Raw genomic sequence first — 72,089 nt, forward strand, 5'->3', positions numbered from 1 at the left:
GACAGAATAAGAAATTAATTTTTGGATGTGATTGCTATGAGAATGTTTAGGTTGACTATGCTTATGTGATATGGGGGGATTTCATGTTTTTTCTAAATTTCTTTTTCAATGAGTGGGGAAAGCTAGAGGGAGAAAAAAAATGAATGCTTAGTAAATGAAAAAATAAAATAATAAAACATAGTAAAACAAATTCTATAGGAGTAAAAAGAACGTGTCTAGTCGACTTTTTATCACAGTGACACCTACGGGTAACAAGTGGCACATGCATTTCAGATTTTTTTAAGCTTTTCTCATTATCTTCCATTTTTCCATTCTTTTGGTTTTGTATTGTGATATCATGCTTTCTCACAAAGTCCTTAGCCTCCATCTGTGCCATTCTAGTTTTGAAAGAACTATTTTCTTCAGTGAGCTTTTGAATCTCCTTTTCCATTTGGGTAATTCCACTTTGGAAAGCATTCTTTTCCTCATTGGCTTTTTGAACTTCTTTTGCCAATTTAGTTAGGCTAGTTTGCAAGGTGTTAATTTCTTCAACATTTTTTTGGGTCTCCTTTAGCAGGGAGCTGATCTGCTTTTCATGCTTTTCTTTCATCTCTCTCATTTCTCTTCCCAGTTTTTCCTCCACCTCTCTAACTTGATTTTCAAAATTCTTTTTGAGCTCTTCCATGGCCTGAGCCCATTGGGTGAGCTGGGACACAGAAGCCTTGATTTCTGTGTCTTTGCCTGGTGGTAAGCATTGTTCTTCCTCATCAGAAAGGAAGGGAGGAAATGCCTGTTCGCCAAGAAAGTAACCTTCTATGGTCTTATTTCTTTTCCCTTTTCTGGGCATTTTCCCAGCCAGTGACTTGACCTCTGAATATTCTCCTCACACCCACCTCGCCTCCTGATCTTCCCAGCCTGCATTTGGGGTCTGAGATTCAAATGCTGCTTCCAGCCTTAGGGCTTTTGGCGGGGGCAGGGCTGCTATTCAGTGTGAGATTATGTTCAGGTGCTGAGGTCAGGGCAGGGCCGCCTCTCAGGCTCAGTTCCCTCAGGGGGTTTATGCACAGACCTTCCACAATGGATTCAGGCTCCTGCCCGCTTGGGGAGCCCCTGTCTGCAGCCGCCTCTCAGCTTCTACCTCCCGGGGGGGCCTGAATTATGGGGGCACCCCACTCCCCTCTTGACCCACCAAAGAGACTCTCTCACCGACCCCCATCACCTGTGGGGAGATCCTGTCCCTGAAGCCCGCTCGGATCTTTTCCTCTCGGTGCCGCAGCCGCGACAGGTCTGCACTCAGCTCCCAGTCCCGGCGCCCAGTCCGCAGCGTGAAAGACCCCACGCGAGATGTTTGCAGGTCTCTCCGGAACAGAAATCTCCCTCACTCCAATGTTCCGTGGCCTCTGGGTGCAGAATTCGCGGTGAGTTACTTCCCTGTAGCCGTTCTATGGGTTGTAAGTTCGGAGCTATGTGTATGTGCGTCTTTCTACTCCGCCATCTTGGCTCCGCCCCCCTAAGCTTTTCTCTACTTCAGAGTTTACTTTTTATTCTTTCTTTGCATTCTTTTTAAATTACTATAACTTTTATTACCAAAAAAACCTCTCAACTCTTTGACATGTTATTGTGCTAAATTATTTGACCAAAGTTCAAGGCAGAAAATGATAGTAGTGTGTCTGTGTCTGTGTGTGCGTGAGTGTGTGCATATCTATTACATACAACTCCAGATAACAACTACAGGCAGCTAGGTTAGAGAACCAGGTCTAGATTCAGAAAGACCTGGGTTCAAATACAAAATATATCTACTACAGGACATTATTTACAACCATCTGGAAGAGGGCACAGAAAAATACTGAGCTTCTCCAAAGTTGTATTCAGATTGGGGAAGTGCTATGGCTTCCCAACTTTCCATGTTTGTAAAGAAAAAGTCCCAGCTTTCCAATGTGCTAGTGATGCTCACAACTTTCCTGGGGTTATAGGAAGGAAATTGATGGAAACTGAGGTGTTATCTGTTACACAAACTCTTAGATGTAAGCTTTGAGCACAGTTAATTGCTCATTCTTATAAGAAATGAATATATGGAATTTTAATGTTTCTCAGTTTACTGAAAGTTAACTAACAAGAGGAATATAATTGATCTTATTGATGATTTTAGTTGCTATGGGGTCTTTAGGACCCACATGGGCACAACTAGGAATTTATAACTAGAAATCCATGGGTAGAGGAAAAGCAAAAGAATGAAAAAAGCAAGTAAAGCCTCACAGGCATATATGACATAGCCAGTTAATACATATGAACATGAGTCTTGTGAGGGAATTCTCCCTCCCAATTACCTGGCCAATACCAGAAGGATGGTCTTCAGTTGTTCTTTCAAGGGAGCATCAAAGGTGCATATAACTATTCCCCCTGCATTTCTATAGATGAATGCTCACTTTGATTCTGTAAGGGAACAAGGGATAAACCTTCCATATACAAAGATCTTAAAAAAGAGAGAAAGCCATTAATTATTTGGTTGTATATACGCTTCCTAGTAAGCAACATTAATTCCTTTGTATTCCCCAGAAATGGTCCTTGAAGTCAGGAAATTTTAAGTAAAAATATCCTTATGTATATCACAAGGAAGGGCATAAAAAGCACAAGCCTAAAAACCACTATGAAAGAAATCACTGCAGGCATAGTTTAAGGGTCCCTACAATGAATCTGTCATAGAATAAATTGTAAGCTCTTGAGTAAAGCCTGCAGTCATCTACCACATTCCCAATTCATGTACTCACACTGAAGGTTTCCTAATATCTACATATTCATAGATTTCTATTTAGTATGTATTCTCTGATGCACAACAAGATTGGGACTCTCAAGGAAAGAATGTGAGATAATAGTGAAGCTTAAGAGATGTCTGATCCCATTCTTCTTTCCATCTTTATACTTCTACTTGTACACCCCAACAAAGGGAGACCCCGTGCCTCTGTACCCATTTATTGTTAATGTTTCCTTGCCCTTCCATTTTCTGTTTTCTTTCAGAACCAACAGAACATAAACCATAATTCTTCTATCTCACTGGAGCAGCTTTATGACCCTTTATGACATTAGGATTCTTAAACCCCCCTTTTATCACCCCGACTGTTAGAATGTAAATATTTCTTTGATAGAAAATCCCTTCTGATTGTTAACTTGGCTTTACCTTTTTTCTTTATGTCTGTTTATTTATTTCAGATGTCTCTTCCCTTCAGTTTTCTTATCACAAATATTTGAAAATCCTAAATGTCATAACATGCACATATTTTTTCTTCATAGGATATATTGAGTATTTGTTGATAGGTAATTTATGGTTATAGATCTTAATCTCTTGCTTTTGGGATGTCTAGGTTCCTTGAAAGTGATAGCTGGTAAATTTTGGGCAGCCCTGACTGTGGCTCCTCCATGCTTGACTTCCTTCTTTCTGATTTCTTTTCGGGCAGCAATATTTTTCAATGATTTCTTGGACAAAAAGATACCAAGGTTATTCTTTTGGTCAAAGATTTCAGGTTTACAATGATTCTTAAGGCATCTGTCATTGGTCTTTTTCCCCCCAGGTTAGTGGTTCTTGATTAGACATACATTTTGGTTTCTTCCAATTTCCTCAGTCTTCTCACTTTCTTTTAATAATAATGGGAATAGCTATCCATTATACACCACTTACTATAAGCCAGGCACTATGCCTTAGCACTTTACAAATAAAATGTCATTTGATTCTCACAAAAACCCTTGGAGGTTGATATTATTATGATCCTCATTTTACAGTTGAGGAACCTGAGGAAAATTGAGGTTAAGTGCCTTGCCCAAGGTCACATAGCTGATAAGTGTCTGAGGCTGGATTTGAACTCAAATTTCCCTGGTTCTGGGCCCCGTCGTCTAAATGCTCCACAAATTAACTGCCAAATTAATTTTGTCTTTTGAAGTCATAAACTTCAGTTTTCTCAAATTTTTAATATTCAGATAACTTTCAGATTAAGCACTGCTATACATGGGCATATACATGAACATTTATATATATGTATCCACATAATAATTACATACACACTTATACAAGGGTTTGAGCATTCACACACACACATATACATCTAAATTTATACCTTCAATCTCTTCCTCACAGGCTGACATGTAAACACTGGAAAAAGAGTCTTTGGTCTTTGCCTTAGTATTTCTTGCTTTGTTTTAGGTGGATGGATTACAAGTTCACATAATGTGAGCTTGAAATGTATGCAGAGCAAGTCTCTGAGGGTCTGGGCCTTGATCCACAACAGATTTTTCCAGATAGCCCAGAATTCATCACCCACAGTACCCATACCAGCATTAGCTGACAGGAAGATTTATGTAACTACACTGCTACATTTGCATGTGAATTTGATGGCATCAGTGTTCTCTAGAAAATGTGTCTCCAGGAACCAAAGTGATTTTGAGAACAATATGTCTCCAAATATTGAGGGTGGTAATATTTGTAGTTTTATTCTTCTATCTCTGTCAAGTGAATATCTCTTTGTAAAAGCTGATTGAGAAGCTAGAGGGCTCTGTAGATAAAGTGTAGGGCCTGGACTCAGGACTCATCTCCATGAGTTCCAATCTGTCTTCTAATACCTACTAGATTCATGACCCTGGGCAAGTCACTTACATTGTTGGTCTCAGTAACCTCACCTGTGAAATAACCTGGAAAAGGAAAGAGCAAACTCTTCTAGTATCTTTGCTAAGAAAATACCAAATAAGATCATGAAGAATTGAACAAGACTGAGAAATGACTGAGTAACAATAACATTAAAGGAGCTGAGTGCTTGGAATATGATCTTCTGGAAGACAAAAGAACGAGGATACAACCAAGAATAACCTGCAAAGCAAAACTATGTATAATCCTTCAAGGGAGGAAATGGACATTTAATGAAGTAGAAGACTTTTCTGATGAAAAGACCAGAGACGAATAGAAAGTCTTATTTCCAGTGTAAGACTCAAAATAAGCATAAAGAGGAGAACATGAAAGAGAAATCATAAAGGGCTCAACAAAGTTAAATTCTTTACATTTCTATATGGGAATATAATATACATAACTCCTTAGAATATTATCATTACTAATAGCAACTAAAATCACTCTACATAGACAGAGGGCATGGGAATGAATTGATTATATTTGGGGTGACCTAAAAAAATGGATGGACAAGAAGAGGGATGCACTAGTAGAAAGGGAAACGGAGGGCCATAATTGAGAAAATTATCTCACATAAGAGAGGTATGTAAGAAAGAGCTTTTATAGTGGAAGGAAAATGGAAGGTGGAGGTGAGCAACACTTAAACCTCACTCTCATCTAAATTGTTCAAAAAGTGGAAAATGTATTTTTATAGACATTCAGTTAGTGTAGAAAGCAATCTTACTCAACAGGAAAGTAAGAAGGGAAGGGGATAAATGAAAAGGAGAGGGTGATAAAAAAAGGAGAGTGGATTAAGAGAGGCAATGAACAGAGGGAAAAGCAAACTTTAGAGAAGAAAGAGGATAAAAAGACAGAGAGAAGGTCAAACAGAACAAAATCATATGGAGAGAAATGCCCTATTAGTAAGCAAAACTGTGAATGTGAATGGGATGAATTCACCCATGAAATAAGCAAGGGTGGTTGTTGTTGTTCTTGATGTTGTTGTTCTTGTCCATCATTCTGGAAGAGGACCGTGACATCATGGAGATGAAGACGTGACTTGCACTTGACTTTGTTCTGAGGGAGGCAGGGCTGTGCAAAGTCACCTCTCCTCCAGAGCCATCTGGATCCAGTGGCCAGATTCATCAGAATGACTGAAAATGGCCCAGGATGTACTGGGAGATCCTGGTCCTTTTGGGCTAAGACCTTTTCAGGTTCTCACTTTGAGTCAGGTAATGCCCATTCAGTGAACAGGACTCCTTGGGAAGTGAGTCAAGAGATGGAAACTTTAATGAAAACAAATTAAACTGGGAGGGGAAAATTCTCAGGGGTACTGACCAAAAGAGAAACAGTTACTATTTACATTCATGCTGAGCTCAGAGGGCCCAAAAATAGCCATTAAGTGGTGGTTGGGCAGGGATCTATTGCTGTACAATCTATGAGCTTCAGAGTGAAATGGGTTTAAAGTTTGGTCTTTGAGAAAAGAAAGGAAGAAAGAAAGAGAGAAAGATAGAAAGAAAGAAAGAGAGAGAGAAAGAGAGAAAGAAAGAGAGAAAGAAAGGGAGAAAAGAAGGAAGGAAGAAAGGGAAAGAAAGAAAAAGAAAGAAAAGAAAGGAAGGAAGAAAGAAAGAAAGGAACGAAGAAGGAAGGAAGGAAAGAAAGAAAGAGAGAGAGAAGGAAAGAAAGAAAGAGAAAGAAAGAAGAAAGAAAGAAAGAGAATGAAAGAAAGAAAAAGAAAGAAAGAGAAAGAAAAAAACAAGAAAGAAAGAAAGAAACAAAGGAAGGAAAGAAGGAAGGAATGAAGAAAAGAAGGAAAGAAGGAAGAAAGAAAATGAAAGGAAGGAATGAAGTAAAGAAAGAGGAAGAAAAGAAGGAAGGAAGTTAGGAAGGAAGGAATATAGCCAGTATACCCCAGGTTAACTATGAAAATTCACCTGCCCTTAGAGAGGAAGAGGGAGAGGAGGAAGTAGAAGGTGCATGATGGACTAGTTTTGAGAAGAGAGCAACCAAGTAACCAAAAAAACTTAAATATCTTGAAACAAAAGATCGAAGGAGCACAACTGTTATCACAACAATAGTAACTGACATCAAGCCACTTTGGATCCTAATGACCCCTTCTCAATATCCATTTTATCAGCAGAGTTCGAGTCCCAGACGTTTCCTGTAAGTATCTGGTCCCTCGGTATCTTGCCTGGGACAATAGGCTTTCTTCTTGGGACAGCTCTAAAAAGGGCTCTGGTTCAAAATCTAAAGTGTCCTAGATAATTCTCATTTAATATATTTTAGTAAAATCATTTAAATTTGGTTCTTAAATCTAAATATCAGAGAATTTCACTTTATGTACAGTTTGCTGTTCTATCCTTATCTAAATCCTGTACATAACATAAGAATCTTTGAAAATTTATGAGGGTTCAACCATAAAATGGGCTCTTCTTTCTTTTAAAATTATCAGACAGATAGTTTTGAGATCAAAATATTCCCTTCCTTTACCATTATCAACAAAATTTATGTGTAAAATACTTGACCCAATTTTGAGAAAAAATTTCTAAAACATACTCAAAGCCAGAATTTCCAAGACATATGAACTGGGGAGCCAGTCACATAAATATGTACATAGTTTTTAGAGAAAAGACTCTAAACCTGTTGCCTTCTCAAACTTTACTATTCCATTTAATTAGAAAACTTTTGCATTACATCTATGTCTTATTATTTGTGTAATCATTTACCCCTTAGGAGGATATCATCACTATATTATAATTGGACCACAAATACAGCTTAAAATTGTAAGATGTTCATACTTTCATTCTATTATAATAACTCAGAGATGTTCCAGTATTAATTTTTATTTAACAAATTTAGTATTGTACTTACAAAACTTCTTGATTAAAGAAATTTGCTACAAAAGATAAAAGAAGGACATAATTATAACAATGACATATGTCATAATGGAAGGGTAACTCCCTTAGCTATGTTTGATTCTAGGCATGAGTCACATCTGACAGCCAATCATGTAGTCACAAGGTGTTAAAAGCAAGGCTCAGGATTAACCAGGTGGGAATTTTCCTTTTCAGAAAGGAAAAAGCACAAGGGGGAAAGAGAGTCATGAGGACCCTTCCTTACACAATATCAAAGTCAGTCATCACCAAAACTTTTCCTAGGCATGGAGAGCTGAAGAGATTAGAAACCAGAATCCAATAACATGTTGCTTACAAGCCACACACTTGAAACAGAAAGATACAGAGTTAAAATAAGGGGCTGGAACAGAATCTATTAGGCTTCAGCTAAAGTTTTTTGTTTTTTTTAAAGGAAATTGAAGCAATCATAAGCTCAAAGAAAGCCAAATTAAAAATAAGTGTAATTAAAAGAGATAAGTAGGGAAATTGCATCTTAATTAAAAGAAAACAACACACAATGAAATAATATCAACATCTACCATACATGAACCAAACGGCCTAGTATTCAAATTCTTGAAAGTCAGATAAACTGAAAGAAAAAATAGATGATAAAAATACCCTAGTGAATGTCTTCTACTTTCCCCTCTCAGAATTAGAAAAATTATAAAATATATAAGAACAAAGTTTTTAAATGAATGTAATTTTTGAGGGGAAGGGGGAGGTGAGGCAATTAGGGTTAAGTGACTTGCCCAATGTCACACACCTAGTAAGTGTCATGCACCTGGGGGCATATTAGAACTCAGGTCCTCCTGACTCCAGGGCTACTGCTCTATTCACTTCCTTACCTTCTTGCCCCTGAATGGAAGTGTTCAAAGTGAGACATGATAGACTTCTGGGAAAAGCTGGGAAGAGAAATGCACATACCATTATCTTAGCTGCACATTAGCATCTATACAAAAACTGACCATGTGTAAGGGCAGGAAAATGTCACAAACAAACTCAGAGAAGCAGAAATACTAGTGATGCTCTTTTCAGACCGTAATGAAATAACTATGACATTTAATAAAGAATAAATTAAAAATTAATTGGAAACTAATCTGTTCAATAAGAATGAGTAGGTAAAAGAACAATTCGTAGAAACAACTGATAATTTCATTAAGGAGCATGAGACAAAATTCCAAACTTTGTGACATGCAGGCAAAGCAATACTTAGGGGAAACTTTAAATCTCTAAACACATGTATCAGTGAAAGGGAGAAAGAGCAGATCAATTGTGGGAAGTAAAGTTCTGTTGTCCATATTCCTAAGGGATAGGGGTTGTGACCTAGCATGGACAGGTTAGAGGTCAGAGACTAAGGCACAGGCCCAAGGAACTGTGTGAGGAAGGGCCTATTAGAGAGGAGCACATGGAGTCACATGGTCAGGGCATGGTGTCACAAGAGATGCAAAGTTCAGAAAACAGTATAAGAAGGCCCATCTTCCTCCATGGGTTTTAATCTTCCTGTAATCTTCCTGCTATCTTAATGGGGGAGGCTACCCATCCATTCAGGGGAAATAGACAGAAAGATTAATAAAGGCCTTCCTGATTTCACAACAGGTATTATTCATTACTTAAGGTGAGTATGTTTCTCACTGTTGGGATCTTGCTAAATGGGCTCACTTCTAACATCAACGAAATGGGCATGGAACTAAAAAAATACAAAAGGAACAAATTTAAAATCCCTAATTAAACAACAAAATGGAAATTTTGAAAATCATATATAAAATTAACAAAATCAAAAATAAAAAGATATTGTACTTATAGAAGTAGGAACTGGTTTCATGAAGAAACCAGTAAAAATAGGTAAACCACTGAGTAATTTGATTAAGAAAAAAGACAGAAGAAAACCAAATTACCAGTATCAAAAATGAAAAGGGGAATGAGCCACCACTGAAAATGCAATTAAAGCAATTATTGGGAGCAATTTTGTTCAATTATATGCAGGTAAAACTAACAATCTACATGAAATGAATATATACTTACAAAATGGCCCAGATTAACACAAGTGGAAATAAAATACTTATATAACCCTGTCTTGGAAAAAGAGGGAAGTAATATTCAATGGGACAGGAAGTGGAGGCTACATCCCAGTGGGGAAGGGTTCTTAAACCCAACTAGAGTTGTTTCTGTTTTACCCTAAGGGCAATAAGGTTAGCCACTAGACTGATATCTGGGGTTGTTGCTTAGTTACTTTCTGTTTCTTTCTCAATGAACTAGATTATAATATGGACACTTTGCCTAGCTTTGCTAATCTTTATGTAAGATTTAAATGCCAAGGTAGGATGGGCTTTGTAGGAAGAAGTGAGATTAGTCTTTACCAGAGAACAGTCTGTTTAGACCCAGAGACTAAAGGAAGTAACTGCTCCCCTGGGCAGAGACAGCTGAACTGCCTGGGGAGTTTTTGTGCAGGGCTGGAGCACTGTGGGAGGCCAATTCTTATACTGCATACAGTAATAAACTCCAGCATCATCAACCTCCACAGGGCTGATGGTGAGAGTATAATCTGTTCCAGATCCACTGCCCTTGAACCGGGATGGGATCCCAGAGTTCAGGGTGGATGTGTAATAGATGAGTGCCTTTGGAGACTGACCATGTTTTTGCTGGTGCCATGCTAAATACTTGCTAATGTCCTGACTAGCCTTACAGGAGATGGTGACTGTGTCTCCTGGAGTCACAGACAGGGAAGTTGGAGACTGGGTCATCACAATCTGTCCACTGGCATCTATGATGAAAAAGAAAACACAAATGTCACCAACTGTTGACTAGATTTTTCACCAATAGACTTTTGAATAGAACCAGCTAGAACAGTTTTACTGGGAGAGGCATATTATACATTAAAAAAGAGAACATTTTAAAACTCCAGGAACAGTTTCTGAATGATCTAAAAGGTGAACCACGGGAATAATAAGTATGTGAATAATTTCATGGCACACTCATGTGTATCCATCCTTACCTGGAAGTATGAGCAGGAGGAGGCAGAAGAACTGAGCTGGGGACATCATCTCCATATTGTGCTCTGTCCAGTGCTGATCCCTGGGCAAGTGAATGACAACACCCTCTGATAAAGGTTCTGTGCAATAGGAATAGCTTGGGGGTGGAGACAGAAGAGAGTATGCAAAGCAGTCTGGTCTTTTATAGGGGAAGGGAGGATGGTCTGGTAAGTATCATCAGTATTATGATACTGATTTATGAAATTGGCACCCATTGAATTTCTTTGTGTTGTCCTTCCACTGGCTCATAGTGAAGATATTTCAACATGGTTGAGAAACCTTCATTGTGATGATGAATGTGAACAAGATCAAGTTACTCTTTAGTGGAAAGTGATGAAACAGATAAAAAGGAATAAAAGAATCATACAAGTGGAAATGAACCAGCCCATTGTTTCACAGTCATGTTCTAGGGATGCTATCTGGCTCTGAATCAAATCACCGTTATCTTCAATTAAGTGAGGAGAGAATATCTAGAGCAGGGATGGGGGAACCTGCAGCCTCAAGGCCACATATGACTTTCTAGGTCCTTGGGTACAGCCTTTTGACTGAGTCCAAGTTTTACAGAACAAATATTTTCATTAAGGGGATTTGGTCTGAGAAGTTTGGATTCGATCAAAGGGTCACACTTGAGGATCTAGAGGTCACATATTACCTTGAGGCTGCAGGTTCCCCACCCCTGATCCAGGGGTTAAAGGCTCACTGGTTGATTGTCAGGAATGGAACATGTCATAGAGAATTTAAAGATAATAAGCAAATTTAAAAGGCCTTTGAATTTTGCATCAATGCAGGTTGTGAAATAACAGGGTGCAAATTATGCAATATAATCTGTGCATCTTGAAAATTGTAGTATCTACCAGGCACCCCCAAAAATCAGATATCAAGAATTCCCTATCCTTAGGAGTTCCCTATCCTTTGTAAAGCAACAAGAATTCCCCATACAACATATGCAAATACCTCAATATCCCTGAGGATTCAATGAGTAATTTGTACTCAAACAAGACCATTGTCACAGACAAAAACTTTGCCCACAGTTCCCTAGACATAGCCTTGATCCATAAGGAAGGACTCAGGGACAAAGGCACCCTTTCCCAATAAGCAGCCTTAGCTTTGCACTCCTATGAAATAAGTTCATTTCTAGGGGAATATTAAGTTAAGGTCTCCTCAGGGTCTCTGGATCATTGTTCTACCATCTCAGAGTCCCAGGAGAAAGCTAGTGAAGCCTAGGTTGTTCCCCATCCCCAGTTCCACTGATGCAGTCATGGAATTCTAATTGCAGATAACATGTTTATTGTTAACAAGATGTTAACCCTGCTTTGCTTTTATGAAAGGTCAACATCTTTCTCAGATTTCATCACAAGTACAGGAAAATCACTAGTTGATATGAATATGTGTCTAGTCTCTTACACATGCAGTATGAGAAGAGGAGAAATTGGAAATCTTCTCTCCTTGCTTCAAAAAAAATCCAAGTCAAAGCACACCTTGAATACATAAGAAGAGAAACAACAGAGGTTACTTTTCCTTCCAAGCTTACGTGATTGGGTGGATCTTTCTTCTTAGTGATCAATACTCTTTGGCATGTGCCCTCACCTTGCTGCCAACACAAGAGACAAGGAATGAAACAGGAGCTTCTGGTCTCACACAGAATAGACATGTGGCACAATACAGCATTGAGATGGGAACTGGGAAGGCTCATCTTTCTGAATTCAAACCTAGCTTCAAACCTAATGTGATCCCAGGCAGGTCACTTAACCCAATATGTCTTGTTTCCTCATTGGTATAATAAGATGGAAAAGGAAATGGCAAGAAAACCACAGATAGGGTGACAGAATCAGACACAGCTGAAAAAAGACTAGATCTGATCTTCCATGTGCTTTAGCAAAAGATCATGTCATAAGTCATCAGAAGTGGCCTAACTACATGCTCAGCTTTAACATGAAGCTTTAACATAAGTCAGTCTGCATGGTCACACCACGGGAAGTTCTTCAGTCAAGTAGACCTGAGAAGCTCCCTCAAATACTTCCCTTACACATTGAAATTTAAATAAAAATTTAAAAATTTATTTTTAGATAAGATTCTATGTATTAAGTTAAAATTTTGTTTAATAATATGTTTAATTTATAAATATATATTTAATAAATGATTTAAATACATAATTTAAAATTAAAATGTAATTTAATAAGATGTATTTAATAAAGATAAAAATAAAATTTAAAAATTAAAATATTTGAAATAAAATTTTATTTAAAAATTAATAATTTAAATGACAATAAATTTAAATAAAAATTTAAGAAAAAAATTTACTAGATGTGACTGTACCCAACACATAAACTCCAATCTCTATACAATAAAAAACTTTCATATTATGAAGACCTACAGGAATAAATGAAAACCATGTAGGAAGAGGACAAGTTATATGTCATCCTTGTCATGATTTCAGAGCCTCCCTGGAAGATGAACTTATATCCTAATACTCTTCTTAATTGAGAAAAACCAGCTATTTTATCCATCTGAACAATAGTTCACAAAACAGTAAAAATTAAGAAGACTAGCAGGGCAACTCCCTTTGGTCTGTTCCTATTTGAACTCCACCAATAAGGGAGAATGAGGTAATAAGAAATGCAATCATCACTCATATGTCTATAGTACCTTAAGGTATAAAAAGCACTTTCCACACAACAACCCTGTGTGGGAACTCACAAGATTATTATCACCATTTTACAGTTGAAATTAAGTTAAGAAATTAATCTGAAGAAATTTAAAAAATTAGTTGAAACAGACTTAGAGAGAGGAACATAGAGAGGGTAAATAAGTATCCAAATCCAGATTCCAACCTGGGTCCCACCTTGACTCCAACTTCAGCATGTTTACTAACCATACACCTTGCTACCTCCCTTGAAGATGCCATCAGATACCTGAAGTGTTGTTATCAGAAGAGGCATTTAATTGGCCCTTCTCAGCCCCAGAGGAAAAGCCCAGAAGCACTGGGGGTAGAGAGAGTGGAGAAAAGGAGACAGGTTGATGAGAAGGAGTAAGAAGTAATGTACAGAGTGAAGCCAGAAATTCTCAAAACTAAGAAAGAGAGAGAAATATTGAGAGAATTGCAATGAAAGATGTTATGAAATAATCCAAGGGTGTCTAGAAGCACCAAAAGAATGTTGACAAGCCAGTGTCTGGAGGATCTATGAGAGAACACACTGCCAAGACAGAATTTAGCAATGTTTTGGAAAACAGGATAGAAACGTAGTCATAAGAAAAATCCCACTTCCTTCAAGAAGGCTTTCCTAGTCTTCCTTCATGCTACTGCCTTTCAATGGCTGATTACCTTCCATTTTTCCTGTATGTATCTTGTCCATACATAGTGGTATGCATGTTGTATCCTCCACTTGACTGTAAGCTCCTTCTGAATAGGGATTGATGTTAGTAGTAGTAGTGGTGATGATGGTAGTGATGGTGGTAGTAGTAGTAGTAGTAGTAGCAGCAATGGTGGTGGTGGTGCTGATGGTTGTGATGGTAGTAGCAGTGGTAGTAGTAGTAGTAGCAGTAGTGGTGGTGGTGGTGGTGGTGGTGGTGGTAGTGACAGTAGTGGTGGTAGTAGCAGTGGTAATAGTAGTAGTAGCAGTAGTGGTGGTGGTGGTAGTGGTGGTAGTAGCAGTGGTAGTAGTAGTAGTAGCAGTAGTGGTGGTGGTGGTGGTGGTGGTGGTGGTAGTGATGGTAGTGGTGGTAGTAGCAGTGGTAATAGTAGTAGTAGCAGTAGTGGTGGTGGTGGTAGTGGTTGCTATTGCTAATGTTCTAGTAGTTGTAGTAGCAGCGGAGAAGTAATAGTAGTAGTAGCAGCAGCAGCAGCAGCTAACATTTCTATAACACTTTCAGGTTTCCTAAGTGCTTTATATAGTGAGGCAAGTGCTATTTTATCCACTTTAAAAAGAGGGAAACTGAAGCTCATAAAGGACATGATTTACCCAGAGTCAAATAGTCAAAGCCTGAATCAAATTTCAAACTCGGGTCCTCTAAGTTCAGTCCTCCAGCCATTACTCTACTTAAATGCCTTTTTTCTGTCTTTTCTTTGTATCCCCAGCACTTATCTCAGTTTCTGGCACATAGTACAGGTTTAATAAATGCCCATTGACTGCCATATTTCAATTTGCAGGATCTAAAAGGCAAATAAGCTATAGGGAGATCAGAGCAGGGCTCCATAATAGCTTTTAGGTGGCATTTTGCAAAGCACTTTACATATCTTATTTCATGTGATCCCCATAACAACCCTGGAAAGTAAAGTGTTATTATGAATCACCGTTTTACAGATGAGGAAACTGAGCCAGAGAGAGGTTAAACATCGTGTATAGGGCCACACAGCTAGGAAGTGTCCAAGACCAGATATGAACTCAGGTCTTTCTGATTTCAGGTCCAGTCACTTAGGCACCTGCAAAAACTGACTGTTTCAGCTGGAACTCACTACCTGATGAACTGACAAAGGGAGCCAGAGACCCAGCAAACCCAGAACAAGCCTCTGGCAATGACTGACAAAGGACACTATGGAAAAAAGAAGTTCCCAGAGCAAAGTGTTTCTCATCTAAATGAGTTTTGTCATATGGGAGCAGTAAGAGTTCTCTTTCTAGTAATGACGACAGTGATTTAATTTTTGCCAAATTCAAACTTGTCCTTTTATTTTACCTGTCTTTATAAAACTAAATCAAAATCCAATAATATTTTTTAAAACTGTCTTCATCTGCAGCATTTTCCCCAAAATATTTTACATAATCGCTACATCACTGCTTGCTGCATTTTTCCAAGATCATGAAAAGTTTACATGTTAGTCTAATCTGTTGGTCCTGATCCGTTATTTTTGCATTTCCAGGTGAGTAATTAGGTCAGGGATTCCTCCTTGTATTATTTCGTAGCTTGTCATAAATTTGAAATCAGTTTGGAAATAATCCCTTTGCTCCAGTTTGCAAAAAGTCACATAATGTAGGCCTGGGATCAGGAAGACCAGTTCCAACCCAGCTTCAGACACTGGCTGTGTGAACTTAGGCAAGTCACTTATGTGCTTACCTCAGTTTCCTCAACTGTAAAATTAGGATAATAATACCACCTATCCCCAAAGGTTGTCTTGAGAATCAAATGACATATTTGTAAAAGTGCTTACCACAGTGACACATAGTAGACACTATATAAATGCTTGTTATAATTGAAATAAGTATTATTATTAGAGAAAAGGTTGATTTTGAGGTGAAAGGAAGAGGAAATAATCTTTTTTTTCTTAATCTTTTGAAATTAAATTCTGGTTTGGGAGAAGGAAAGATGGACCTGACATATAAGGTATGCTGTGAAATGAGTCACTGATATTCCTTGTTTTGTCATCAACTATCCCTAACTGCAACAGGTATCTTCTTTATTGAGTTCTTATTTATTTATGATATGACCTTCTCTAATTAGGTCATACATTAATTTGGAGTTTATCTCGGTATTGCATGTAAGACACAAATTTATTTTTCCCATCTCTGGTTTGGTACACTCCAACTCATAGTCCAGAAATCTAAGTAACATTCTTAGACACTTCTTCACCCCTATTTACTTTCTCAAATTAACCTTTCTTTTCAGAATACATACTATGGCTTTGACAAGAAAGAGTGATAAAAGATCACCTGAGACCCCAAGTGCTTCACTTTCTGTTTCAAGACTCTGATCCTTAGCCATACTTCCTAGGTTCTCAGAATCATTACTAACCATGAGATTCAATGGGAGTGGATTGTTGACAACAGGCTAAGGTCTACACCTTAAATTTGGGTCCATCCAAATGCTTCTGAGGAATGTTTATGTCCGAATTTATGAAAGCCATTAAAACCAAGTGTTGAATTAAGTTGATGTTAGAACCAAAGTTTCCAATTGCTCTATGACAAAGAGTCGAAGCCAAGATCTTTAAAAAATAATGAAATATTCCTTCACATTCATCTCCCAAAAATAGTTTAAAATACCACTTAGAATCATAGAAATATAGGATTTCAGAATTTCCACTCTTTTTCCATCTTCCATGGAACTTTTTTAATTCAAATTTAAATAAAACTCTATACGATGAATTTCGGTGTTAGTTGTCTGTTCCTCCCAGTTTTCTGTCATTTATAAATTTGGAAAGCATGCCATCCATGACACCAAGCCATTGATTTTTTTTAAAATGCTGTTTATTATAGGAGAAATGATAACGATCCCTGAGGCATCACACTAGAGACCATCTTTCCCTCCTATTAACAGTGATTTTCATGGTGTCTGATGATTCAGGTGTTTGCAAATCCATCCACCTGTGCTGCTATCCAGCCCATATCTCTTCATCTTTCCATAGGATTCTTATCATAGATTTTGTTAAATATCTCTGAAATCTAGGTACACTAGAAGACCAAGAGGATTCTCCTGTTGCTCAGGGTTAATAATCGTGCTGAAGAAAGGTAATTAGGTTTGTCTGCTAGGACTTTTTCTTCAATCTGTGATAACTTGAAGTGATCATAGGCACCTATTTAAAATGCTCACAAACGAAATTACTGCTTCAATAAATTCTAGAATTTTGATAGCAAGTGAATTAAGCTCAGTCTGTTTCAAATCTCAATATTCTATTTCTCTTTCTCTGAAAATCCAAACATTTGTCCATTTTCAATTGTGACTATTCATTCTTTCTTTGATTATTTATAGATCACTAAAACTAGATTAGTAGCCATTCCTGCAAGTTTCTTCAGGATTCTGGAAAAATGGCCTCCAATCTATTTTCATTATGTACTGGAAACATTTTAACCCTAAGTTTTTTAGGAACATATACTTCAAATCCGTACCAGGCACAAGCAATTTAAAAAAAGACAGTCTTTACTTGGGGGCCCTTTGGCTGCCTTCTGTTTGCTGCGTTTGATGCCAATTCAAAGTCCATGATCGCAGACAACTTTAGAGTTAAATAATTCCTCATAACTTCCATTTAAACTCTGATGGGGAGCCTCTTCCTATGGGCTAAGTATGCTATATATGTTATAATGTCAATATTCTAAAAAACAGTTTTTAAACGCTGAAGAAGTCTGACCAACTGCATAACTGACCATGACTCCAAGGAGCTGATAAAGTCCTGATCATTTAATGAAGGAGCCATAAAAGACTAATGCACAGAATAAGAAATTAATTTTTGGACGTGATTCCTATGGGAATGTTTTGGTTGACTGTGTTTATGTGATATGGGGGGATTTCATGTTTTTTTAATTTCTTTTTTAATGAGTGGGGAAAGCTAGAGGGAGAAAAAATGAATGCTTGGTAAATGAACAAATAAAACAATAAAATATAATAAAACAAATTTTATGGGAGTAAAAAAAACAAGTGTCCAGTCGATCTTTTATCACAGTGACACCTACTGGTAACAAGTGGCACATACGTTTCAAATTTTTTTAAGCTTTTCTCTACTTAGGAGTTTACTTTTTAATTCTTCCTTTAATTCTTTTTAAATTACTATAACTTTTTTTTACTAAAAAACTTCCCAACTCCTTCCTATGTTATTCTGCTAAATTATTTGACCAAAGTTCAGGGCACCAAATCATAGCTGTGTGACTGTGTCTGTGTCTGTGTCTGTGTGCGTGCATGTGTGTGTGTGTGTGTGTGTGCATGTCTATTACATACAACTGCAGATAACAAATACAGGCAGCTAGGTTAGAGATCCAGGTCTAGATTCAGGAAGACTTGGGTTCAAATACAAAATATATCTACTACAGGACATTATTTACAAGCACCTGGAAGAGGGAATGGAAGAATACTGAGCTTCTCCAAATTTGTATTCAGATTGCGGACGTGCTATGGCTTCCCAACTTTCCATGATTGTAAAGAAAAAGTCCCAGCTCTCCCATGCTCTAGTGATGCTCACAATTTTCATAGGGTTATAGGAAGGAAATTGATGGAGATTGAGGTGTTATCTGTTACACAAACTCTTAGATGTAAGCTTTGAGCACAGTAATGGCGCATTCTTATAAGAAATGAATATATGGAATTTTATTGTTTCTCAGTTTATTAAAACTTAACTAACAAGAGGAATATAATTGATCTTTTTTATGATTTCAATTGCTATGGGGTCTGTTGGACCCACATGGGCACATCTAGGAATTTATAACTGGGGATCCATGGGTAGAGGAAAAGCAAAAGAATGAAAAAAGCAAGTAAAGCCCCATTGAAATATAGGACATAGCCAGTTAATACATATGAACCTGAGTCTTGTGAGGGAATTCTCCCTCCCAATTGCCTGGCCAATGCCAGCAGGATGGTCTTGAGTTGTTCTTTCCAGTGAGGATCAAATGTGCATATAACTATTCCCCTTGCATTTCTACAGATGAATGCTCACTTCGACTCTGTAAGGGAACAAGGGATAAACCTTCAATATACAAAGATCCTAAAAAAGAGAGAAAGCCATTAATTATTTGGTTGTATATATGCTTCCCAGCAAGCAACATCGATTCACTTGTATTCCCCAGAAATGGTCCTTGAAGTCATGAAATTTCAAGTACAAATATCCTTATGTATATCACAAGAAACGGCATAAAAGCCACAAACCTAAAAACTACCATGAAACCAGTCACTGAGGGCACAGTTCAACGGTCCCTACAACAATTCTATCATAGAATGAACTATAGGTTCTGGAGATAAGCCATCAGACATCTCCCACATGCCCATGTCCTCGCACTGAGGGTTTACTAATATCCACATATTCATAGATTTCTATCCCGTATATATTCTCTGATGTATAGCAAGATTGGAACTCTGAAGGAAAGAATGTGAGATAAAAGTGAAGTTTAAGTGATGTCTAATCCCCTTCTTCTTTCCATCTTTGTTTATACTTCCACTTGTGCACCCCAACAAAGGGAGACTCCATGCCTCTGTCCCCTATTTATTGCTAATGTTTCCTTGCCCTTCCAGTTTCTATCTTCTTTCAGCACCAAAAGAACATAAACTATAATTCTTCTATCTCACTGGAGCACCTCTATGACCCCTTATGACATTAGGATTCTTAAACCACCCTTTTATCACCCCGACTGTTAGAACGTAAATATTTCTTTGATAGAAAATCCCTTCTGATTGTTGACTTGGGTTTATCTTTTTTTCTTTATGTCTGTTTATTTATTTCAGATGTCTCTTCGTTTCAGTTTTCTTATCACAAATATTTGAAAATCCTAAATGTCAGAACATGCACATATTTTTTCCTTATAGGATTATATTGAGTATTTGTTGCTACGTAATTTATGATTATAGATCTTAATCTCTTGTTTTTGGGATGTCTAGGCTCCTTGAAAGTGATGGCTGGTAAATTTTGGGCAGCCCTGACTGTGTGGCTCCTCCATGCTTGACTTCCTTCTTTCTGATTGCTTTTCATGCAGCAAAATTTTTCAACGATTTCTTGGACAAAAAGATACCCATGTTATTCTTTTGGTCATAGATTTCAGGTTTACAATGATTCTTCAGTTATCTGTCATTGATCTGATTTTGCCCCAGATTAGTGGTTGTTGAATAGACATACCTTTTGATTTCTTCCAATTTCTTCAGTCTTTTGACTTTGTTTTAATAAACTGGAAATAGCTATCCCTTATAAACCACTTACTATAAGCCAGGCACTATGCCTTAGCACTTAACAAATATAATCTCATTTGAATCTCACAAAAACCCTTGGAGGTTGATATTATTATGATCCTCATTTTACAGTTGAGGAACTAGAGGAAAATAGAGGTTAAGTGCCTTGCCTAAGGTCCCACAGCTGATAAGTGTCTGAGGCTGGATTTGAACTCAGACTTTCCTGGTTCTGGGCCCAGTCTTCTAAATGCTTCACAAATTAACTGCCAAATTAATTTTGTCTTTTTAAGTCATTAACTTCAGTTTTCTCAAATTGTTAATATTCAGATAACTTTCAGTTTAAGCACTGCTATACATGGGCATATACATAAACATATATATATGTATAGACCCACATAACAATCACATACACACTTATAGAAATGTTTCAGCATTCACACACATACATACATCTAAATTTACACCCTTCAGTCTCTTCCTCACAGGCTGACATGTAAACCCTGGGAAAATAGTCTTTGGTCCTTGGTCTTTGCCTTAGTATTTCTTGCTTTGTTTTAGGTGGATGGATTAAAAGTTCACATACTGTGAGCTTGAAATGTCTGCAGAGCAAGTCTCTGAGGGTCTGGGCCTTGACTCATAACAGATTTTTGCAGATAGCCCAGAATTCATCACCTACAGTACTCATACCAGCAGTAGCTGACAGGAAGACTTATGTAACTACTATTTACTATTTACATTCACTCTGAGCTGGGAGGGCCCAAGAATAGCCATTAAGTGGTGCTTGGGCAGCGACCTATGGTTGTCCAATGTATGAGCTCCAGAGTAAAATGGGTTTCAGGTTTGGTCTTGGTCTTTGAGAAAAGAAAGGAAAAAAGGCAGGATGGAAGGCAGGAAGACAGGAAGGAAGGAAAGAAGGAAGGAAGGAATATAGCCAGTATACCCCAGGTTAACTATGAAAATTTACCTGCCTTTAGAGAGAAGAGGAAGACGAGGAAGTAGAAGGTGCACAATGGACTAGATTTGAAAAGAGAGTAACCAAGTAATCAAGAAAACTTAAATATATTGAAACAAAAGATCAAAGGACCACAACAGTTATCACATCAGTAGTAACTGACATCAAACCACTTTGTATCATAGTGTCCCATTCTCAATGTTCATTTTATCAGCACAGTTTGAGTCCCAGATGTTTCATGTAAGTGTCTGGTCCCTAGATATCTTCTCTTGGACAATAGGCTGTCCTCTTAGGACAGCTCTAAAAAGGGCTCTGGTTGCAAATCTAAAGTTTCCTAGATAATTCTCATTTATTACACTTTAGTACAATCACTTCAATTTGGTTCTTAAATATTAAAGTCAGAGCAATACAGCTTATATACAGTTTGCTGTTCTATCTTTATCTAAAATCTGCACATAACATGAGAATCTTTAAAAATTTATGAGGGTGCAACCATGAAATGTGCTCTTCTATCTTTTAAAATTATGAAACAGATAGTTTTAAGATAAGAAAATTCCCTTTCTTTACCATTATCAACACTATTTATGTGTAAAATCCTTGATCTAATTTTGAGAAATAATTACTAAAATATACTCAAAGCCAGAATTTCCATGACATATGAATTTGGGAGCCAATAATATACATATATATACAGTTTTAGAGAAAAGAGTCTAAACCTGTTGCTTCCTCAAATTTTGTTTTTTCATTGAATCAGAAAACATTTGTATTACATCTATATCTTATTGCTTTGTGTAACCATTGACCCCTTAGGAAGATATCATGCCTATATTATAATTTGACCAAAAATACAGATTAAAATTGTAAGATATTCACACATTCATTCTATCAAAATAACTCTGAGATGTTCCACTATCAATTTGTTATTTAAGAAATTTAGTATTGTACTTACAAAACATCTTGATTATAGAAATTTTCTACAAAAGAAAAAAGAAGAACATAATTATAAGAATGGCATATATCATAAGGGAAGGGTAACTCTCTTAGTTCTGTTTGTTTCCAGGCACGAGTCATGTCTGACAGGGAATCACGTGGACACAGGATTTTAAAAGCAAAGCTCAGGATCCACCAGGTGGAAATTTTCCTTTTCAGAAAGGATATAGCACAGTGGGGAAATAGAGTCATGAGGACCCTTTCTTAGGCAATATCAAAGTCATCACCAAAACTTTTCCCAGGCACAGATATACATGGATAGTCGATTAGACTAGATACCAGAATCCAATAATATGTTGATTACAAGAGACACACTTGAAACAGAAAGATACACACAGAGTTAAAATAAGGGGCTGGAATAGAATCTATTAGGCTTCAGCTAAAGTTGTTTTTTTTTTTTTTTAAAGGCATTTGAATGAATTTTAAACTCAAAGAAAGCCAAAGCAAAAATAAGTGTAATTAAAAGAGAAAAGCAGGGAAATCGCATCTTACTTAAAAGAAAACAACAGACAATGAAATAATATCAATATCTATCATACATGAACCAAATGGCCTAGTATTCAAACTCTTGAAAGTCAGATGAACTGCAAGAAGAAATAGATGATAAAAATATACCAGTGAATGTCCTCCACTTTCCCCTCTCAGAACTTCAAAAACTATAAAATAAATAAGAAAAAAGTTTTAGATGAATGGAAATTTTGAGGGGAAGGAGGAGGTGAGGCAACTAAGGTTAAGTGACTTGCCCAAGGTCACACAGCTAGTAAGTGTCACATGCCTGGACGCATACTGGAACTCAGGTCCTACTGACTCCAGGGCTGCTGCTCTATTCCCTTCCTTACTTTCCTGCCCCTGAATGGAAGTGTTTAAAGTTAGACATGATAGACTTCTGGGAAAAGCTGGGAGGAGACATCTGCATACCATTATCTCAGCTGAACATTAGCGTCTATACAAATACCGACCATGTGTAAGGGCAGGAAAGTGTCACAGACAAATTCAGAGAAGCAGAAATATTAGTGATGCTCTTTTCAGACTACAATGCAATAAATATGACATTTAATAAAGAATGAATCAAAAATTAATTGGAAACTAATCTATTCAATAAGGAAGAGTAGGTAGAAGAATAAATCATAGAAACCACTGATAATTTCATTGAAGAGCATGACAACAATGAGACAAAATTCCAAAACTTGTGACATGCAGGCAAAGCAATACTTAGGGGAAATTTTAAATCTCTAAACACGTATATCAGTAAAAGGGAGAAAGAGCAGATCAATTGTGGGAAGTAAAGTTCTGTTGTCTACATTCCTAGCTGATAGGGGTTGTGACCTAGCATGGACAGGTTAGAGGACAGAGACTAAGGCACAAGCCCAAGGAGATATGTGAGGAAGGGCTGTTCAGAGAGAATATGGAGTCACAAGGTCAGGGGATGGTGTCACAGGAGATCCAAAGTCCAGAAAACAGTATAAGAAGCCCCATCTTCTTCCATGGGTTGTAGGCGTCCTGTAATCTTCCTGTAACCTTACTGGGGGAGGTTACCCATCCATCCAGAGGAAATGGACAGAAAGATTAATAAAGGCCTTCCTGACTTCACAGCAGGTATTACTCTTTCTTTAAGGTGAACGGGTTTCTTACTGTTGGGGGCTTGCTAAATGGGCTCACTTCTAACAGCAATGAACTGGGTGTGGAACTAAAAAAATAGAAAAGGAAAAAATTTAAAATCCCTTATTAAACAACAAAATGGAAATTTTGAAAATCATATGAGAAATTAACAAAATTAAAAATTAAAAAATACCGTACTTATAGAAGTAGGAATTGGTTTCATGAAGAAACCAGTAAAAATAGGTAAACCACTGAGTAATATGATTAAGAAAAAAGACAGGAGAAAGCCAAATTATCAGTATCAAAAATGAAAAGGGGAATGTTCCACCAATGAAAATGAAATTAAAGCAACTATTGGGAGTAATGTTGCTCAATTATATGCAGGTAAAACTAACAATCTACATGAAATGAATAAATATTTACAAAATGGCCCAGATTAACACAAATGGAAATAAAATACTTATATAACTCTGTCTTAGAAAAAGAGGGAAGTAATATTCAATGGGACAGGAAGTGGAGGCTACATCCCAGTAGGGAAGGGTTCTTAAACCCAACTAGGGTTGTTTCTGTTTTACCCTAAGGGCAATAAGGTTAGCCACTAGACTGATATCTGGGGTTGTTGCTTAGTTACTTTCTGTTTCTTTCTCAATGAACTAGATTATAATATGGACACTTTGCCTAGCTTTTGCTAATCTTTATGTAAGATTTAAATGCCAAGGTAGGATGGGCTTTGTAGGAAGAAGTGAGATTAGTCTTTACCAGAGAACAGTCTGTTTAGACCCAGAGACTAAAGGAAGTAACTGCTCCCCTGGGCAGAGACAGCTGAACTGCCTGGGGAGTTTTTGTGCAGGGCTGGAGCACTGTGGGAGGCCAATTCTTATACTGCATACAGTAATAAACTCCAGCATCATCAACCTCCACAGGGCTGATGGTGAGAGTATAATCTGTTCCAGATCCACTGCCCTTGAACCGGGATGGGATCCCAGAGTGCAGGGTGGATGTGTAATAGATGAGTGACTTTGGAGACTGACCATGTTTTTGCTGGTACCATGCTAAATACTTGCTAATGTCCTGACTAGCCTTACAGGAGATGGTGACTGTGTCTCCTGGAGTCACAGACAGGGAAGTTGGAGACTGGGTCATCACAATCTGTCCACTGGCATCTATGATGAAAAAGAAAACACAAATGTCACCAACTGTTGACTAGATTTTTCACCAATAGACTTTTGAATAGAACCAGCTAGAACAGTTTTACTGGGAGAGGCATATTATACATTAAAAAAGAGAACATTTTAAAACTCCAGGAACAGTTTCTGAATGATCTAAAAGGTGAACCACGGGAATAATAAGTATGTGAATAATTTCATGGCACACTCATGTGTATCCATCCTTACCTGGAAGTATGAGCAGGAGGAGGCAGAAGAACTGAGCTGGGGACATCATCTCCATATTGTGCTCTGTCCAGTGCTGATCCCTGGGCAAGTGAATGACAACACCCTCTGATAAAGGTTCTGTGCAATAGGAATAGCTTGGGGGTGGAGACAGAAGAGAGTATGCAAAGCAGTCTGGTCTTTTATAGGGGAAGGGAGGATGGTCTGGTAAGTATCATCAGTATTATGATACTGATTTATGAAATTGGCACCCATTGAATTTCTTTGTGTTGTCCTTCCACTGGCTCATAGTGAAGATATTTCAACATGGTTGAAAAATCTTCATTGTGATGATGAATGTGAACAAGATCAAGTTACTCTTTAGTGGAAAATGATGAAACAGTTAAAAATAAATGAAGGCATCCTCAAAGTAGAAATGAACCTGCCCAAATGCCCATTGTTTCACAGTCATGTTCTTGTGATGCTATCTAGCTCTGAATCAAATCACCATTATCTTCAATTAAGTGAGGAGAGAATATCTAGAACAGGGACAGGGGAACTTGCAGCCTTAAGGCCACATATGACCTTCTACATGCTTGGGTGTGGCCTTTTGACTCAGTCCAAATTTTACAGAAAAATATTTTATTAAGGGAATTTAGTCTGTGAAGTTTGTATTCAATCAAAGGGTCACACTCGAGGACCTAGTGGTCACATGTTACCTTGAGGCTGCAGGTTCCTCACCCTTGATCTAGGGGTTAAGGGCTCATTGGTTGATTGTCAGGAATGGAACATGTCATAGAGAATTCAAAGACAATAAGGAAATTGAAAAGGCCTTTGAATTTTGCATCAATGCAGGTTGTGAAATAAAAGGGTGGAAATTATGCAACATAATCTGTGCATCTTGAAATTTTTAATATCTACCAGGCACCCCTAAAAAATCAGGTATTGAGAATTATATGACTGGAGTTCCCTATCCTCTGTAAACCAACAAGAAGTCCCCATACAACATATGCAAATGCCACAATATCCCTGAGGATTCAATGAGTAATTTGTACTCAAACAAGACCATTGTCACAGACAAAAACTTTGCCCACAGTTCCCTAGACATAGCCTTGATCCATAAGCAAGGACTCAGGGACAAAGGCACCCTTTCCCAAAAAGCAGCCTTAGTTTTTCACTCCTATGAACTAAGTTCATTTCTGGGGGGATCTTAAGTTAAGGTCTTTCCAAGCTCTCTGGATCATTGTTCTGCCATCTCAGAGTTCCAGGAGAAAGCTATTGAAGCCTAGGTTATTCCCCATCCCCAGTTGCACTGATGCAGTCAGGGAATTCTAATTATAGATAAAATGTTAACTGTTAACAAGATGTTAACACTGCTTTGCTTTTCTGAAAGGTCAACATCTTCCTCAGATTGCATCACAAGTACAGGAAAACCACTGGCTGATAAAAATATGTATCTAGTCTCTCACACATGAGGTATGGGATGACAGAGAGAAGAGGAAGTGGAAATCTCTTCTCCATGCTTCAAAAAAAGTCCAAGTCAAGGCACACCTTGAATACATAAGAAGAGAAACAACAGAAGTTACTATTCCTTCTAAGCTTAAGTGATTGGGTAGATCTTTCTTCTCAGTGATCAATCCTCTTTGGCATGTGCCCTCACGTTGATGCCAACACAGGAGACAAGGGATGAAACAGGAGCTTCTGCTCTCACATGGAACAGCTACATGGCACAATGCAGCACTGGGATGGGAACCAGGGAGACTCATCTTTCTGAATTCAAACCTAGCTGCAAACATAGTGTGATCCCAGGCAGGTCACTTAACCCAATATGCCTTGGTTCCTCATTGGCAAAATGAGCTGGAAAAGGAAACGGCAAGAAAACCACAGATAGGGTCACAGAATCAGACACAGCTGAAAAAAGACTAGATCTGATCTCACATGTGCTTTAGCAAAAGATCATGTCATAAGTCATCAGAACTGGCCTAACTACATGCTCAGCTTCAACATGAAGCAGTCAGTCTGCATGGTCACACCATGGTGAGTTCTTCAGGCCAGTAGACCTGAGAAGCTCCCTCAAATACCTCACTTACACATTGGGAGAGAGGGGAGAAAAGAAGATAGGTTGATGAGAACAGGGAGTAAGAAATAATGTACAGAGTGAAGCCAGAAAAAGAAAGAGAAACTTTGAGAGAATTGCAATGAAGGATTTTATGAAATAATCCAATGTTGTTTACAAGCACCAGAAGAATGTTGACAAGCCAGTGTCTGGAGGATCTATGAGAGAACATACTAGCAAGAAAGAATTCAGCAATGTTTTTGGAAAATAAGATAGAAAAATAGTCATAAGAAAAATCCTACTTCCATCAAGAAGGCTTTCCTAGTCTTCCTTAATGCTACTATCTTTCAGCAGTGAATTATCTTCCATTTATCTGGTATGTATTTTGTCCATACATAGTGTTATGCATGTAGTATCCTCCATTTGATCATAAGCTCGTTTTGAAGAGGGACTGATGTTAGTACTAGTAGTGGTGTTGGTGTGGTGGTAGTGCTAGTAGCAGTAAAAGTAGTAGTACTAGTAGTAGTGAAGATGGAAGGAGGAAGGGAAGATGAAAAAAGAAGAAGAAAAGAAGAAAAATGAGAGTGGTTGTAATAGTAGTAGGGGTGATATTAGTGGTAAAAGAATTGAAAGAAGAAGAGGAAAACTCAGATTAGATAGACAGATAGACAGACAGACAGTTATAGTTATAATGGTGATGGTAATAGTAGTAGTAGTAAAAGTGGTAATTAATACTGGTCAGTAGTAGAAGCGGTGATAGTACGAGTACTAGTGGTGGTAGTAGTGGTGGTAGTGGTGATGGTGATGGTGGTGATGGTGGTAGTAGTAGTAGTAGTAGTAGTAGTAGTAGTAGTAGTAGTAGTAGCAGTAGTAGTACTAGTACTAGTAGCAGCAGTGGTGGTGGTGATTGCTGTTGCTTTTGTTTTAGTAGTTGTAGTAGCAGTGGAGAAGTAATAGTAGTAGTAGCAGCAGCAGCAGCAGCAGCAGCAGCTAACATTGCTATAACACTTTGAGGTTTCCTAAGTGCTTTACATATGTTAACTCACTGATGCTCACAATGACCCAGTGAGGAAAGTGCTATTATATCCACTTTATAGAGAGGGAAACTGAGGCTGATAAGGGATATGATTTGCCCACAGTCAAATAGCTAGCGTCTGAAGCAAAATTCAAACTCAGGTCCTCTAAGTTCAGTCCTCCAGCCATTACTCTACTAAAATGCTTTTTGTCTGTCTTTCTTTGTATCCCCATTTCTTATCTCAGTTTCTGGCACATAGGGCACGTTTAATAAATGCCTATTGCCTGACATATTTCCATTGGCAGAATCTAAAAGACAAACAGGCTATAGCGAAATCAGAGTAGGGCTCCAAAAAAGTCTTTATGTGGCATTTTGCAAAGCACTTTACATATCTTATTTCATTTGATCCCCACAACAACCCTGGAAGGTAGAGTGTTATTATGAATCTCCATTTTACAAATGAGGAAACTGAGCTAGAGAGAGGTTGAACAACGTCTATAGGGCCACACAGCTAGTAAGTGTCCAAGGCCAGACATGAACTCAGGTCTTTCTGACTCCAGGTCCCGTCACTTAGCCACCTGAAAAATTGACTATTTAAGCTGAAACCCACCGCCTGATGAATTCACTATGGGAGCAACAGACCCAGTACACCCAGAACAAGCCTCTGGCAGTGACTGACAAAAGACAGTCTATGCAAATAAGAATTTCCCAGAGAACAGCGTTTCTCATTTAAATGAGTTTTGTCATGTGGGAGCACTAAGGATTATCTTTGTAGGAATGAGGACAGTGATTGAATTTTTGCCAACTTCAAACTTGTCCTTTTGTTTTACTTGTCTTTATAAAACTAAATCAAAATCCAATAATATTTTTTAAAACTGTCTTCATTTGCAGCATTTTCCCCAAAATATTTTATATAATCGCTGCTTCACTGCTTGCTGCATTTTCCCAAGTTCATGAAAAGTTTACATGTTAATCTAATCTGTTAGTCTGGATCTGTTATTTTTGCATTTCCAGGTGAGTAATTAGATCAGGGATGCTTCCTTATATTAATTGATAGGCTTGTTATAAATTTGAAATCAGTTTGGAAATAGTAATCCCATTGCTCCAATTTGCAAAAAGTCACATAACGTAGGCCTGGAATCAGGAAGACAAGTTCCAACCCAGCTTCAGACACTGGCTGTGTGAACTTGGGCAAGTCACTTATCTCAGTTTCCTTAACTGCAAAATAAGGATAATAATAGGATCTATCCCCCAAGGTTGTTTTGGGGATCCAATGAAATATTTGTAAAAGTTTCTAGCACAGTGACACATAGTAGGCACTATATAAATGCTTGTTATAATTGAAATAAGTGTTACTATTAGAGAAAAGGTTGATTTTGAGGTGAGAGAAAGGGGAAATTATCTTTTTTTCTTCATCTTTTGAAATTAAATTCTGGTTTGGGAGAATGAAGAATCGACCTGATATGTAAGGTATGCTTTGAAATGAGTCACTGATATTCCTTGTTTTGTCATCAACTATCCCTAACTGCGAAAGGTATCTTCTTTGTTGAGCTCTAATTTATTTATGATATGACCTTCTCTAATTAGGTCATCTATTCATTTGGAGTTTATCTTGGTATTGGATGTGAGACACAAATTTATTTTTCCCATCTCTATTTTGGTTCACTCCAACTCACAGTCCAGAAATCTAAGTAACATTCTTAGACACCTTCTTCATCACTACTTACTTTCTCAAATTAGTCTTTCTCTTTGGAATAAATGCTGTGGCTTTGACAAGAAAGAGTGATAAAAGATCACCTGAGACCCCAAGTGCTTCACTTTCTCTTTCAGGACTCTGACCATTAGCCATACTTCCTAGGTTCTCAGAATCATTAATACCCATGAGATTCAATGGAAGTGCATTGTTGACAACAAGCTTAAGATGTGTATCTTAAATTTGAGTCCATCCAAATGTTTTTGAGGAATGTTTACGTTGTACATTATGAAAGTCATTACAACCAAGTGTTGAAATAAGTTGATGTTAGAACCAAACTTTCCAATTGCTCTATGACAAGGTGTTAAGCCAAGATTTTTAAAAAGTAATGAAATATTCCTTCACATGTCTCCGAAAAATAGCTAAAACATAACATAGAATAATAGAATTATAGGATTTCAGAATTGCCACTCTTTCTCCATCTTCCATGGAACTTTCTGAATTCAAGTTTAAATAAAATTCTATACGATGAATTTTGGTGTTAGTTGTCTGTCTCTCCCAGTTTTGTGTCATTTATAAATTTGGTAAGCATGTCATCCATGACTTCAAGCCATTGAATTTTTAAAAAATGCTGTGTATCCTAGGAGTAATGACAAAGATCCCTGAGGCATCACACTAGAGATCATCTTTCCTGCCTATTAACACAGATTTTCATTGTGTCTGATGATTCAGCTGGTTGCAAATCCATCCACCTGTACTGTTATCTAGCCCATATCTCTTCATCTTTTCCATAATATTCTCATCATAGATTTTGTCAAATATCTTTCTGAAATCTAGGTACACTAGAAGACTGAGAGTATTGTCCTGTTGCTCAGATTTAATAATCTTGTTGAAAAGAGGTAATTAGGTTTGTCTGCTAGGGCTTTTTCTTCAATCTATGATAACATTTAGTGATCATTGGCACCTATTTAAAATGCTCACAAACCATATTACTGTATCAATAAATTATAGAATTTTGATAGAAAGTGAATCAAGCTGAGTGGTCTGTTTCAAGTCTGAATATTCTATATGTCTTTCTCTGAAAATCCAAACATTTGTCCATTTTCAATTGTATGACTATTCATCCTTTCTTTGATTTTTTTATAGATCACCAAAAGTAGATTAGTAGCCATTCCTGCAAGTTTCTTCAATATTCTGGAAAAATAGCCTCCAATCTATTTTGATTATGTACTAGAAAGGTTTTAACCCTAAGTTTTCTAAGAACACATACTTCCAATCAGTACCAGACAAAAGCAATTTGAAAAAACACAGTCTTTACTTGGGGGCATTCTGGCTGGCTTCTGTTTACTGCATTTGCTGACAATTCAAAGTCCATGATCCCAGACAACTTTAGGGTTAAATAATTCCTTGTAATTTCCATTTAACCTCTGATGGGGAGCCTCTTCCTATGGGCTATGTATGTTATATATGTTAAAATGTCGATATTCTAAAAAGAAGTTTCTAAATGCTGAAGAACTCTGATCAAATGCATGATTGACCATGACTCCAAAGAGCTGATCAGGCGATTTCATATTTTTTTAATTTCTTTTTCAATGGGTGGAGAAAGGTAGAGGGAGAAAAAATTAATGCTTGGTAAATGAAAAAATAAAATAATAAAATTTAATAAAACAAAGTCTATGGGAGTAAAAAGAACGTGTCCAGTCAACTTTTTATCACAGTGACATGTACTCGTAACAAGTGGTACATGCGTTTCAAATTTTTTTAAGCTTTTCTCTATTTAGGCGTTTACTTTTTAATGCTTTCTTTAATTCTTTTTAAATTACTATAACATTTATTACCAAAAAACTTCCCAACTCCTTGCCATGTTATTCTGCTAAAATATTTGACCAAAGTTCAAGGCACGAAATGATAGCAGTGTGTCTGTGTCTGTGTATGTGTCTGTGTGTGTGTCTGTGTGTGTGTCTATGTGTGTGTGTGGGGGTGTGTGTGTGCATGTTTCTTACGTACAACTCCAGATAACAAATACAGGCAGCTAGGTTAGAGAACCAGATCTAGATTCAGGAAGACCTGGGTTCAAATACAAAATATATCTACTAGAGGACATTATTTACAACCATCTGGAAGAGGGCATAGAAAAATACTGAGCTTCTCCAAATTTGTATTCAGATTGGGGAAGTGCTATAGTTTCCCAACTTTCCATGTTTGTAAAGAAAAAGTCCCAGCTTTCCAATGTGCTAGTGATGCTCACAACTTTCCTGGGGTTATAGGAAGGAAATTGATGGAGATCGAGGTGTTACATGTTACACAAACTCTTAGATGTAAGCTTTGAGCACAGTAATTGCTCATTCTTATAAGAAATGAATATATGGAATTTTAATGTCTCTCAGTTTACTGAAAGTTAACTAACACGAGGAATATAATTGATCTTATTGATGATTTTAATTGCTATGGGGTCTTTAGGACCCACATGGGCACATCTAGGAATTTATAACTGGAGATCCATGGGTAGAGGAAAAGCAAAAGAATGAAAAAAGCAAGTAAAGCCTCATTGAAATATAGGACATAGCCAGTTAATACATATGAACCTGAGTCTTGTGAGGGAATTCTCCCTCCCAATTGCCTGGCCAATGCCAGCAGGATGGTCTTGAGTTGTTCTTTCCAGTGAGGATCAAATGTGCATATAATATTTCCCTTGCATTTCTACAAATGAACGCTCATTTTGATTCTGTCAGGGACCAAGGGATAAACCTTCAATATACAAAGATCCTAAAAAAGAGAGAAAGCCCTTAATTATTTGGTTGTATATATGCTTCCTATCAAGCAACATCGATTCATTTGTATTCCCCAGAAATGGTCCTTGAAGTCATGAAATTTTAAGTACAAATATCCTCATGTATATCACAAGAAAGGGCATAAAAACCACAAGCCTAAAAACTACCATGGAACCAATCACTGAGGGCACAGTTCAACTGTCCCTACAATGATTCTGTCATAGAATAAACTATAAGGTCTGGAGATAAGCCTTCAGGCATCTCCCACATGTCCAATTGATGTCCTCACACTGAGGGTTTCCTAATATCCACATATTCATAGATTTCTATCCTGTATGTATTCTCTGATGCGTAACAAGATTGAGACTCTGAAGGAAAGAATGTGAGATAAAAGTGAACTTTAAGTGATGTCTGATCCCCTTTTTCTTTCCATCTTTGTTTATACTTCTACTTGTGCACCCCAACAAAGGGACATCCCCTGCCTCTGTCCCCTGTTTATTGCTATTGTTTCCTTGCCCTTCCATTTTCTATCTTCTTTCAGCACCAACAGAACATAAACTATAATTCTTCTGTCTCACTGGAGCACCTCTATGACCCCTTATGACATTCAGATTCTTAAACCCCCCTTTTGTTACCCTGACTGTTGGAATGTAATTATTTCTTTGATAGAAGATCCCTTCTGATTGTTAACTTGGGTTTACCTTTTGGTTTTATGTCTATTTACTTATTTCAGATGTCTCTTCCTTTCAGTTTTCTTATCATAAATATCTGAAAATCATCAATGTCATAGCATGCACGTACTTTTTTTCTTATAGGATATATTGAGTATTCGTTGGTAGGTAATTTATGATTATAGATGTTAATGTCTTGCTTTTGGGATGTCTAGGTTCCTTGAAAGTGATGGCTGGTAAATTTTGGGCAGCCCTGACTGTGGCTCCTCCATGCTTGACTTCCTTCTTTCTGATTGCTTTTGTGCAGCAATGTTTTTCAATGATTTCGTGGACAAAAAGATACCCAGGTTATTCTTTTGGTCGTAGATTTCAGGTTTACAATGATTCTTAAGTTATCTGTCATTGGTATTTTTCCCCCAGGTTAGTGGTTGTTGATTAGACATACATTTTGGTTTCTTCCAATTTCTTCAGTCTTTTCACTTTGTGTTAATAATAATGGGAATAGCTGTCCCTTATATAGCACTTACTATAAGCCAGGCACTATGCCTTTGCACTTTACAAATATAATCTCATGTGAATCTCACAAAAACCCTTGAATGTTGATATTATTATGATCCTTGTTTTACAGTTGACGAAGCTGAGGGAAATAGAAGTTAAGTACCTTGGCTGAGGTCACACAGCTGGTAAGTGTCTGAGGCTGGATTTGAACTTAGATTTTCCTGGTTCTGGGCCCCAGTATTCCAAATGCTTCACAAATTAACTGCCAGATTAATTTTGTCTTTTGAAGTCTTTAACTTCAGTTTTCTCAAATTTTGAATATTCAGATAAGTTTCAGATAAAGCACTGCTATACATGGGCATATACATTAACATACATATATATATTCATATATATACATACATAATAATTACATATACACTTACAGAAATGTTTGAACATTCACATACACACATACATATAAATTTATACCCTTCAATCTCTTCTTCATGGGCTAACAGGTAAATCCTGGGAAAATAGCCTTTGGTCTTTGCCTTAGTATTTCTTACTTTGTTTTAGGCAGATGGATTATAGGTTCACATACTGTGATCTTGAAATGTATGCAGAGCAAGTCTCTCAGAGTCTGGGACTTGACATACAACAGATTTTTGCAGATAGCTCAGAATTTGTAGCCTACAGTACTCATACCAGCATTAGCTGACAGGAAGACTTATGTAACTACAATACTATATGTGCATATGAATTTGATGGCATCAATGTTCTCTAGAAAATGTGTCTCCAGGAACCAAAGTCATTTTGGGGACAACATATCTCCAAATATTGAGGGTGGTAACATTTGTAGTTTTATTTTTTTTTGTCTCTGTCAAGTGAATATCTCTTTGTAAAAGCTGATTAGATAAAGTGTAGGGCCTGGGGCCAAGACTCATCTCCATGAGTTCAAATCTGGCTTCTAATACCTACTAGATGTGTGACCCTGGGCAAGTCACTTAACATTGTTGGTTATAGTAGCCTCACCTGTGAAATTAGCTGGAGAAGGAAAGGGTAAGCTCTTCCAGTATCTTTGCCAAGAAAACTCCAAATAAGATCATGAAGAATTGGACACTACTGAAAAATGACTAAATAACAATAACATGAAAGGAGCTGAGTGCTTGGAATATGATCTTCTGGAAGACAAAAGAACTAGAAGTGCAACCAAGAATAACCTACCAGAGCAAAACTGATCATAATCCTTCAAGGAGGGAAAGGGATATTTAAGGAAATAGAAGACTTTCAAACATTCCTGATGAAAAGACCAGAGGTGAACAGAAAGTCTTATTTCAAATGTAAGACTCAAAATAAGCATAAAGAGGAGAACATGAAAGAGAAATCATAAGGGGCTCAATGAAGTTAAATTCTTTATATTTCTATATGGGAATATAATACACATAACACCTAAGAACATTATTATTATTAATAGCAACTAAAAACACTCTACATAGACAAAGGGCATGGGAATGAGTTGATTATATTTGGGGTGATTTTAAAAAATGGATGGACAAGGAAGATGGATACATTGGTAGAAAGGGAAAGGGAGAGTCATAATTGGGAAAATTTTGTCACATAAGAGAGGTGTGTAACAAAGAGCTTTTATAGTGGAAGAAAAATGGTAGGTGGGGGTGAGCAACACTTGAACCTCACTCTCATTTAAATTGTTCTAAAAGTGGAAAATGTATTTTTATAGACAATCAATTAGGGAAAGAAAACAATCTTACTCAACAGGAAAGTAGGAAGGGAAGGGGATAAATGAAAGGGAGAGGGTGATAAAAAGGAGAGTGGATTAACGGAGGCAATGGACAGAGATAAAAGCAAACGTTAGAGGACAAAGAGGATAAAAAGAGAGAAAGAGAAGGTTAAACAGAACAAAATCACATGGAGAGAAATGCCCTATTAGTAAGTAAAACTGTGAATGTGAATGGGATAAATTCACCCATGAAATGAGAGAGGGTAGTGGTTGTTGTTCTTGCTGCTGTTGTTGTCCTTCCTTCTGGAAGAGGACCATGACATCATGGAGATGAAGACATGACTTGCACTTGACTTTGTTTTGAGTGAGAGAGGGCTGTGCAAGGTCACCAGCTTCACTTCTCCTTCAGAGCCATATGGATCCAGTGGCCAGATTCATCAGAATGACTGAAAATGGTCCAGGATGCACTAGGAGATCCTGGTCCTTTTAGGCTAAGACATTTTCAGGTTCTCACTTTGAGTCAGGTAATGCCCATTCAGTGAACAGGACTCCTTAGGAATGGAATCAAGAGATGAAAACTTTAATGAAAACAAATTAAACTGGGAGGGGAATATTCTGAGGAGTACTGACAAAAAGAGAAACAGTTACTATTTACATTCACTCTTAGCTGGGAGGGCCCAAAAATAGCCATTAAAGGGGCTTGGGAAGGGATCTGTTGTTGTCCAATCTATGAGCTTCAGAGTGAAATGGGTTTAAGGTTTGGTCTTTGAGAAAGAAAGTCAGAAAGACAGAAAGAAAGACAGAAAGAAAGGCAGAAAGAAAGACAGAAAGAAAGAAAGAAAGAAAGAAAGAAAGAAAGAAAGAAAGAAAGAAAGAAAGAAAGAAAGAAAGAAAGAAAGAAAGAAAGAAAGGAAAAGAAAGGAAGGAAGGTAGGAAGGAAGGAAGGAAGGAAGGAAGGAAGGAAGGAAGGAAGGAAGGAAGGAAGGAAGGAAGGGAGGGAGGGAGGAAGGAAGGAAGGAAGGAAGGGAGGGAGGAATATATCCGGTATACCCCAGGTTAACTATCAAAATGTATCTGCCTTTAGAGAGAGTTAGAGGGAGAGGAAGAAAGAGAAGGTGCAAAATGGACTAGTTTTGAGAAAAGAGTAACCAAGTAACCAAGAAAACCTAAATATCTTGCAACAAAAGATCAAAAGAGCACAAAAGTTATCACATCAACAGCAAGTGACATCAAGCCACTTTGGATCCTAGTGACCCGTTCTCCATGTCCATTATAAGTACAGTTCAAATCCCAGATGTTTCATGTTATCTGGTCCCTAGAAATCTTTTCTTGGACAATAGGCTTTACTCTTAGGACAGCTCTGAAAAGGGCTCTGCTTCCAAATCTAAAGTGTTCTAGATAATTCTCATTGGTTACACTTTAGTACAATCACTTCAGTTTGATTCTTAAATCTTAAAATCAGAGAATTTCAGTTTACATACAGTTTGCTGTTCTGTCCTTATCTAAATCCTGTACATAACATGAGAATCTCTCAAAATTTATGAGGGTCCAACCATAAAATAAGCCCTTCTGTCTTTTAAAATTATCAGACAGAGAGTTTTAAGATAAAAAAATTCCCTTTCTTTAACATTATTCAACACAATTTATGTGTAAAATCCTTGATCTAATTTTGAGAAATAACTACTACAACATACTCAAAGCCTGAATTTCTACAACATATGAATTGGGGAGCCAGTAATATACATATGTACATAACACTTAGAGAAAAGAGTCTAAGCCTGTTTCCTTCTCAAATTATACTATTCCATTGAAGTAGAAAACTTTTGCATTACATCTATATCTTATTTCTTTGTGTAACCATTGACCCCTTAGGAAGATATCATCCCTATATTATAATTTGACAAAAAATACAGATTAAAATTGTAAGATATTCACACTTTCATCCTATCATAATAACTCTGAGATTTTCCACTATCAAAGTTTTATTTAATAAATCTATTTTGTACTTACAAAACATCTTGATTATAGAAATAGTCTACAAAAGAAAAAAGAAGAACATAATTATAAGAATGACATATATCATAATGGAAGGGTAACTCCTTTAACTCTGTTCAATTCCAGGCATGAGTCACGTCTGACAAGCTATCCTGTAGTCACAGGGTTTTAAAAGCAAAGCTCAGGATTTACCAGGTGGGAATTTTCCTTTTCAGAAAGGAAATAGCACAGTGGGGAAACAGAGTTATGAGGACCCTTCTTTACGCAATAACAAAGTCATCACCAAAACTTTTCCCAGGCACAGACATACATGGATAGCTGAAGAGAGTAGAAACCAGAATCCAATAATATGTTGTTTACAAGAGAGACACTTGAAACAGAAAGATACACATAGAGTTAAAATAAGGGGCTGGAATAGAATCTATTATACTCCAGCTAAAGTTTTGTTTTTTTTTAAGGTAATTGAATGAATTTTAAACTCAAAGAAAGCCAAAGCAAAAATAAGTGTAATTAAAAGAGAAAAGCAGGGAAATTGCATCTTACTTAAAAGAAAACAACAGACAATGAAATAATATCAATATCTATCATATATGAACCAAATGGCCTAGTATTCAAATTCTTGAAACTCAGATGAACTGCAAGAAGAAATAGATGATAAAAATATACTAGTGAATGTCCTCTACTTTCCCCTCTCAGAACTTCAAAAACTACAAAATAAATAAGAAAAAAGTTTTAGATAAATGGAATTTTTGAGGGGAAGGAGGAGGTGAAGCAATTAGGGTTAAGTGACTTGCCCAAGGTGACACAGCTAGTAAGTGTCACATGCCTGGGGGTATATTGGAACTCAGGTCCTCCTGACTCCAGGGCTGCTGCTCTATTCACTTCCTTACCTTCCTGCCCCTGACTGGAAGTTTTTAAAGTTAGACATGATAGACTTCTGGGAAAAGCTGGGAAGAGACATGTGCATACCACTATTTCTGTTGTACATTAGCATCTAGAAAAAACCTGACAATGTGTAAGGGCAGAAAAATGTCACAAAGGAATTCAGAGAAGCAGAATTGTTAGTGATGCACTTTTCAGACCAAAAGGCAATAAATATGACATTTAAAACAGAGTAAATTAAAAATTAATTGGAAACTAATCTGTTCAATAAGAATGAGTAGGTAAAAGAACAAGTCATAGAAACCACTGATAACTTCATTAAAGAGCATGACAAGAATGATACAAAATTACAAAATTTGTGACATGCAGGCAAAGCAATACTTAGGGGATTTTTTAAATCTCTAAACACATATAACAGTAAAAGGGAGAAAGAGCAGGTCAATCGTAGGAAGTGAAGTTCTGTTGTCCACATTCCTAGGTGATAGAGGTTGTGACCTCGCATGGACAGGTTAGAGGTCAGAGACTAAGGCACAGGCCCAAGGAGATGTGTGAGGAAAGGTCTATCAGAGAGGAGAACATGGAGTCACATAGTCAGGGACTGGTGTCACAGGAGATCCAAAGTCCAGAAAACAGTATAAGAAGCCCCATCTTCCTCCATGGGTTGTAGTCTTCCTCTAATCTTCCTGCAACCTTACTAGGGGAGGATACCCAGCCATTCAGGGGAAATGGACATAAAGATTAATAAAGGTCTTCCTGATTTCACAACACATATTATTTTTTATTTAAGGTGAGCATGTTTCTCCCTGTTGGGGACTTGTTAAAAGGGTTCACTTCTAACATCAATGAAATGGGCATGGAACTAAAAAAATAGAAAAGAAACAAATTTAAAATCCCTAATTAAACAACAAAATGGAAATTTTGAAAATCATATGAGAAATTAATAAAATTAAAAATAAAAAAATATTGTACTTATAGAAGTAGGAACTGCTTTCATGAAAAAACCAGTAAACATAGGTAAACCACTGAGTAATTTGATTAAGAAAAACGACAGAAGAAAACCAAATTACCAGTATCAAAAAGGAAAAGGGGAATGTGCCACCAATGAAAATGCAACTAACGCAATTATTGGGAGCAATTTTATTCAATTATATGCCAGTTAAACTAACAATCTGCAAGAAATGAATAAATGCTTTCAAAATGGCCCAGATTAACACAAGTGGAAATAAAATACTAATATAACACTGTCTTTGAAAAAGAGGGAAGTAATGTTCAATGGGACAGGAAGTGGAGGCTACACCCCAGTAGGGAAGGGTTCTTAAACCCAACTAGAGTTGTTTCTGTTTTACCCTAAGGGCAGTAAGGTTAGCCACTAGAGCTGTTATCTGGGGTTGTTGCTTAGTTTGTTTCTGTTTTTTTCTCAGTGACTTAGATTATGATATGGACCCTTTGCCCAGCTTTGCTAATGTTTTTGTAAGATGTAAATACCAAGAGAGAATGGGCTTTGTTGGAAGAAGAAGTGAGATTAGCCTTTACCAAAGAGCACAGTCTGTTTAAACTCAGAGACCAAAGGAAGTAACTGCTCCCCTGGGTGTAGACAGCTGAACTGCCTGGGGAGTTTTTGTACAAGGATGGAGCACTGTGAGATGCCAATTCTTATAACTCATACAATAATACACTCCAACATCATCAGCCTCCACACCACTGATGGTGAGAGTATAATCTGTTCCAGACCCACTGCCCCTGAACCGGGATGGGATCCCAGAGTGCAGGTTGGATGTATAATAGATGAGTAACTTTGGAGAGTGACCAGGTTTTTGCTGGTACAATTCTAAATACTTGCTGATGTCCTGACTAGCCCTGCAGGAGATGGTGACTGTGTCTCCTGGAGTCACAGACAGGGAAGTTGGAGACTGGGTCACCACAATCTGTCCATTGGCATCTATAACGAAAAAGAAAACACAAATATCACCAACTGTTCACTAGATTTTTCACCAAAAGACTTTTGAAAAGAACCAGCTAGACCTATTTCACTGGGAGAGACATATTATACACACATACACACAAAAGAGAATATTTTAAAACCCCTGAAACAGGTACTGAATGATCTTAAAGGAGAACCATGTGAATAATAAGGATGTGAATAATTCCATGGTACACTGATGTGTATCCATCCTCACCTGGAATCATGAGCAGAAGGAGGCAGAAGAATTGAGCTGGGGACATTATCTCCATATTGTGCTCTGTCCAGTGATGATCCCTGGGCAAGTGAATAACAACACACTCTGATAAAGGTTCTGTGCAATAGGAATAGCTTGGGGTGGAGATAGAGGAGAGTATGCAAAGCAGCCTGGTCTATTATAGGGGAAAGGTGGATGGTCTGGTAATTATCATCAGTATTATGATACTGATTTATGAAACTCGCACCCATTGAATTTCTTTGTGTTATTCTTGCACTGGCTCATAGTGAAGATATTTCAAGATGACAATCTTCATTGTCATGAAAAATGTGGACAAGATCAAGTTACTCTTTGGTGGAAAATGATGAAACAGATAAAAAGGAATGAAGGCATCTCCAAAGTGGAAATGAAACTTCCCAAATGCCCATTGTTTCACAGTCATGTTCTTGTGATGTTATCTGGCTCTGAATGAAATCAACATTATCTTCAAGTAAGTGAGGAGAGAATATCTAAAGCAGGGATGGGGGAACCTGCAGCCCCAAGGCCACATACGACTTTCTAGGTCCTGGGTACAACCTTTTGACTGAGTCCAAGTTTTACAGAACAAATATTTTTATTAAGAGGATTTGGTCTGTGAAGTTTGGATTCAATCAAAAGGTCACACTTGAGGATCTAGAGGCCACATGTGACCTTGAGGCTGCAGGTTCCCCACACCTGATCTAGGGTATAAGGGCTCACTGGTTGATTGTCAGGAATGGAACATGTCATAGAGAATTCAAAGACAAAAAGCATATTGAAAATGCATTTGAATTTTGCATCAATGCAGGTTGTGAAATAAAAGGGTGGAAAACATGCAATATAAACTCTGCATCTTGAAAATGTTAGTATCTACCAGGCACCCCCCATAAAATCAGATATCTAGAATTATATAACTGGAGTTCCCTATCCTTTGTAAACCAACAAGAAGTCCCCATACAACATATGCAAATGCTACAATATCCCTGAGGATTCAATGAGTAATTTGTACTAAAACAAGACCATTGTCACAGACAAAAACTTTGCCCACAGTTCCCTAGACATAGCCTTGATCCATAAGCAAGGACTCAGGGACAAATGCACCCTTTCCCAATAAGCACCCTTAGATTTGCACTCCTATGAACTAAATTCATTTCTTGGGGGATCTTAAGTTAAGGTCTTCCCAAGCTCTCTGGATCATTGTTCTGCCATCTCAGAGTTCCAGGAGAAAGCTATTGAAGCCTAGGTTATTCCCCATCCCCAGTTCCACTGATGCAGTCATGGAATTCTAATTACAGATAACATGTTAATTGTTAACAAGATGTTAACACTGCTTTGCTTTTGTGAAAGGTCAACATCTTCCTCAGATTGCATCACAAGTACAGGAAAATCACTAGGTGATATGAATATGTGTCTAGTCTCTTACACATGCAGTATGGGAAGGCAGAGAGAGGAGGAATTGGAAATCTCCTCTTCTTGCTTCAAAAAAAATCCAAGTCAAAGCACACCTTGAATATGTAAGAAGAGAAACAACAGAGGTTACTTTTCCTTCCAAGCTTACATGATTGTGTGGATCTTTCTTCTCAGTGATCAATCCTCTTTGGCATGTGCCCTCACCTTGCTGCCAACACAGGAGACAAGGGATGAAACAGGAGCTTCTGGTCTCACACAGAATAGCCATGTGGCACAATACAGCATTGAGATGGGCACCAGGAAGGCTGATCTTTCTGAATTCAAACCTAGTGTGATCCCAGGCAGGTCACTTAACCCAATATGTCTTGTTTCCTCATCGGTAAAATAAGATGGAAAAGGAAATGGTAAGTAAACCACAGATAGGGTCACAGAATCGGAAACAGCTGAAAAAAGACTAGATCTGATCTCCCATGTGCTTTACCAAAAGATCATATCATAAGTAACCAGAACTAGCTTAACTAAATGCTCAGCTTTAACATGAAGCAGTCAGTCTGTATGGTCACACCATGGGAAGTTCTTCAGTCCAGTGGACCTGAGAAGCTCCCTCCAATACCTCCCCTACACACTGAAATTTAAATAAAAATTTAAAAACTTATTTTTAGATAAGCTTCTATTTATTAAATTATAATTTTATTTAATAATATGTTTAATTTATAAATACATATATAATAAATGATTTAAATACATAATTTAAAATTAAAATTTAATTTAATAAGATATATTTAATAAAGATAAAAATAAAATTTAAAAACTAAAATATTTTATTAAAATATTTGAAATAAAACTATTAAAAATTAAAAATTTAAATGACAATAAATTTAGATAAATATTTAAGAAAAAAATTTACTAGATGTGACTGTACCCAACACATAGACTCCAATCTCTGTAGAATAAAAAGCTTTCATATTATGAAGGCCTAGAGAAATAAATTAAAACCATGTAGGAAGAGGACAAGTTATATGTCATCCTTGTCATGATTTCAGAGGTTCCCTGGAAGATGAACTTGTACCCTAATACTCTTCTTCATTGAGAAAAACCAGCTATTTTATCCCTCTGAACAATCGTCCACAAAACAGTAAAAATGAAGAAGACTAGCAGCACAACTCCCTTTGGTCTGTTCCTATCTGAACTCTACCAATAAGGGAGAATGAGGCAATAAGAAATGCAATCAGGGAAGAGCCAAGATGAAGGAGTAGAAACACACACATACGTTAGCTCCGAACCCACAGCCCATAAAATGTCTGTAAAAAAGAACTGCCAATAAATTCTGTAGCAGCAGAAGCCACAGAACAGCAGCAGACCAGATTTCTGTTCCAGAGAGCCTGAAAACCTCTGGCAAAAGGTTTTTCGTGCTGCGGAGGCAGAGCAGATCCCAGCCCTGCATTGGCCGCCCAGTGCTGAGAGGAGCAAATCCGAGCGGGGAGGAGATCCGAGCAGGCTTCAGGGACATAATCTCCAGCAGCTGCATGGGTCCCTCTGTTGGGGGTGGAAGCTCAATTCCATGTGGACAGTCTCGGGCAGGTAAAGGTGGGAACTTCTAAATCTTAGAGTTCTCATGAGGCCCCCCAGAAAACAGCAGGGAATCGAGGAGTGAGACCAAGCAATCTTGTGTATTTCCACCTCTTCCCGTGAGAAACGTGATGGGAGGAGCATCCCCCTCGAGACTGTCCCGGATCTGGGCACACCTATTGTTATCTAACAGGCACGGTATTCAGATGCAAACTACGCGGCCAGAGAGCTTAATTGGGATCAGGAAAGCCTGAAAGCTCTCTTAGCTCGGGAGGGACCCTTACAGGACATAGGGCTCCGTTTTCCCTCTCTTCGCTCTCCCCTCCCCCTCTCTCCCCACTTACACTTCTACTTCCAATCTCTTACCGTAAGATCTTTGCCTCCTTGGGAGATTTCTCTCTCCCTCCTAAGGAAGAGCTTCCCCTGCACATGTAACCAGGACCCTGAATAAAGCCTAACCCTTGTTCGACTCCAGAAAGTCTCTTCTCTCATACGTTTATCCGGTTTGGCCAACCGAAGACCTAGGACAGGTAAGGTAAGATTCAGGTAGCCCTCAGGCCTTTAGGCCTGGCATCCCTCCACCCACAGGTGACAAGGGTCGGTGAGAAGGTCTCTTTGTCGGGTCAAGAGGGGAGTGGGGTGCCCTCATAACTCAGGCCCCCTTGGGAGGCAGCAGCAGAGGTGGGAGCAGACCAGGGCTCTGCAAGCAGGCAGGAGCCCAGATCCATTGTTGAAGGTTTCTGCATAAACCCCCTGAGGGAACTGGGCCCAGGAGGTGGCCCTGCCCCCACCTGAGCACCTGAACTTGATCTTACACCAAATAGCAGCCCTGCCCCCACCCAAAGCCCTGAGGCTGGGGAGCAGCATTTGAATCTCAGACCCCAAGCACTGGCTGGGCAGATCTGGAGGCAAAGTGGGTGTGAAGAGGATATTCAGAAGTCAAGTCACTGGCTGGGAAAATGCCCAGAAAAGGGAAAAAAACCAAGACTATAGAAGGTTACTTTCTGGGTGAACAGGCATTTCCTCCCTTCCTTTCTGATGAGGAAGAACAATGCTTACCACCAGGCAAAGACACAGAAATCAAGGCTTCTGTGTCCCAGCCCACCCAATGGGCTCAGGCCATGGAAGAGCTCAAAAAGAGCTCAAAAAATCAAGTTAGAGAGGTGGAGGAAAAACTGGGAAGAGCAATGAGAGACATGCAAGCAAAGCATGAACAGAAGGTCAGCACCCTGCTAAAGGAGACCCAAAAAAATGATGAAGAAAATAACACCCTGAAAAATAGGCTAACTCAATTCGCAAAAGAGATTCAAAAAGCCAGTGAGGAGAAGAATGCTTTCAAAAGCAGAATTAGCCAAATGGAAAAGGAGATTCAAAAGCTCACTGAAGAAAATAGTTCTTTCAAAATTAGAATGGAAAAGATGGAGGTTAATGACTTCATGAGAAACCAAGAAATCACAAAACAAAACCAAAAGAATGAAAAAAAATGGAAGATAATGTGAAATATTTCATTGGAAAAACAATTGACCTGGAAAATAGGTCCATGAGACACAATTTAAAAATTATGCGACTACCTGAAAGCCATGATCAAAAGAAGAGCCTAGACATCATCTTTCATGAAATTATCAAGGAAAACTGCCCTGAGATTCTAAAACCAGAGGGCAAAATAAATATTGAAAGAATCCACCGATCACCACCTGAAAAAGATCCAAAAAGGGAAACTCCTAGGAACATTGTGGCCAAATTCCAGAGTTCCCAGGTCAAGGAGAAAATATTGCAAGCAGCTAGAAAGAAACAATTAGGGTATTGTGGAAATACAATCAGGATAACACAAGATCTAGCAGCTTCTACATTAAGGGATTGAAGGGCGTGGAATAGGATATTCCAGAAGTCAAAGGAATTAGGACTAAAACCAAGAATCACCTACCCAGCAAACTAAGTATAATACTTCAGGGTAAAAATTGTTCTTTCAATGAAATAGAGGACTTTGAAGCATTCTTGATGAAAAGACCAGAGCTGAAAAGAAAATTTGACTTTGAAACACAAGAATGAAGAGAAGCATGAAAAGGTAAACAACAAAGAGAAGTCATAAGGAACTTATAAAAGTTGAACTGTTGACATTCCTACATGGAAAGACAATATTTGTAACTCTTGAAACTATTCAGTATCTGGGTACTGGGTGGGATTACACACACACACATGCACAAGTACACACACATAGAGACAGAGTGCGCAGAGAGAACTGAAGAGGATGGGATTATATCTTTAAAAAAATGAAATCAAGCAGTGAAAGAGAAATATATGGGAGGAGAAAGGGAGAAATGGAATGGGGCAAATTATCTCTCATAAAAGAAGCAAGCAAAAGACTTTTTTAGTTTAGGGAAAAAGAGGGGAGGTGAGAGAAAAACATGAAGTTTACTCTCATCACATTCCACTAAAGGAAGGAATAAAATGCACACTCATTTTGGTATGAAAATCTATCTTACAATACAGGAAAGTGGGGGATAAGAGGATAAACAGGGTGGGGGGGATGATGGAAGGGAGGGCATGGGGAGGAGGGAGCAATTTGAGGTCGACACTCATGGGGAGAGACAGGTTCAAAAGAGAGAATAGAAGTAATTGGGGGCAGGATAGGATGGAGGGAAATATAGTTAGTCTTATGCAACACAACTATTATGGAAGTCATTTGCAAAACTACACAGATTTGGCCTATATTGAATTGCTTGCCTTCCAAAGGGAGGGGGTGGGGAGCGAGGGAGGAAAAGAAGTTGGAACTCAAAGTTTTAGGAACAACTGTGGAGTACTGTTCTTGCCACTAGGAAATAAGCAATACAGGTAAAGGGGTATAGAAAGTTATTGGGCCCTACAGGACAGAGGAGAGGATGGAGACAAGGGCAGAGAGCGATGATAGAGGAGAGAGCAGATTGGTGATGGGGGCAATTGGAATGCTCGGTGTTTTGGGGTGGGGGGAGGGGAGAAATGGGGAGAAAATTTGGAACCCAAAATTCTGTGAAAATGAATGTTAAAAGTTAAATAAATAAATAAATTTTTTAAAAAATAAAAAATAAAAAGAAATGCAATCATCACTCATATGTCTATAGTACCTTAAGGTTTAAAAAGCACTTTCCTCACAACAACCCTGTGGGGGAACTCACGAGATTATTGTCACCATTTTACAGTTGAAATTAAGTTAAGAAATTAATCTGAAGAAATTAAAAAAAATTAGTTGAAATTCAGACTCAGAGAGAGGAACATAGAGAGAGTCAATAATTATCCAAATCCAGAATCCAACCTGCGCCCCACCTTGACTCCAACTTCAGCATGTTTACTAACCATACACCTTGCTACCTCCCTTGAGGATGACATCAGATACCTGAAGTGTTGTCATCAGAAGAGGCATTTAATTGGCCCTCCTCAGCCCCAGAGGAAAAGCCCAGAAGCACTGGGGGTAGAGAGAGTGGAGAAAAGAAGACAGGGTGATAAGAAGAAGGAGTAAGAAATGATGTACAGAGTGAAGCCAGAAATTGTCAAAACAAAGAAAGAGAGAGAAATCTTCAGAGAATTGCAATGAAGGATGTTATGAAATAATCCAATGGCGTCTAGAAGCACCAAAAGAATGTTGACAAGCCAGTGTCTGGAGGATCTATGAGAGAACACACTGCCAAGACAGAATTTAGCAATGTTTTGGAAAACAGGATAGAAACATAGTCATAAGAAAAATCCCACCTTCTTCAAGAACGCTTTTCTAGTCTTCCTTCATGCTACTGCCTTTCAATGGCTGATTACCTTCCATTTATCCTGTATGTATCTTGTCCATACATGGTTGTATGCATGTTGCATCCTCCAGTTGACTGTAAGCTCCTTCTGAACAGGGATTGATGTTAGTAGTAGTAGTGGTGGTGATGGTAGTAGTAGTAGTAGTGGAGGTGGTGGTCATTGTGGTGGTAGTGACAGTAGTGGTGGTACTAGCAGTGGTAGTAATAGTAGTAGTAGTAGTAGCAATGGTGGTGGTGGTGGTGGTGCTGGTGGTGATGGTAGATGGAGTAGTAGTGGTAGTCGCAGCAGCAGCAGTAGTGGTGGTGGTGATGGTGGTGGTGGTGATGGTGGTAGTAGTAGTAGTAGTAATAGCAGCAGTAGTAGTAGCCGCAGTAGCGATGGTGGTGATGGTGTTGGTAGTGATGGTAGTGGTGGTAGTAGCAGTAGTAGTAGTAGTAGTAGCAGCAGCAGTAGTGGTGGTGGTGATGGTGGTGGTGGTGGTAGTGACAGTAGTGTTGGTAGTAGCAGTAGTAGTAGTAGTAGTTGTAGTAGCAATAGTAGTAGAAGTAGTGGTGGTGGTGGTGGTGATGGTGGTGGTGGCAGATGGAATAGTAGTAGTAGTAGTAATAGTAGTAGTAGCAGTAGTGGTGGTGGTGGTTGCTGTTACTAATGTTTTAGTAGTTGTGGTAGTAGTGGAGAAGTAATAGTAGTAGCAGCAGCAGGAGCAGCAGCAGCTAACATTTCTATAACACTTTAAGGTTTCCTAAATGCTTTATACATGTTAACTCACCGGTGCTCACAATGACCCAGTAAGGCAAATGCTATTATATCCACTTTACAGAGGGGGACACTGAGACTGATAAAGGACTTGATTTGCCCAGAGTCAAATAGCCAAAGTCTCAATCAAATTTCAAATTCAGATTCTTTAAGTTCAGTCCTCCAGCCATTACTCTACTTAAATGCCTTTTGTTCGGTCATTCTTTGTATCCCCAGCACTTATCTCGGTTTCTGGCACATAGTAGAGGTTTAATAAATGCCCATTGACTGCCATATTTCCATTGGCAGGATCTAAAAGACAAATAAGCTATAGGGAGATCAGAGCAGGGCTCCATAATAGCCTTTAGGTGGCATTTTGCAAAGCACTTTACATGTCTTATTTCATGTGATCCCCACAACAACCCTGGAAAGTAAAGTGTTATTATGAATCTCCGTTTTACAGATGAGGAAACTGAGCCAGAGAGAGGATAAACATCGTGTACAGGGCCACACAGCTAGGAAGTGTCCAAGGCCAGATATGAACTCAGGTCTTTCTGACTCCAGGTCCAGTCACTTAGGCACCTGCAAAAACCGACTGTTTAAGCTGGAACCCACTGCCTGATGAACTGACAGTGGGAGCCAGAGACCCAGTAAATCCAGACCAAGCCTCTGGCAATGACTGACAAAGGACACTATGGAAATAAGAAGTTCCCAGAGAAAAGTGTTTCTTATCTAAATGAGTTTTCTCATGTGGGAGCACTAAGGGTTCTCTTTATAGTAACACGAGAGTGATTGAATTTTTGCCAACTTCAAACTTGTCCTTTTGTTTTACTTGTCTTTATAAAACTAAATCAAAATCCAATAATATTTTTTAAAACTGTCTTAATTGGCATCATTTTCCCCAAAACATTTTATACAATCGCTACATCACTGCTTGCTGCATTTTCCCAAGATCATGAAAAGTTTCCATGTTAGTCTAATCTGTTAGTCCTGATCCGTTATTTTTGCATTTCCAGGTGAGTAATTAGGTCAGGGATTCTTCCTTATATTATTTCATAGGCTTGTTATAAATTTGAAATCAGTTTGGAAATAGTAATCCCATTGCTCCAGTTTGGAAAAAGTCACATAATGTAGGCCAGGAATCAGGAAGACAAGTTCTAACCCAGCTTCAGACACTGGCTGTGTGAACCTAGGCAAGTCACTTATCTGCTTATCTCAGTTTCCTCAACTGCAAAATTAGGATAATAATAGCACCTATCCCCCAAGGTTGTCTTCAGGATCAAATGAGATATTTGAAAATGCTTACCACAGTGACACATAGTAGGCACTATATAAAAGCTTGTTGTCAATGAAATAGGTGTTATTATTAGAGAAAGTGTTGTATTTGAGGTGAAAGGAAGAGGAAATAATCTTTTTTTCTTAATTTTTTGAAATTAAATTCTGGTTTGGGAGAAGGAAGGATAGACCTGATATGAAGGTATGCTGCCAATGACTCACTCATATTCCTTGTTTTGTCTTCAACTATCCCTAACTGCAACAGTTATCTTCTTTGTTGAGTTCTACTTTAATTGTGCTATGACCTTCTCTAATTAAGTCATCCATTCATTTGGAGTTTATCTTGGTATTGGATGTGAGACACAAATTTGTTTTTCCCATCTCTGGTTTGGCTCACTCCAACTCATAGTCCAGAAATCTAAGTAACATTCTTAGATACCTTCTTCACCACTACTTACTTTCTCAAATTAACCTTTCTCTTTGGAATAAATGCTGTGGCTTTGACAAGAAAGAGTGATAAAAGATCACCTGAGACCCCAAGTGCTTCACTTTCTGTTTCAGGACTCTGACCATTAGCCATACTTCCTAGGTTCTCAGAATCATTAATAACCATGAGATTCAATGGGAGTGGATTGTTGACAACAGGCTAAGGTGTACATCTTAAATTTGGGTCCATCCAAATGTTTTTGAGGAATGTTTGTGTTTTAATTATGAAAGCCATTAAAACCAACTGTTGAAATAAGTTGATGTTAGAACCAAACTTTCCAACTGCTATAGGACAAAGTGTTAAGCCAAGATTTTTAAAAAATAAGGAAATATTCCTTAACATTACTCTCCTAAAAATAGTTTAAATGTTACTTAGAATCAGAAAATTGTAGGCTTTCAGAATTGCCACTCTTTTTCCATCTTGTATGGAACTTTTTGACTTCAAGGTTAAATAAAACTCTATACTATGAATTTTGGTGTTAGTTGTCTGTCCCTCCCAGTTTTGTGTCATTTATAAATTTGGTAAGCATGTCACCCATGATTTCAAGCCATTGTTTTTTTTAAAATGTTGTTTATTATAGGAATAATGACAAAGATCCCTGAGGCATCACAGTAGAGACCATCTTTCCATCCTATTAACATTGATTTTCATTGTGTCTGATGATTCAACTGGTTGCAAATCCATCGACTTCTACTGTTATCTACCTCGTATCTATTCATCTTTTCCAGAAGACACTCATTGTAGATTTTGTCAACTATCTTTCTGAAATCTAGGTACACTAGAATACTGAGAATATTCTCCTGTTGCTCAGATTTAATAATCTTGCTGAAGAAAGGTAATTAGGTTTGTCTCCTAGCACTTTTTCTTCAATCTATCATAACTTTTAGTGATCATTGGCACCTATTTAAAATGCTCACAAAGCATATTACTGCTTCAATAAATTCTAGAATTTTAATAGCAAGTGAATCAAGCTCAGTGGTCTGTTTCAAGTCTGAATATTCTATTTGTCTTTCTCTGAAAATCCAAACATTTGTCCATTTTCAATTGTATGACTATTCATCCTTTCTTTGATTGTCTTATAGATCACTAAAAGTAGATTAGTAGCCATTCCTGGAAGTTTCTTCAGTATTCTGGAAAAATGGCCTCCAAACTATTTTGATTATGTCCTAGAAAAGTTTTAACCCTAAGTTTTCTAGGAACATATACTTCAAATCAGTACCAGGCAAAAACCATTTAAAAAAAGACAGTCTTTACTTGGGGGCACTCTGGCTGGCTTCTGTTTGCTACATTTGATGTCAATTCAAAGTCCATGATCCCAGACAACTTTAGAGTTAATAATTCCTCCTAACTTCCATTTAAACTCTAATGGGGAGCGTCTTCCTATGGGCTAAGTATGCTATATATATTATAATGCTGATATTCTAAAAAACAGTTTCTAAACTCTGAAGAACTCTGATCAACTGCATGATGGACCATGACTCCAGAGAAGTGATAAAGTCCTGATCATTTAATGAAGGAGCCATAAAAGACTAATGCACAGAATAAGAAATTAATTTTTGGATGTGATTGCTATGGGAATGTTTAGGTTGACTGTGCTTATGTGATATTGGGGGATTTCATACTTTTTTATTTCTTTTTCAATGGGTGGGGAAAGCTAGAGTGAGAAAAAATGAATGCTTGGTAAATGAAAAAATAAAATAATAAAATTTCATAAAACAAATTCTATGGGAGTAAAAAGAACAAGTGTCCAGTTGACTTTTTATCACAGTGACATGTACTCATAACTAGTGGCACATGCATTTTAAATTTTTTTAAGCTTTTGCCTATGTAGAAGTTTAATGTTTTCTTCTTTCTTTGTATTCTTTTCAAATTACTATAACTTTTATTACCAAAAACTTTCCCAAATCTTTCACATGTTATTATGCTAAATTATTTGACCAAAGGTCAAGGCACCAATTCATAGCAGTGTGTGTGTGTGTGTGTGTGTGTGTGTGTGTGCATGTCTATTACATACAACTCCACATAACAAACACATGCAGCTAGGTTAGAGAACCAGGCCTAGATTCAGGAAGACCGAGATTCAAATCCAAAATATATCTACCAGAGAACATTATTTACAACCATCTGGAAGAGGGCATGGAAAACTACTGAACTTTTCCAAATTTGTAATCAAATTGGGGAAGTGCTATGGCTTCCCAACTTTCCATGTCTGTAAAGGAAAAGTCTCAGCTTTCCAATGTCCTAGTGATGCTCACAACATTTCTGTAATTATAGGAAGAAAACTGATGGAGATTGAGATGTTATTTGTTACACAAACACTTAGAACTAAGCTTTGAGCACAGTAATTGCTCATTCTTATAAGAAATAAAAATATGGAACTTTAATATTTCTCAGTTTACTCAAAGTTAAGTAACAAGAGGAATATAATTGATCTTATTGATGATTTCAATTGATATGGGGCCTTTAGAACCCACATGGGCACATCCGGGAATCTATAACTGGAGATCCATGGGTAGAGGAAAAGCAAAAGAAAACAAAAAGGAAATAAAGCCTCACAGGCATATATGACATAGCCAGTTAATACATATGAACATGAGTCTTGCCAGGGAAGTTTCCCTCCAAATTGCCTGGCCAATGCCAGCAGGATGGTCTTGAGTTGTTCTTTCAAGTGAGGATCAAAGGTGCATAAAACTATTCCCCTTGCATTTCAACAGACGAATGCTCACTTTGGTTCTGTAAGGGAACAAGGGATAAACCTTCAATATACAAAGATCCTAAAAAAGAGAGAAAGCCCTTAATTATTTGGTCGTATATATGCTTCCTATCAAGCAACATCGATTCATTTGTATTCCCCAGAAATGGTCCTTGAAGTCAGGAAATTTTAAGTAAAAATATCCTCATGTATATCACAAGAAGGACATAAAAACCACAAGCCTAAAAACCATCATGAAACAAATCACTGCAGGCACAGTTTAAGGGTCCCTACAACAATTCTGTCATAGAATAAATTGTAGACTCTTGAGTTAAGCCTTCAGGCATCTCCCCCATTCCCAACTCATGACCTCACACTGAAGCTTTCCTAATATCCACATATTCATAGATTTCTCTCCAGTATGTATACTCTGATGTTTAACAAGATTGGGACTCTCAAGGAAAGAATGTGAGATAAAAGTGAAGTTTAAGTGATGTCTAATCCCATTCTTCTTTCCATCTTTGTTTATGCTTCTACTTGTGCACCCCAACAAAGGGAGACCCCATGCCTCTGTCCCCATTTATTGCTAATCTTTCCTTGCCCTTCCATTTTCTATCTTCTTTCAGCACCAACAGAACATAAACTATACTTCTTCTATCTCATTGGAGCACCTCTATGATCTCTTATGACATTCGGATTCTTAAACTCCCCTTTTATCACCCCAACTGTTAGAATGTAAATATTTCTTTGATAGAAAATCCCCTCTGATTGTTAACTTGGGTTTACCCTTTTATCTTTATGTCTGTTTATTTCAGATGTCTCTTCCTTTCAGTTTTCTTATCATAAATATTTGAAAATTGTCAGTGTCATAACATGCACATATTCTTTTCCTCATAGGATATATTGAGTATTTGTTGATAGGTAATTTATGCTTATAGACCTTAATCTCTTACTTTTGGGATGTCTAGGCTCTTTGAAAGTGATGGCTGGTAGATTTTGGGCGGCCCTGACTGCGGCTCCTCCATGATTGGCTTCCTTCTTTCTGGTTGCTTTTTGTGCGGCAATGATTTTCAATGATTTCTTGGACAAAAAGATACCTAGGTTATTCTTTGGTCGTAGATTTCAGGTTTACAATGATTCTTAAGTCATCTGTCATTGGTCTTTTTTCCCCCAGGTTAGTGGTTCTTGATTAGATATACATTTTGATTTCTTCCAATTTCCTCAGTCTTTTGGCTTTGCTTTAATAATAATGGGAATAGGTATCCCTTATACTGCACTTACTATAAGCCAGGCACTCTGCCTTAGCACTTTACAAATACACTCTCATTTGATTCTCACAAAAACCCTTGGAGGATGATACTATTATGATCCTCATTTCACAGTTGAGGAACTTGAGAAAAATAGAGGTTAAGTGCCTTGCCCAAGGTCACACAGCTGATAAATGTTTGAGGTTGGATTTGAACTCAGATTTTCCTGGTTCTGGGCCCAGTCTTCTAAACGCTCCACAATCTAACTGCCAAATTAATTTTCTCTTTTGAAGTCATTAACTTCAGTTTTGTCAAATTTTTAGTATTCAGATAACTTTCAGATTAAGCACTGCTAAACATGGGCATATACATAGACACATATATTTATACAGATATATTTATATATATATACATATATATATACCCACATAATAATTACATACACACTTATATAAATGTTTCAGCATTCACACACATACATAAATCTAAATTTATACCGTTCAGTCTCTTCCTCACAGGCTGACATGTAAACCCTGGGAAAATAGTCTTTGGTCTTTGCCTTAGTATTTCTTGCTTTGTTTTAGGTGGATGGATTACAGCTTTGCATATTGTGAGCTTGAAATGTCTGCAGAGCAAGTCTCTGAGGGTCTGGATCTTGATACACAACAGATTTTTGCAGATAGCCCAGAATTCATCATCTACAGTACCCATACCAGCATTAGCTGACAAGAAGACTTATGTAACTACAATACTATATTTACATGTGAATTTGATGGCATCATTGTTCTCTAGAAAATGTGTCTCCAGGAACCAAAGTGATTTTGGGGACAATATGTCTCCAAATACTGAGATTGGTAATATTTGTAGTTTTATTCTTTTGTCTCTGTCAAGTAAATATTTCTTTGTAAAGGCTGATTAGATAAAGTATAGGGCCTGGAGACAGGGCTCATCTCCATGATTTCAGATCTTTCTTCTAATGCCTACTAGATGTGTGACCCTGGGCAAGTCACTTAACATTGTTGGTCTCAGTAGCCTCACCTGTGAAATGAGCTGGAGAAGGAAAGAGTAAACTCTTCTAGTACCTTTGCCAAGAAAACCCCAAATAAAATCATGAAGAATTGGACACTACTGAAAAACGACTGAATAACTATAATGTTAAAAGAGCTGATTTTTCCGATTCATGATGTTGGCTGAGTATTGTAGCTTCTGGTTCTTTCAGTCAGAAGGTACAGATCTTTGTGTTGAGCTAATGTGTGCCGAGGCTAAAAGCAGGTTTTTGTTTTTTGTTTCCTAGATCAACCCTGGGGTTAGCTTGTTAGGTGTGTGGGAGGGGTGGTCTGGTCTCAGGAGATCTCCTCAGCTGACCTGAGGCAAAGGCAAGGTCAGGAGATGGTGATCGCAGCTTCCCTATTGTCTTCCCTTTTCCCCTGAAGGGCTGGGCCACGCCTAGATGCTAATGCATGTTCCCGCCCCTCCTGGGGCTCGTCTCCCGGGCGGAGGCTTGCCTGGGTCTCAGTGCAAATTTTCTCTGCCCTGGGTCATCTGTCCCTCCAGATCACCTCTGCCACAGTAGGAAGAATCCCCCTTTGCTATTTTTCTAGCCTCTGGTGTTATGAGACTATTTGCCCCCTTCTGCTGTTCCCACTGATCCAAGATTAATCTGGGGAAGAATTTTATGGTTCTTTCACGGTCATCAGGGGGGAGGAGAGAGCATTTACTGATCACTCCGCCATCCTGGCTCCCGGAAGTTCCAGTAGGTGACTTACCGAAGTTTAGTCTTCAGGCTGAAGGTTTCAAGGGCTGCTGCACTGATATCTGGCGCTCAGCGGCTCTCACTGGCTCGGTTTGGCTTGTCTCCTGCTCCGCTGGTTTCGCCCGCCACTCTCGGGCTTCCCAGGTCCCTTCCATCCTGCTGCGCTCACCGCACTGTGATGTGTGCTGGGGGCTTACTCCCCCGGAACAGATCCTTGCCGTGGACCTTCCAGTCCAACCTGGGCTCCGAATCTGTCAACGTCTGTCACCCACTGGATTCCACACCTCCAAAATTTGGTCAGATTCTCCTTTCAGAGATATCCAGAGGAGTTTGTCCAGGAGCTTAGGTGAGTCATTGCTTTCACTCCGCCATCTTGGCTACGCCCTCCAAACAAGTCATTCCCCAATTGATAAATGGTCAAAGGATATGAACAGGCAATTTTCAGAGGAAGAAATTAAAGCTATCTATAATCATATGAAAAAATGCTCTAAATCACTATTGATTAGAGAGATGCAAATCAAAACAATTCTGAGGTACCACATCACACCTATAAGATTGGCAAACATGACAGAACAAGAAAATGATAAATGCTGGAGAGGATGTGGGAGAGTTGGAACACTAATTCATTGTTGGTGGAGCTGCGAGCACATCCAACCATTCTGGAGAGCAATTTGGAACTATGCCCAAAGGGCTACAAAAATGTGCATACCCTTTGACCCAGCAATATCGCTACTAGGACTATATCCCCAAGAGATCATAAAAATGGGAAAGGGTCCCACATGTACAAAAATATTTATAGCAGCACTCTATGTAGTTGCCAAAAACTGGAAGTCAAGGGGATGTCCATCAATTGGGGAATGGCTGAATAAATTATGGTATATGAATGCCATAAGAAATGATGAACAAGAAGACTTCAGATAGGCCTGGAAGGACTTATATGACCTGATGCTGAGTGAAAGGAGCAGAACCAGGAGAACTTTGTGCACAGCAACGACCACAGTGTGCGAGAGTTTTTTCTGGTAGACTTGGAATTTTGTAATAACACAAGAACTTCTTATAAAAAAAAAAAAATCCCAATGGTGGTTCTCAAGGCAAAATGCCTTCCACACTCAGAGAAAGAAATATGGAAGCCATTCACAAAATGTAGAAGATCATGTTTGTGTATGTGTATGTGTTTGTGTATCATGTTTTGATTTGTTATATGATTTCTTCCATTTATTTTAGTTTGACTACATAGCATGACTATAGTGAAATATACTCAATAGGAAAGTATATGTAGAACCCATACAGAATTGTATGCAGTCGTGGGGAGGGAGGGGGGTAGTGGGAGGTAGCTGTGGGGGGGATAAAATCTCAATTGTATGGCAGTGATTGTTAAACATTAAAAAATAATAAAAATAAATAAAAAATAAAAAAAATAAGAAAGAAAGAGCTGAGTGCTTGGAGTATGATATTCTGGAAGACAAAAGAACTAGAAGTACAACCAAGAATAACCTACCAAGCAAAACTGATTATAATCCTTCAAGGGGGGAAAGGGACATTTAATGAAATAGAAGACTTTCAAACATTCCTGATGAAAAGATCAGAGAAGAACAGGAAGTCTTATTTCCAATGTAAAATCGAAAATAAGCATAAAGAGAAGAACATGAAAGAGAAATCATAAGGGGCTCAAAAATATTAAATTCTTTACATTTCTATATGGTAATATAGTATATATAACTCCTTAGAACATTATCATTATTAATAGCAATTAAAAACACTGTACATAGACAGAGGGCAGGGGAATGAGTTGATTGTGTTTGGGGTGATCTAAAAAAATGAATGGACAAGGAAGACGGATGCACTAGTAGAAAAGGAAAGGGAGAGCCATAATTGTAAAATTATCTCACATAAGAGAGGAGTGTAACAAAGAGCTTTTATAGTGGAAGGAAAATAGTAGATGGGGGTGAGCAACACTTGAACTTCACTCTCATCTAAATTGTTCAAAAATGGAAAAAGTATTTACATAGACACTATTTTAGGTATAGAAAATAATCTTACTCAACAGGAAAGTAGGAAGGGAAGGGAATAAATGAAAGGGAGAGGGTGATAAGAAGGAGACTGGATTAAGGGAGGCAATGGATGGAGGTAAAAGCAAACTTTAGAGGAGAAAGAGGATTAAAAGACAGAGAGAACGTTAAACAGAACAAAATCACATGGAGAGAAATATCCTATTAATAAGCAGAACTGAGAATGTGTATGGGATGAATTCACCCATGAAATGAGCAAGTATGGTTGTTGTTGTTCTTGCTGTTGTTGTTGTTGTTGTCCTTCTTTCTGGAAGAGGACCATGACATCATGGAGATGAAGACATGACTTGCGCTTGACTTTGTTTTGAATGAGAGAGGGCTATGCAAAGTCACCAGTCTCACTTCTCCTCCAGAGCCATCTGGATCCAGTGGCCAGATTCATCAGAATGACTGAAAATGGCCCAGGAGGCACTGGGATACCCTGGTCCTTTTAGGCTAAGACCTTTTCAGGTTCTCACTTTGAGTCAGGTAACGCCCATTCAGTGAACAGGACTCCCTAGGAAGTGAGTCAAGAGATGAAAACTTTAATAAAAACAAATTAAACTGGGAGTAGAAAATTCTCAGGGGTACTGACCAAAAGAGAAGCAGCTACAATTTACATTCACTCTGAGCTAGAAGGGCCCCAAAATTGCCATTAAGTGGTACTTGGGCAGGGATCTATTTTTTTGCAGTCTATGAGCTCCAGAGTGAAATGGGTTTAAGGTTTGGTCTTTGAGAAAAGAAAGGAAGAAAGAAAGAAAGAGAGAAAGAAAGAAAGAAAGAAAGAAAGAAAGAAAGAAAGAAAGAAAGAAAGAAAGAAAGAAAGAAAGAAAGAAAGAAAGAAAGAAAGAAAGAAAGAAAGGAAGAAAGAAAGAAAGAGAGAGAGAGAGAGAGAGAGAAAGAAAGAAAGAAAGAAAGAAAGAAAGAAAGAAAGAAAGAAAGAAAGAAAGAAAGAAAGAAAGAAAGAAAGAAAGAAAGAAGGAAAGAAGGAAAGAAGGAAAGAAGGAAAGAAAGAAAGAAAGAGAGAGAGAGAGAGAGAAAGAAAGAAAGAGAGAAAGAAAGAAAGAAAGAGAGAAAGAAAGGAAGGAAGGAAGGAAGGAAGGAAGGAAGGAAGGAAGGAAGGAAGGAAGGAAGGAAGAAGAAAAGAAGGAAGGAAGGAAGAAAGAAGGAAAGAAAGAAAGAAGGAAAGAAAGAAGGAAAGAAAGAAAAGAAAGAAAGAAGGAAGGAAGGAAGGAAGGAAGGAAGGAAGGAAGGAAGAAGGAAGGAAGGAAGGAAAGAAAAAGAAAGAAGGAACGAAAGACAGTGAGGAAGGAAGAAAGAAAGAAAGGAAGGAAGGAAGGAAGGAAGGAAGGAAGAAAGAAAGAAAGGGAGAAAGGAAGGAAGGAATAAAAAAGAAAGAAAGAAAGGGAAAAAAGAAAAGGAAAGTAAGGAAGAAAGGAAGGAAGGAAGGAAGAAAGAAAGAACGAAAGAAGCAAAGAAGGAAAGAAAGAAAATGAAAGGAAGGAATGAAGGAAAGAAAGAGGAAAAAAAGAAGGAAGGAAGGAAGGAAGGAAGGAAGGAAGGAAGGAAGGAAGGAAGGAAGGAAGGAAGGAAGGAAGGAAGGAATATAGCCAGTATACCCCAGGTTAACTATCAAATTTACGTGCCTTTAGAGAGAACAGGAAGAGGAGGAAGTAGAAGGTGCGCAATGGACTAGTTTTGAAAAGAGAATAACCAAGTATTCAAGAAAACTTAAATGTCTTGAAACAAAAGATCAAAGGAGCACAACAGTTATCACTTCAAGACTAACTGACATCAAACCACTTTGGATCCTAGTGACCCATTCTCAATGTCCATTTTATTAGCACAGTTTGAGTCCCATATATTTCATGTAAGTGTCTGGTCCCTAGATATCTTCTCTTGGACAATAGACTTTACTCTTAGGACAGCTCTAAAAAGGGCTCTAGTTCCAAATCTAAAGTTTCCTAGATAATTCTCATTTATTACACTTTAGTACAATCACTTCAATTTGGTTCTTAAATATTAAAGTCAGAGAAATACAGCTTATATATAGTTTGCTGTTTTATCCTGATCTAAAACCTGTACATAAAATGAGAATCTTTAAAAATTTATGAGGGTCCAACCATAACATGAACTCTTCTGTCTTTTAAAATTATCTGACAGATAGTTTTAAGATTAAAAAATTCCCTTTCTTTACCATTATCAACACAATTTATGTGTAAAATCCTTGATCTAATTTTTGAGAAATAATTACCAAAACATACTCAAAGCTGGAATTTCCATGACATATGAATTGGGAGCCAATAATATACATATGTATACAGTTCTTAGAGAAAAGAGTGTAAACCTGTCGCCTTCTCAAATTGTACTATTCCATTTAATTAGAAAACTTTGCAGTACATCTATATCTTATTACTCTGTGGAACCATTTACCCCTTAGGAAGATATCATCCCTAGATTATAATTTGACCAAAAATATAGATTAAAATTGTAAGATGTTCGTACTTTCATTCTATCAAAATAACTCTGAGATGTTCCACTATCAATTTAGTATTTAATAAATTCAGTATTGTACTTACAAAACATCTTGATTATAGAAATTTTTCTACAAAAGAAAAAAGGACATAAGTATAAGAATGGAATATATCATAATAGTAGGGTAACTCCCTTAACTCTGTTTGGTTCCAGGCATGAGTCACGTCTGACAGCCAATCATGTAGTCACAGGGTGTTAAAAGCAAAGCTCAGGATTCACCAGGTGGGAATTTTCCTTTTCAGAAAGGAAATAGCACAGGGGGGAAACAGTCATGAGGACCCTTCCTTAGGCAATATCAAAGTCATCACCAAAACTTTTCCCAAACACAGACATACATGGATAGCTGCATAGACTAGAAACCAGAATCCAATAATATGTTTTTTACAAGACACACACTTGAAACAGAAAGATACACACAGAGTTAAAATAAGAGGCTGGAATAGAATCTATTAGGCTTCAGCTAATGTACTTTTTTTTTTTAAAGACATTTGAAGGAATTATAAGCTCAAAGAAAGCCAAATTAAACATAAGTGTAATTAAAAGAGATAAGGAGGGAAATTGCATCTTACTTAAAGGAAAGCAACAGAGAATGAAATAATATCAGTATCTACCATACATGAACCAAATGGCCTAGTATTCAAATTCTTGAAAGTCAGATGAACTGCAAGAAGAAATAGATGATAAAAATATACTAGTGAATGTACTCCACTTTCCCCTCTCAGAACTAGAAAAACTATAAAATAAATGAGAAAAAAGTTTTAGATGAATGTAATTTTTGAGGAGGAGGGGGAGGTGAGGCAATGAGGGTTAAGTAACTTGCCCAAGGTCTCACAGCTGGTAAGTGTCACATGCCTGGGGGCATATTGGAACTCAGGTCCTCCTGACTCCAGGGTTGCCTCTCTGTTCACTTCCTTAACTACCTGACCCTGAATGGAAGTGTTTGAAGTGAGACATGATAGACTTCTGGGAAAAGCTGGGAGAATAACTGTGCATACCATTATCTCAGGTGTACATTAGCATCTATACAAAACCTGACCATGTGTAAGGGCAGGAAAATGTCACAAACAAATTCAGAGAAGCAGAAATATTGGTGATGTTCTTTTCAGACCGTAATGAAATAACTATGACATTTAATAAAGAATAAATTAAAACTTAATTGGAAACTAATCTATTCAGTAAGAAAGAGTAGGTAAAAGAACAATTCATAGAAGCAACTGATAATTTCATTAAGGAGCATGACAACAATGAGACAAAATTCCAAAATTTGTGATATGCAGGCAAAGCAATACTTAGGGGAAATTTTAAATCTCTAAACACATGTATCAGTAAAAGGGAGAAAGAGCAGATCAATTGTGGGAAATAAAGTTCTGCTGTCCACATTCCCACATGATAGGAGTTGTGACCTAGCATGGACAGGTTAGAGGTCAGAGACTAAGCCACAGGCTCAAGGAGCTGTGTGAGGAAGGGCCTATCAGAGAGGAGCACATGGAGTCACATGGTCAGGGGATGGTGTCACAGGACATCCAAAGTTCAGAAAACAGGATAAGAAGCCCCATCTTCCTCCATGGGTTGTAGCCTTCCTGTAACCTTCCTGCAATCTTACTGGGGGAGGCTACCCATCCATTCAGGGGAAATGGACAGAAAGATTAATAAAGGCCTTACTGATTTCACAACAGGTATTATTCTTTCTTTAAGGTGAACATGTTTCTCTCTGTTGGGGACTTGCTAAATGGGCTCACTTCTAACGTCAATGAACTGGACATGGAACTAAAAAAACAGGAAAGCAACAAATTTAAAATCCCTAAGTAAACATCAAAATGGAAATTTTGAAAATCATATGAGAAATTAACAAAATTAAAAATAAAAAAATATTGTACTTATAGAAGTAGGAACCGGTTTCATGAAGAAACCAGTAAAAATAGGTAAACCACTGAGTAATTTGATTAAGAAAAATGACAGAAGAAAACCAAATTACCAGTATCAAAAATGAAAAGGGGAATGTGCCACCACTGAAAATGCAACTAAAACAATTATTGGGAGTAATGTTGTTCAATTATATGCAGGTAAAACTAACAATCTACGTGAAATGAATAAATACTTACAAAATGGCCCAGATGAACACAAGTGGAAATAAAATACTAATATAATCCTGTCTTGGAAAAAGAGGGAAGTAATGTTCAATGGGACAGGAAGTGGAGGCTACACCCCAGTAGGGAAGGGTTCTTAAACCCAAAAAGGGTTGCTTCTGTTTTACCCTAAGGGCAATAAGGTTAGCCACTAGAGTGTCATCTGGGGTTGTTGCTTAGTTTGTTTGTGTTTTTTTCTGAATGACCTGGATTATGTCATGGACCCTTTGCTTGGCTTTGCTAATGTTTATGTAAGATGTAACTACCAAGATAGAATGGGCTTTGTGGGAAGAAGAAGTGAGATTAGCCTTTTCTTGAAAGCAGAGTCTGTTTAGACTCAGAGACTAAAGGAAGTAACTGCTCCCCTGGGTGGAGACAGCTGAACTGCCTGGGGAGTTTTTGTACAGGGCTGGAGCACTGTGGGAATCCAACTCTTATAATGCTTACAGTAATAAACTCCAACATCATCAGCCTCCACAGGGCTGATGGTGAGAGTGTAATCTGTTCCAGACCCGCTGCCGCTGAACCGGGATGGGATCCCAGAGTGCAGGGTGGATGTGTAATAGATGAGTAACTTTGGAGACTGACCAGGTTTTTGCTGGTGCCATGCTAAATACTTGCTGATGTCCTGACTAGCCCTACAGGAGATGGTGACTGTGTCTCCTGGAGTCACAGACAGGGAAGTTGGAGACTGGGTCACCACAATCTGTCCACTGGCATCTATAATGAAAGAGAAAACACAAATGTCACCAACTGTTCACCAGATTTTTCACCAAAAGACTTTTGAATAGAACCAGCTAGACCAGTTTTACTGGGAGAGGCATATTATACACTAAAAAAAAAGAATATTTTAAAACCCCAGAAACAGGTTCTGAATGATCTAAAAAGAGAACCATGTGAATAAGAAGTATGTGAATAATTCCATGGCACACTCATGTCTATCCATCCTCACCTGGAATCACAAGCAGAAGGAGGCAGAAGAACTGAGCTGGGAACATCATCTCCATGTTGTGTTCTGTCCAGTGCTGATCCCTGGGCAAGTGAATAACAACATACTCTGATAAAGGTTCTGTGCAATAGGAATAGGTTGGGGGTGGAGATAGAGGAGGGTATGCAAAGCAGCCTGGTCTTTTATAGGGGAAAGGAGGATGATCTGGTAATTATCATCAGTATTATGATACTGATTTATGAAATTGGCACCCATTGAATTTCTTTGTGTTGTCTTTGTACTGGCTCATAGTGAAGATATTTCAACATGGTTGAAAAATCTTCACTGGGATGATGAATGTGAACAAGGTCAAGTTACTCTTTAGTGGAAAATGATGAAACAGATAAAAAGGAATGAAGGCATCCCCAAAGTGGAAATGAACCTGCCCAAATGCCCATTGTTTCACAGTCATGTTCTAGGGATGCGATCTGGCTCTGAATGAAATCACCATTATCTTCAATTAAGTGAGGAGAGAATATGTAGAGCAGGGATGGGGGAACCTGCATATATGCATATATGACTTTCTAGGTCCTTGGGTACAGCCTTCTAAGTGAGTCCAAGTTTTACAGAACAAATCTTTTTATTAAGGGGATTTGTTCTGTGAAGTTTGGATTCAATCAAAGAGTCACACTTGAGGACCTAGAGGCCACATGTTACCTTGAGGCTGCAGGTTCCCCACCCCTGATCTAGGGGATAAGGGCTCACTGGTTGATTGTCAGGAATGGAACATGTCATAGAGAATTCAAAGATAATAAAGAAATTGAAAAGGCCTTTGAATTTTGCATCAATGCAGCTTGTGAAATAAAAGGGTGGAAAACATGCAATATAATCTCTGCATCTTGAAAATGTTAGTATCTACCAGGCACCCCCAAAAAATCAGATATCAAGAATTATATAACTGGAGTTCCCTAGCCTTTGTAAACCAACAAGAAGTCCCCATAGAACATATGCAAATGCCACAATATCCCTGAGGATTCAATGAGTAATTTGTACTCAAACAAGACCACTGTCACAGACAAAAACTTTGCCCACAGTTCCCTAGACATAGCCTTGATTCATAAGCAAGTACTCAGGGACAAAGTCACCCTTTCCCAATAAGCAGCCTTAGTTTTTCACTCCTATGAACTAAGTTCATTTCTGGGGGGATCTTAAGTTAAGGTCTTCCCAAGCTCTCTGGATCATTGTTGTGCATCTCACAGTCCCTGGAGAAAGCTATTGAAGCCTAGGCTGTTCCCCATCCCCAGTTGCACTGATGCAGTCATGGAATTCTAATTACAAATAACATGTTCATTGTTAAGAAGACGTTAACCCTGCTTTCCTTTTATGAAAGGTCACCATCTTCCTCAGATTGCATCAGAAGTACGTGAAAATCACTGGCTGATATAAATATTTATCTAGTCTCTTACACATGGGGTATGGGAAGACAAAGTTAAATGGATCAGCTTTAGCATGAAGCAGTCAGTCTGCATGGTCACACTACAGGAAGTTCTTCAGTCCAGTAGACCTGAGAAGTTCCCTCAAATACCTCCCTTACACATTGAGAGAGAGTGGAGAAAAGAAGGTACGTTGATGAGAAGAGGAAGTAAGAAATCATGTACAGAGTAAAACCAGAAAATTGCCAAAACAAAGAAAGAGAGAGAAATCTTGAGAGAATAGGAATGAAGGATGTTATGAAGCAATCCAATGTTGTGTATAAGCACCAGAAGATTGTTGATAAGCCAGTGTCTGGAGGATCTATGAGAGAACATACTACCAAGAAAGAATTCAGCAATATTTTGAAAAATAAGATAGAAAAATAGTCGTAAGAAAAATCCTACTTCCTTCAAGAAGGCTTTCCTAGCCTTCCTTAATGCTCCTGCCTTTCAATGGTTGATTATCTTCCGTTTATCCCGTATGCATCTTGTCCATACATAGTTGTGTGCATGTTGTATCCTCCACTTGACTGTAAGCTCCTTCTGAAGAGGGATTGATGTTAGTAGTAGTAGTGATGATGGTGTGGTGATAGTGGTAGTAGCAGTAGTAGTAGCAGTACTAGTAGTAATAATAGTAGTAGTAGTAGTGGTAGTGGTGGTGGTGGTAGTAGTAGCAGTACTAGTAGTAATAATAGTAGTAGTAGTAGAAGTAGTGGTGGTGTGGTAGCAGTAGTAGTAACAGTAGTAGTAGTAGTAGTAGTAGTAGTAGTAGTAGTAGTAGTAGTAGTAGTAGTAGTTGTAGTAGTGATGATGGAGGGAGAAAGGGAAGATAGAAGAAGAAGAAGAAGATTAAGGAAAGTTACGATTGTAATGGTTGTAGGGGTGGTAGTAGTGGCAGTAGTGGAACAGCAATAGTAGTAGTAGTAGGGGTGGTAGTATTGGTGGTATTAGTGGTAGAAGACTTGGAAGAGGAAGAGGAAAACTCAGATTAGATAGATAGATAGACAGTTACACTTATAATGGTGAGGGTAATACTAGCAGTAGTAAAAGTGGTAATAGTGGTCATAGTAGTGGAAGCAGTGATAGTAGTAGTGGTGGTGGCGCTGATGGTGGTAGTGGTGATGGTGGTGGTGGTGATGATGGTGATGGTAGTAGTAGTAGTAGGAGTAGTAGTGGTGATGGTGATGGTGGTGATGGTAGTAGTAGTAGTAGTAGCAGTAGTAGTAGTAACAGCAGTAGTAGTAGCAATTGTGGTGGTGGTGGTGGTGGTAGTGGTGGCTTCTGTCGCTATTGTTTTAGTAGTTGTAGTAGTAGTGGAGAAGAAATAGTAGTAGCAGCAGCAGCAGCAACAGCTAACATTGCTATAACACTTTGAGGTTTCCTAAGTGCTTTATATATGTTAACTCAATGATGCTCACAGTGACCCAGTGAGGCAACTGCTATTATATCCACTTTACAGAGAGGGAAACTGAAGCTGATAAAGGGCATGATTTGCCCAGAGTCACATAGCTACTGTCTGAAGCAAACTTCAAACTCAGGTCCTCTAAGTTCAGTCCTCCAGCCATTACTCTACTTAAATGCCTTTTTTTCTGTCTTTCTTTGTATCCCCAGCACTTACCTCAGTTTCTGGCACATAGGACACGTTTAATAAATGTTGACAGACATATTTCCATGGCAGGATCTAAAAGACAAATAAACTACAGGGAAATCAGAGCAGGGCTCCATAATAGCCTTTAGGTGGCATTTTCCAAAGCACTTTACACTTCGTTTCATTTGATCCCCACAACAACCCTGGAAGGTAAAGTGTTGTCATGAATCTGCATTTTACAGATGAGGAAACTGAGCCAGAGAGAGGTTAAACATCGTGTACAGGGCCACACAGCAAGTAAGTGTCCAAGGCCAGATATGAACTCAGGTCTTTCTGACTCCAGGTCCAGTCACTTAGCCACCTGCATAAACTGACTCTTTAAGCTGGAACCCACTACCTGATGAACTGACAATGGGAGCAACAGACCCAGTAAACCCAGAACAAGCCTCTGGTAATGACTGAAAATTGACAGTCTATGGAAATAAGAATTTCCCAGAGAAAAGTGTTTCTCATCTAAATGAGTTTTCTCATGTGGGAGCACTAAGGGTTCTCTTTATAGTAATGACGACAGTGATGGAATTTTTGCCAACTTCAAACTTGTCCTTTTGTTTTAATTGTCTTTATAAAACTAAATCAAAATCCAATAATATTTTTTAAAACTGTCTTAATTGGCATCATTTTCCCCAAAACATTTTACATAATCCCTACATCACTGCTTGCTGCATTTTCCCAAGATCATTAAAAGTTTCCATGTTGGTCTAATCTGTTAGTCCTGATCCGTTATTTTTGCATTTCCAGGTGAGTAATTAGGTCAGGGATTCTTCCTTATATTATTTCATAGGCTTGTTATAAATTTGAGATCAGTTTGGAAATAGTAATCCCATTGCTCCAGTTTGCAAAAAGTCACATAACGTAGGCCTGGAATCAGGAAGACAAGTTCTAACCCAGCTTCAGACACTGGCTGTGTGAACCTAGGCAAGTCACTTATCTGCTTATCTCAGTTTCCTCAACTGTAAAATTAGGATAATAATAGCACCTATACCCCAAGGTTGTTTTGAGGATCAAATGAGATATTTGTAAAGTGCTTACCACAGTGACACATAATAGGCTTTATATAAATGCTTATTATAATTGAAATAGGTGTTATTATTAGAGAAAAGTTTGATTTTGAGGTGAAAGGAAGGGGAAATAATCTTTCTTTTCTTAATCTTTTGAAATTAAATTCTGGTTTCTGAGAAGGAAGGATAGACCTGATGTATAAGGTATGCTTATATGTGAAATGAGTCACTGATATTCCTTGTTTTGTCATCAACTATTCCTAACTGCAAAAGGTATCTTATTTCTTGAGTTCTAATTTATTTATGATATGACCTTCTCTAATTAGGTCACCTATTCATTTGGAGTTTATCTTGGTATTGAATGTGAGACACAAATTTATTTTTCCCATCTCTGGTTTGATACACTCCAACTCATAGTCCAGAAATCTAAATAACATTCTTAGACACCTTCTTCACCACTACTTACTTTCTCAAATTAACCTTTCTCTTCGGAATAAATGCTAGGGCTTTGACAAGAAAGAGTGATAAAAGATCACCTGAGACCCCAAGTCCTTCACTTTCTGTTTCAGGACTCTGACCCTTAGCCATGCTTCCTAGGTTCTCAGAATCATTAATACCCATGAGTTTCAATGGGAGTGGATTGTTGACAACAGGCTAAGGCGTACATGTTAAATTTGGATCCATCCATATGTTTTTGAGGAATGTTTATGTTCCAAATTATGAAAGTCATTAAAAACAAGTGTTGAAATAAGTTGATGTTAGAACCAAACTTTGGAATTGCTATATCACAAAGTGTTAAGCCAAGATTTCTAAAAAATAATGAAATATTCCTTTACATTGCTCTCATAAACATAGTTTAAATGTCACTTAGAATCATAAAATTGTAGGATTTCAGAATTGCCACTCTTTTTCCATCTTTCATGGAACTTTTTGAATTCAAATTTAAATAAAACACTATATGATGAATTTTGGTGTTAGTTGTCTGTCCCTGCCAGTTTTGTGTCATTTATAAATTTGGTAAGCATGTCACCCATGATTTCAAGCCATTGATTTTTTTAAAATGTTGTTTATTATAGGAGTAATGACAAAGATTCCTGAGGCATCACACTAGAGACCATCTTTCCATGATGATTCAGCTGGTTGCAAATCCATCGACTTGTACTGTTATCTAGCCCATATCTCTTCATCTTTTCCAAAAGATGCTCATTGTAGATTTTGTCAAATATCTTTCTGAAATCTAGGTACACTAGAATACCAAGAATATTCTCCTGTTGCTCAGATTTAGAAATCTTGCTGAAGAAAGGTAATTAGGTTTGTGTCCTAACACTTTTTCTTTGATCTATCATAACTTTTAGTGATCATTGGCACCTATTTAAAATGATCACAAACCATATCACTGCATCAATTAATTCTAGAACTTTGATAGCAAGTGAATCAAGCTCGGTCTGTTTCAAGTCTGAATATTCTATTTGTCTTTCTCTGAAAATCCAAACATTTGTCCATTTTCAATTTTATGACTATTCATCCTTTCTTTGATTGTTTTATGGACCAATAAAAGTAGATTAGTAGCCATTCCTGCAAGTTTCTTCAGTAATCTGGAAAAATGGCCTCCTATCTATTTTCATTATGTACTAGAAAAGTTTTAACCCTAAGTTTTCTAGGAACATATACTTCAAATCAGTATCAGACAAAAGCCATTTAAAAAAAGACAGTCTTTACTTGGGAGCACTTTGGCTGGCTTCTGTTTGCTGCATTTAATGCCAATTCAAAGTCCATGATCACAGAGAACTTTAGAGTTAATAATTCCTGGAAACTTCCATTTAAACTCTGATGGGGGCCTCTTCCTATGGGCTAAGTATGCTGTATATGTTATAATGTCAATATTCTAAAGAACAGTTTCTAAATGCTGAAGAATTCTGATCAATTGCAGGATTGACCATGACTCCAAAGAGCTGATAAAGCCCTGAACATTTTATGAAAGAGCCATGAAAGACTCATGCACAGAACAAGAAATTAATTTTTGGATGTGATTCCTATGGGAATATTTAGGTTGACTGTGCTTATGTAATATGGAGGGAATTTCATATTGTTTTCAATTTCCTTTTCAATGGATGGGGAAAGGTAGAGGGAGAAAAAAGAGAATGCTTGCAAAAAGAAAAAATAAAGTAAAAAAATTTTATAAAACAAATTCTATGGGAGTAAAAAGAACAAGTGTCCAGTCGGCATTTTATCACAGTGACATGTACACGTAACAAGTAGCACATGCATTTCAAATTTTTTTAAACTTTTATCTATTTAGAAGTTTACTTTTTTATTCTTTCTTTGTATTCTTTTTAAATTATTGTAACTTTTATTACCAAAAAACTTCGCAATTCCTTCCCATATTATTCTGCTAAATTATTTGACCAAACTTAAAGGCACCAAATCATAGCTGTGTGACTGTGTCTGTGTCTGTGTGTGTGTGCATGTGTGTGTGTGTGCATGTCTATTACATACAACTCCAGATAACAAATACAGGCAGCTAGGTTAGAGAACCAGGTCTAGATTCAGGAAGACCTGGGTTCAAATCCAAAATATATCTACTACAGGACATTATTTACAACCATCTGGAAGAGGGCATGGAAAAATACTGAGCTTCTCCAAATTTGTATTCAGATTGGGGAAGTGCAATGGCTTCCCAACTTTCCATTTTTGTAAAGAAGAAGTCCCAGGTTTACAATGTGCTAGTGATGCTCACAACTTTCATGGGGTTATAGGATAGAAATTGATGGAGACTGAGGTGTTATTTGTTACACAAACCCTTAGATCTAAGTTTGAGCACAGTAACTGCTCATTCTTATAAGAAATGAAAATATGGAATTTTAATGTTTCTCAGTTTACTCCAAGTTAACTAACAAGAGGAATATAATTGATCTTATTTATGATTTTAATTGCTATGGGGCCGAACCCACATGGGCACATCTAGGAATTTATAACTGGAGATCCATGGGTAGAGGAAAAGCAAAAGAAAGCAAAAAGGAAATAAAGCCTCACAGGCATATATGACATAACAAGTTAATAGATGTAAACATGAGTCTTGCCAGGGAATTCTCCCTCCCAATTGCCTGGCCAATGCCAGCAAGAAGCTCGTGAGTTGTTCTTTCAAGGGAGGATCAAAGGTGCATATAACTATTCCCCTTGCATTTCAACAGATGAATGCTCACTTTGATTCTGTAAGGGAACAAGGGATAAACCTTCAGTATACAAAGATCCTAAAAAAGAGAGAAAGCCCTTAATTATTTGGCTGTATATATGCTTCCTAGCAAGCAGCATCGATTCCTTTGTATTCCCCAGAAATGGTCCTTGAAGTCAGGAAATTTTAAGTAAAAATATCCTTGTGTATATCACAAGGACATAAAAACCACAAGCCTAAAAACCACCATGAAACAAATCACTGCAGGCACAGTCTAAGGGTCCCTACAACAATTCTGTCATAGAATAAATTGTAGGCTCTTGAGTTAAGCCTTCAGGCATCTCCCACATTCCCAATTCATATCCTCAAACTGAAAGTTTCCTAATATCCACATATTCAAAGATTTCTAACCTCTATGTATTGTCTGATGCATAACAAGATTGGGACTCTCAAGGAAAGAATGTGAGATAATAGTGAATCGTAAGTGATGTCTGATGCCCTTCTTTCCATTTTTCTTTATACTTCTACTTGTACACCCCAACAAAGGGAGACCCCGTGCCTCTGTCCCCATTTATTGCTAATGTTTCCTTGCCCTTCCATTTTCTGTCTTCTTTCAGCACCAACAGAACATAAAAACATAATGCTTCTATCTCATTGGACAACCTCTATGACCCCTTCTGACATTAGGATTCTTAAACCACCCTTTTATCACCCTGACTGTTAGAATGTAAATATTTCTTTCATAAAAAATCCCTTCTGATTGTTAACTTGGATTTACCTTTTTGTTTTGTGTCTATTTATTTATTTCAGATGTCTCTTCCTTTCAGTTTTCTTATCACAAATATTTGAAAATCATCAATGTCAAAAACGCTTATTTTTTCCTTATAGGATTATATTCAGTATTTGTTGCTAGGTAATTTATGATTATAGATCTTAATCTCTTGCTTTTGGGATGTCTAGGTTTCTTGAAAGTGATGGCTGGTAAATTTTGGGCAGCCCTGACTGTGGCTCCTCCATGCTTGACTTCCTTCTTTCTGGTTGATTTTTGTGCAGCAACATTTTTTAATGATTTCTTGGACAAAAGGATACCCAGGTTATTCTTTTGGTCATAGATTTCAGGTTTACAATGATTCTAAAGTCATCTGTCATTCGTCTTTTTCCCCCCAGGTTAGTGGTTCTTGATTAGACATACGTTTTGGTTTCTTCCAATTTCCTCAGTCTTTTCACTTTGTTTTAATAATAATGGGAATAGCTATCCCTTATATAGCACTTATCATAAGCCAGGCACTATGCCTTAGCACGTTACAAATACAATCTCATTTAATTCTCACAAAAACCCTTGGAGTTAATATTATTATGATGCTCATTTTGCAGTTGAGGAACCTGAGGAAAACAGAGGTTAAGTGCCTTGCCCAAGGTGTCACAGCTCATAAGTGTCTGAGGCTGGGTTTGAACTCAGATTGTCCTGGTTCTGGACCCAGTCTTCTAAACGCTCCACACACTAACTGCCAAAATAATTTTGTCTTTTGAACTCATTAACCTCACTTTTCTCAAATTGTTAATATTCAGATAACTTTCAGATTAAGTACTGCTATTTATGGGCATATACATGAACATACACACACACATACACACATAAATATATACAAATATATATACATATATACACCCACATAATAATTACAAACACACTTAC

The 72,089-nt window shown here is 37.8% G+C and overlaps 4 gene segments (V, D, J or C); all 4 read right to left on the bottom strand.

The window, feature by feature from the left end:
• Window positions 1-9,890: 9,890 nt before the first annotated feature.
• On the bottom strand, window positions 9,891-10,620 carry LOC140520338 (immunoglobulin kappa variable 3-15-like). The segment is given in 2 exon segments: window positions 9,891-10,279; window positions 10,511-10,620. Coding segments are annotated over 2 exon segments (444 nt in total).
• A 13,812-nt stretch (window positions 10,621-24,432) lies between these two features.
• LOC140520346 (immunoglobulin kappa variable 3-15-like) lies at window positions 24,433-25,161 on the bottom strand. The segment is given in 2 exon segments: window positions 24,433-24,821; window positions 25,053-25,161. Coding segments are annotated over 2 exon segments (444 nt in total).
• A 14,427-nt stretch (window positions 25,162-39,588) lies between these two features.
• LOC140521643 (immunoglobulin kappa variable 3D-11-like) lies at window positions 39,589-40,594 on the bottom strand. The segment is given in 2 exon segments: window positions 39,589-40,268; window positions 40,507-40,594. Coding segments are annotated over 2 exon segments (438 nt in total).
• Window positions 40,595-62,512: 21,918 nt separating this feature from the next.
• On the bottom strand, window positions 62,513-63,210 carry LOC140520353 (immunoglobulin kappa variable 3-15-like). The segment is given in 2 exon segments: window positions 62,513-62,895; window positions 63,128-63,210. Coding segments are annotated over 2 exon segments (438 nt in total).
• Between the last annotated feature and the right edge of the window lie 8,879 nt (window positions 63,211-72,089).

The sequence above is a fragment of the Notamacropus eugenii genome, chromosome 1 (assembly GCF_028372415.1).
Source record: "Notamacropus eugenii isolate mMacEug1 chromosome 1, mMacEug1.pri_v2, whole genome shotgun sequence".
Taxonomy (NCBI): Eukaryota; Metazoa; Chordata; class Mammalia; order Diprotodontia; family Macropodidae; genus Notamacropus; species Notamacropus eugenii.